The following is a 69453-nucleotide window of genomic DNA, read 5'->3' on the forward strand; positions in this document are numbered from 1 at the left end:
CTCTGAGGGCACCTGTCAAGGGTGGATCTGGAAACAGCCCCTCCGTGAGCTGACCACTCCCAGCCTGGGAGTCCTGAACGCCTTCCATCTTTACAGGCAGAGCCTCCGGGCCCCACTACACGCACGTGCTTCCCACAGCTTTGACTCTCCCGCCTGCACTTCGGACTCTGCCCTCCTTGGCCCTAGCTCCTAGCTCTGCGTCTTGCCCACACTGGGGCCTTGGTTCAGCCTGTCCTGCCGGTGCCTAGGGGTAGCTTTGCTGTTGCCTTGCTTGGTGCTACCTGGGTATTCCAACCCTTGGGATTCTCTCTCTCCAGCCTGGGGATTTCTACCCTGAGACATCTTTCTGCTTCTGATCTCTGGAATGAGGACAAAGGAGGATCCCAGTCCTTGGGAGGCGCCTTCAGCTCTTAACCAATCCCCCACTGTCTCAGCTTCCCTCCTTATTCTACCTTGCTTTCTGGCGTCTCAGTCTTAGAGCTGCTTTAATTGCTTCCTGTACTCCTGAAAAGGGGATATTGCTGATATTTGTAATAATAGCTGCCATTTGTTGAGCTTTACACATTATTTTGTTTCACATGTCCAGTAAATAGGTTCTCTTACTATTTAGCCCCATTTGAAACTGGGGCAAGGAGGGCAGCATTGTCTTATGAATGGAGAAAATGAGTCCTGAGAGGGACAAGGAGTTGTCCGAGGGATTCCAGCCCAGGTCTGTTTGAGTGCAAAGCTTGGGCCCTTGTCACAGTTCTGAGAAATGGCTGGGAATGGACATCATTTCTTCACTCTGCCACCTTGGACTCGATTATTACCAGTCCCCCTTCTCTCTGCCTTGACCCTGCTTTGAAGATGAGCTGTCCTTTTTTCTCTACCCGTAGGCTAGACCCCATGCCTTCCCTCCTCCTCTTATTCCCCTCCCCCAGTTCCTCACAGATGTGTGTGCGTACTCCTGCTGCCCTGAAAGCACTTTGCATTGGCCTCTTTATTTCCTACTAAACTTTGGGAAAGCCAAGCTGTTTCCAGGCTCATGTGAATTTGCTGCAGTGGGGGTGGTGAGTGGGGAGACAGGCCACGCCCCATTTGGTGAAGAGGAGGGCTTCACTAGAGCGAGGTTCCTCAGAAGCCACCTTGGGTCTCCCCAATAGTTGTGACTTGAGTTATATGGCATTTTCCGTCCAGATACCATCATTCTGACTTTGGCTCCAATCCAGGAGTTGACTTGTAGCCAGGGCTTTGAACACCTGTGTCCTTGAGAGGAACTAGGTTCTATTTCCTTTGTCCCCTATCTTCTCAAGTGGCACCCTCTTCACCATACCCTCCCCGTCACTGTGTTTGGTCTCCTCTTCACATTAGCACTCAAGAAGGGTGCTGAGGCCCTGGCTCAGGCCAACGTTCGAATAGCTGATCACGGCTCAGTGAAGTGCCGATGTGGCCTCTGTGTGTTCACGTGAATTCCAGACAGTGTACTGGTGGGTCCTTTACTCGTGGCCATCAGACCAGTTCCTCACAAGGCAACTCACAAGGGCAAATGGTGCCCCTATCTAGAGATTACTACTGTTTACCTGCCTTTTACACATCCTTTCCCAAGTGTTCTACAGAAAAAGTCACTGCCACAATTGCAAGATAAAGAAATAATCATTTTATCGTGCATCAGACTATTTCATGGGGATGTCACAATGGCAAGGAGCCTAGTATAAAAATTGGAAGATGGGATGGGGCAGCAGAGGGGGCAGCAGCATCCAGAGCTGGGGCTTATCCAGCCCGAGGCCTCAGAGGACATCACCCTTGCCTGTGGCAAGATTAGCGGGGAAGGTTTGGGGCAGGACTTGGACTTCTGGCCAGCTTGCAGGGTGGGTGGGCTGTGTCTGGCCTGTGCTAGTTCTCCCTCTGTTTGGGACAGTTTAGAGGAGGGTGTGTCCAAGGAAGTTCCATTTTCCTGTGGCTGTGGATCCCTTTGGCCTTTGGGGTGCTGGTGGTGGTAGTGGTCGGGCTGGCAGAGGTTCCTAGAATCTAGTCTATTTCACGGAGGTTATACCCTTCAGAACCCCAGGAGTATCAGCTTTGGGGAGCCCCCTGGCAGGCAGAAAGGTAAAGCATATGAATGGGCACAGACCCTCTCACTTCTTCCTGGAGGCAGTGCCCATCAAACCAGCATTCATCCTGGTCCTGCTGTTCCCTTGGCTGTGGGGATAGGACTTGGGGAGCAGGGAGAGTGGCTCAGCCCTATCTCTGGAGGGGGAGGGGTTCCCACTGCTTCCTTTCTCTGGGTCTGGCCTGTGCCATTGAGGGATGGTATTTTCCCTGGCACTGAGCAGACAGCTGAACAGAGCCCGCCAGGAGAGCAGTGAGCCCAGCTGGGCAGCTGTGGGGACACTTAGTCGGCTCAGTTTTCATCCACATCAGAGCTTGCCTGCCCCAAGATTATCCCCACATTCGAATGGGGCTCCAGCATCTCACTTGGTTTTGGTCTTCTTGGGTGGACGTTGAGCAGAGAGCTTGGTTGGAGGCCAAGAGTGTTGACCTCTTTGTGAGGGAGCCAACACCAGGAGGTACAAACCACAGGCCTAGAGAGCTTCTACAGGCCAGAGCTCGTATTCTGAATCTGGGACTTTGAATTCAGACATTGAACCCTGGAGCTGAGAGCTTGGGGTCTAAGAACCCTCAATGGAGACCCCAGAGCTCAAGACTTGAAACCAGGAGCCTAGAACCTCGATGTGGGGGAAGCCTGGATACGGGCTGGCAGTGAGTTTCTCTGGTGGTTGGGAGCCCACCCTGGAAGCAGTTGGGTCAAGCCAGGTCTTGCTGTGTGCTTGTCTTGCTCACAAAAGTTTGGACTGGGTTCCCGATGGCTTGGCTGTTGTGCAGGGCCAGGCCTGGGTAGCTAAGGCTGTCTCTGGGGGACTCTTTAGTACCCAGGGTACCCACAGATAGGGGTGCCCTGCAGCTGTCTACCTTGTTTCTCAGAGTCTGCTCTGCCCTCAGGAACCGTGTGGGCTCCAGCTCAGTCTGTGTCTGTGCTTCCATCTGCCTTGCGGCTCCTCTCCTCCAGCCTGAGTCCCTGACCCAAGTCTCAGACCAAGAGGACCCTCAGTTTCCGGGCCTTTGGGTACAGGAGCTCAGGAGGAGCTTGGATGGAGGGATCTTGTGTCCCTACCTCTGCATCTTGCTTGCTCTGTGACCCGACTGGACATTGCCGTCTGCTGTAAAATGGGCACAAGCATGCCTGTCTTCTCCAACATCCAGTGAGATGGCCCAGCACAGGGCCTCCAGCATAGCAGTTGCTCAATAAATTTGATTGAGTGAAATAATGGTTGGGAGAGGGCTTTCTTATATTCCCTCTCTGTGTGTGAGCATTTCCATTCTTAGTTTCACGGAGGAGCAGCACTGTGAGGAAGAGACTCACACAGGGGTGTCACTGCAAAGGCCCTGCTGGGATCTCTGGTCCAGGATGGCAGCCTATACTCCTGCCTGGGAGGGACCAGGGAGTGGAGGGATTCCCTGTCTGAGGGGGAGGCCAGGCAGTCTGGGCCCCAGGGTGGGACTGTAGCCTTCTCTTGCCCTCATCTCACTTGTTCTTCCTGCCTGGAAGGTCCCACAGAAACTGAACCTCCAGCTGCTCATGGAGGGCTGCGATTACCCCTTTGCTCTTGACCTGGTATCTGCCCATTCCCTTTCCAGGGTGCTTGAGAAGACAAGGCCACCAGGCTGAAGCTGCCAGGGGTCCGTGTGTATGTGCGGGGGTGCAACTTCCAGCAAAATGGCACCGATATCCCCCTGCCATAGGGCCACCTCTTTCCCTAGGTGGCAGGGTCAGCAGGCTTGTGGCTGTAACAGTCCTGTTTTCCACCTTAAGTCTACAAGTAGAAAAACGGATACAGGTAACAACTGAGTGGTCAGCAGCAGCCACGTGTGGACAGCTGGGAGCATGAGCAAGGTCCCTTTGGTCAGTGGCAGCCACAAAGACCCAGGCTTCAGGGAGACCCCAGCTGGTGCCCTTGGGTCGCCTGCCTGGTTTCGGTAATAAATAACATGAGGACCCAAAAACCAAACCAAAACAAAAAATATAACCAGTATCTTTTGGGGTGGGTGGTGGGGGACTGTTTAAATTATCGGCCTTCCCTGGGCCACTAGGTGGTTGCTGGGCATGCGCTGGGCGGCAGTCACCGGCACGTGTGCAGCTCCACCAGCCGCTGGCACTGCCGGCACTTGACGAAGCAGCACCAGTGGAATTTGCAGCTGCAGCGCTCGGCCAGCTCCACCTGTGCCGTGTGGAAGCCTCGGCCACAGCACAGCAGCTCACAGCCGTCGATGGCCTTGGACGTCTTGTTGCATGTGCGGCCCCTCGTGCCCAGCACGCCACTACGCATGTCCTGCTCACAGAAGTCTGGGCTGGGCTCCAAGTACACCAGGTCCTCATCCGTGTGCGGCTTGAACTGCGCGTTGCGCGGCACCAGTGCCCTGGAGGAGCCCACGCGGCGTGGCTCCACCTCGGTGGCACCATCAAACTTCTCCTTCAGTGCGTGGCCCACCTGGCGGAAGGGCGGCACGGCTCGCCAGCACGTCTTTACTTCGCAGGAGCCCGACACCCCGTGGCACTTGCACTCCACCCGCATGTGTGTCAGGATGGCCTGCAGGGGACAGGGCGGGGAGACAGCCATCAGGAGATGGGCCAGGGGGGCTGGGGAGGGGCTGCTCTGGGGCAGACAGTGGGGGCATGGCCGGGGGGCGTGCTGCAGAACTGGAGAAAGGTGGACTTCATGCTTCCTCTGTATTGAGTACCTACTGTATGCCATGGTAGGCTGGTAAGTTGGGGACAGTTGAAGATACTGTCACTGCCCTTGGGGCACTTGCAGTTGACGGGGGAGGGACATTTTAAAGGGCATTGTCAAGGGACAGCGAGTGACAAGTGACGTGATGGGGAAGACCATGGCTGCACTGAGCCTGCACAGAAACCTTGACCAGTAGGGATGGAGAAGGCAGGTGGTGTCAGACTTAAGCCCATGATCTTTGCTGGGACACAGGATTCAAATCCTAGCTGTGCTACCTGTCAGGGGGGTGAGTGACACAGAGGGGTGGAGACACACCTATGTACATAAGTACGCATGGGTAAGGTGTGTTGGGGAGCAAGTGTGTTGTGTGGGACGGCCACACACACTGCTCGGTGACACCTGTGCCCCGTCTGTTCCCCACCCTGCCAGGAGGCGCCTGGTGCTGGAGAGAGCCAGAGCAAATGTGTGAATGGCATGTGGGTTGGGAGAGTGTTTGAGGGACCTTGCCAAGCCCACGTCTGTCCCAGTGGTGATGGTGGCAGAAGAAATGACACTACCTTCCTGCCGGCCTCATTGTTGTGGAGGTTCATGAGGGCCCGGCTGGACGAGGCCCCTTTGCTTCGCTCCCGCACGTCCACGAATGACTGTGAGAAGGCCACGCCGTAGGCAATGTTGTCCGAGCATCCTGACCACTGGAAGCCTGGGGCGCAGTGGGCAGAAGGGGCCACGGGTGAGTGGCGGCTAGGCCCTTGTTCTCCCACTCATGCCTCCCCCTGTCCCGCACTTACCTTGGGGGCTGACCCCGTGCACTGTCCGGTCACAGCCGCACTTTTCCAGCTCCCCACTGCTGCACGCCCGTGTCACTGCGAAGGCCACACCTGCTGAAGAGATGGCGTACACGAAGGCCGCCTCCCGAGTCCCTGTGGGAGGCAGAGGGGGGGCAGGGCTGGGTCCTGGTGCTCCTCCCGCACCCTCCTTTTCAGAGGTGGGGGCATGTGGGACCTGAACAATCGAGGCCCCTGGAAAGATGGGGGCAGGCCGACTCCCAGAGGCCAGGAGTGGCGCTGTGCGGGCAATCATTCTCACCGCACGGATGCAGAGTGCACTTACTATGTGCGAGGCACTGCCCTCTGTCTCCACGTGTGCCGGGCATTGTATCCTCACAGGTGCTGTGAGGTCAGCGCTCTCACCGTCCCCATGAGACAGAGGCCAGTCAACGGTACGTGCCAAGCAGACAGCCCAGCTTCATTGCTCTTAGCTTCTGTGGGGTTGCTGTTCTCACAGCCCCTCCAGAAGGCTAGTGATGTTCACGACGTTTGAGAGAGAGAAGACAGGCTCAGAGAGGTGACTGGACAGTAACCGGACTACAGAGCTGTGACTGCTATCCCAGGCCTGGCTTCCTCTAAAACCTGTGTTCTTTCCGTGCCTGCTTCCCAGCCGGCCCCCCCGGGGTTTGAGGGGTCCCCCCACCTTAGGTTCCTGCCCCAGCCCTTCTCGCTCAGGCTGAGCTTGTTCCTGATGTCCTCTTGCTTCCTCATCTCTCTCAGTAAGAGTAAGTTATTTAAAGAGACAGTGGTCCCTGCTGTGTACCTCACCACTGCTGATGAGGGCAGGTCCTTGACCACCAGGAGCTCTATCTGTCCCCATTTCACAGATGGCACACTGCAGGTTTGGGGAGGGGAAGGGACAGAACCAGGACTCAGGCACAGGTCTGTCCGCCTCTGTGCCTGTTCCTTCCCTTCCGCCCATGACTTCTCCGCGGTTCTATTTTGGTGCCTGCCCTCGCCCCCTGCCTGAATGGGTGTTTTTATCCTCCTAGGAACTGTGCCTCAGGGGGTGTAGCTTCTGTGGAGCCTCTTTCTGGGGGTGTGGGTGGTGGGAGGGAATGTGTGTGTGTGTGCATGCAGTGCAAGCGTGGTGCGTGTGTGCATGGCTGGCTGGGAGTGTGACCAGACAGGCCCTGCTCCTCTGCTGGGCCCTCTGAGGGCCTCTGTGTGCCCGTGACTGTCCTTCTGTCTCTCGCTGGAGTGTCTGTGTCCGCAGGAGTGGAGGGGGCAGGTTTTGGCCCCGTGGTTGGCAATTACCTCTGCGACACCCAGGGCTGTGCTCTCGGCTGCCCTGGGGAGCAGTCGCTGTGGTCAGAGAGAAACAATCACCTCCTCTGTGCCCGCGTCTGCGGACAGGCAGCAGAAAAAGCTGAGCTGGGGTGGGGGCAGCTCAGGCCCTGGTGGCTCAGGATGCCCTGTTCTTGGTTCGGCCCTTCGGACTGGGGATACTGCCCACCACCCGCTCTCGACTGCCCACCCTCTGCCCTGGCCTGGCCATTCTGGGCTGGCATCAGGGGCCTTGGCTGGGGCCACGGGGGCCTTGACAGCCTGAGATGGAATCCTCTCCAAGTTAATCGAGGTTAATAGCAGGATCATGTTGGTTGGTTTTGTGCTGTGGCCGCCCAAAGAGAGACGACTTTAGTTTCTGGTATTTCTGGTATTTCCAGGCCTGAACCAGCACAATTCTTTGCCCCAAAGACCAAGGAGGGAGGGAAAGCGGGAGATAGGGCCATGGGCCCCAGATCTTGGCCTGGCACGGTCCTTTCTCCTCTGCTGCTCCGGGCGCTCAGGCGGTCCTGGGCCACCCAAGCTCTGGCCTCGCCTCCTGTCTTGAGGGCTCGTGGCCCTGGGGTGCAGGGCGCCCTGTGAGGTTGCCCAGGGAGACCTCTGCCTCATTCCCCAAACCACCACCCATCTTCTGCCAGGACTCCATGTCCCCTCCTGGCCTTGGGGACAGGACGCTATGGTTTTCTTCGCTTGGGAGTGGGCCTGAAGGAAGGCTTTCTGGAAGAAAGAGAGAAAGAGCTAAAGCTTACAGAGTGCTTACTCTGTGCTGGGTGCTGAGCACTTCCTTCACGTGGTGTATGTACTCTTCGCAGTAATCCTACGAAGTAGGGACTTTTAACCCTCATTTTACGGATGAGGGAACTGAGGCACCAAGTGGTGAAGCCACTTGTCCAATAAAACAGCTGGGAAGTGGTGGCACTGAAATTTGAACTTGGGTATCCTGGCTGCAGAGCTTTCAGCCTTGACACTACCCTGCCCCGTGGCCGGAGCCCCCAGGAATAGACATGCAGCCGCTCTCTTCCCACGGCCTGTGAAGCGAAGGGCTTCCTTGGGTCTGCTCTACATCTCACGTGCTGTAGGACAAGCCCAGTTACTTTTGCGGGTTCTTCACTGGGGGATGGTGAGCAGTTGGCCCCTGTGCTCAGCACGGCAGCCCCCAGAAGGCCTGGAGAACGTGGCCCAGCCCCCGTGCCCCTAGAGCCGATGGCAGTGGCTCCTCCAGCTCTTTCTAACTGGCCCTGGGCCCCGGCCCTTCCCGCTTCTCCCCTCTGTCAAGGTGCCCAGGCCGGGGCCTCGCTCACTAGGGCACCTGGCAGAGGCTGCTGAGGGAGAAAAAGGATCGTGGCGCGCCTGCAAGTGGAGGTCCCAGCCACGTGGTAGATAACTGCTCCCTGGTCAGGGTTTGCCTGTTCCAGCTGCAGGAGAAAGACAGTCCTGGCTTTGTCCTCCCGGGACAGCAGAGCCGGCCCAGGGTAAGGCAGGACTCTCAAAGGTGCCAGCAGCCACCCTACAGCCTCCTGCCTTTTCTGTAGAGCCATCTGCCCATCCTACACTCAACTCCCTCCTGCTTTTTTCTCCTTCCCAGGGCACCTTCTTGGCTGGCTCCACTGGGCTAAGTCCTGCGTGTCCTCTGGGTCTCAGGGCTGTCTTTGCTGACGTGCTGAGGCTGCCTGGGGCTGGGAGTTCAGCGCTGTCCTGTGGCTCCAGCAATGGCTCCCCTTTCTGAGGATGCCAGGGCCTTTGCATATGCCGTCTATGGCTCACAAAAGCTGGAACAACCAGCTCTCTCCAGCTCTGCTCTGTGGAGGAGAAAGTGAGGCTCAGTGGCTTGTCTGGGATCCCTTAGCCAGTCCATGGCCTAGAGGGAAATGGAACAATTCTGAGCACATCACCTGCAACATCTCTCCAGCTGTTGGAAGGAAGTACATCCTAGCTGGGGGGTGGGGGTTGTTTGGAGGAGAGCCAGATGAGGCTGAGTTGGGCTGGAGGGAAGCCATGGGCACCTGGCTCGTGTCCTGGTAGAAGTGGCACCCCCAGCGTAACTCAGGTGTTTCCAGAGCAGGTTCAGTGGTAGTCCCTGGGGAGGTGGGAAGGATGGGCAGGAGTCTCTGACAAAGATACCATTCCCTGTTCTCACCCCAGCATGCCCTTCTGGCTTCTTTTGCTCTTCTCTGCAAAAGGTCACCTATCCTTGAAATCCATCTGTGCCTGAGTTCTGGTTCCGTCACCGCCAGGAAACCTCTCTGGATTTAAGAGACGATGTAGGGACAGGGCGGAGAGGAAAGGCTTTGGAGCTGGACAAAGCCGTGTTAAGACCCCTCCCTCTCTGCACCCCATTCTCCCAATTCGAACACGGGAAAGTCCTGCCGCCCTTCGGGCCAGACCCACGCACCACTTCCACGTTTCCGTCCCACCATCATGAGTTCGCGCTCGCTGGCCCACCTGGCCCTCATGGTCAGAATGGGGTTGCAGACTGTAAGTATCTCGTGTTTGGCCTCTGCAGCCACGTTAGAAGCTCCTGGGACCAGGCTGTCCCTTGTACTTCTCCTCTAGTCCCCCCGCGCAGGGCTGGGCACGGGGTGGGGCCCTCACAGCTGCTGGGAGATGGGTGGGGGTGGGGAAGCGAGGATGCTCACCGGGCAGGCCTGGGGTGGAGTCCCGGCGCTGCCACATCCTAGATGTGTGACTGCAGCTTTCTGGTCCATAGAATGGGGCAGACAGTACTACTGACCTCATCAGGTCGTTCTGGAAATCGACGAGGTAAAGTAAGGAACGTGCTTAGTCTAGTCCCTGGCACATAGTAGGCGCTCAAGACTCAGTAGCTCTTGTGGGACTATCGTTGGGTGATGAATGCCACTTCATTCATTTGCTAATCAATGTGATGGGGCGCACACACTCTGAAGGTCAGTCAGTTGACCTTCTCCTTGCCATTGGGCTGACCCCTTCCTTAGGGCAGAGACTGGACCTTGTCGCTACCCCAAATGTTTATTGGTCGCCTGCTGTGAGCTAGGCCCCACGCTGTGCTGTGCCGTGGGAGCACCCGGGCGAATTTGTCCTCAAGGAACTCTCAGTGGCAGAATGTCACTGGGGGGTGCTCCTGCCGCCTGTTAAGTGGTCTGATGTCACCAAAAGGCTGGCCTGAGAGGTCACCCATGTTTTCGCCCTCATTAGGTCGACACGTGATACCAATATTGTTGAGGACAAAGATGAGAACACAGGTGTTAGTGAATGACTGCCCAGGACTGATGAGCATTTACTCCTCAAATCCAGCCTGATGCCACCGTCCTCCGCAGGGCGTCCTCACTGACGCCAGCCACGTGGGGGTGGAGAGAGGGCCCTGGTTCGGAATCTTCGCTTCGCTGTGGCCAGTGCCCCACACCCGTCCCTGACTGTGGCAGCCAGAACTGAAGGGGCCCCAGGGCTCACAGGGTCCCCTTGCTCAGGACAGGAACTTGGTCGAGGTCACAGAGCGAGATGCAGAGGCAGGGGGAGGCCCGTGCTGTCTGCGGGTGGAAGCAGGAGAGGAGTCTGCTCGGCCTTTGCCGCGTCTCCCATCCTGCTCGGGCCACCCGCTCTGAGACTCCCCCTTCCCTGTCCTGCTCTCCAAGACCCCTAACCTTCATCAGACTCTGTGGCCTCTGCCTCCCATCCTCAAAGCCTTTTCATTCATTCAACAAACACCGACCACGCGCAGGTGCTGCTCTGGGCCCTGGGAGGAAGCAGTGACTAAATGGCCCAGAGGTCATGCCACATCTGGCCCTTAGCACCTGCTCAGCCAAGAACTGCCACCTCTGGCCCCCATTCCTAGCTTCCCCAGATGCCAATTTTACCAAATTTCTGGTAGATTTTCGCCTAGAGCAAGCACACACTGTCCTCACCAGTCACCATTATCTCACTGTCTGTCTGAACCTCAGTAGAACAGGAGCAGGGGGTGGCTTCCGCTGCCTGGCGTGGGGGGAGTGCAGATTTGGGGGCTGGGAGGCCTCAGGCAGTAAGAGAACGGGGGGGGGGGCCGGCGTGTGCAGGGATGGGGGTCTCTGTGGGAGAGTCAGCCCCCCAGAGACATCATCTCTGAATCCTGACGGGGGCCCCAGGGGGTTGGTTCTGGATGTCTCCACTTTGTGGGGAGCAGGATGGTGGGGCTAGGGAATGGAAGGACCTTCCCAGATATGTCACAGCCAAGAGCTGGCAGGTCCTGGACCCGGGTGTGTGACCGCCCTCTGCCTGCTGAGCCCCCTCAGCTGTGAAGCAGGAACAACACTACACACTCGCAGAGTTGGGGCGATCTGATGCGGATAGCACACGAACCCCTCAACAAACTGGATGCGTGGCTCTGGGGGCGGTCTGTTAGCTCTGGCCTCTTCCACGTCTGAGGTCGTGACCCCAGCCAGGCAGCTCATGAATGTGGTCCTGGCCAAGCCCCCCAATTCCCAGAGTGGGGGGCTGGGAAGGAGGCCTGGCCAGATCTGCCGCCGCTGCTGCTGCTGCTACCGCCGCCAAAAACGACAGCAGCTGGTGATGACGGACGGCCCTTCTTGGGTCAGGGTCTACACTAAGGGCTGCCATGCATTACGTCACTGAATCTTCGTGACAACCCTGTGAGGTCAGCGCACCTGCCGGTCCCACTGACAGGTGAGGATTCAGGGGCTCGGAGGAGTGAAGTCACCGCTCGAGGTCATGCTTGCCACACGCTCCCTGCAGCTGCCTTGCCATCCCCTGCCCCTTCCGAGAGGAGCACACTGGCCTGGGAACGGACCAGTCCCTTCCCCTCTTGTTCAGTGGAGACAGAGTAAGGCTTTTCCAAGAGGAATTTACTCGGGGAGAAAATGAAAACATACGAAGTGAGGAGACGGATGGAGGGGGGGACGGCCGGTGTGGTGGGTCTGGGGGCGGGGCACCTTGACTCAGCTCAGAGGGGACTGGGCGCCTGACCAAGCCATTCCAACTGTCATCAGGAGCGGTCCCGGCCAAGCCCGGGAGGGCTCTCAGAGTCTTCCCAAGCTTGATGAGCCAGGGCCGGGCCCCTCCTTAGTTCCTGTCACAAGCACAGACGAGGACTGGGGTCCCTCACTGGCTTCGGGCCAGCGCTGACCCACGCGTGCCTTTCTTTGCCCCTCGAGTCCTCGCCCTGACTTGCTTCCGGTCGTTGGGAGACGTTCAGCGACCGTCTCCTGCGTGCCAGGCTCTGCCAGGCGCTGGGAAGCAGGTAAATGAGGCACCACCCTTGCCTCGGAAGAGCTCGAGGTCTAGGCATGGGGGGGACAGGCACCCCAGTTTGCTCTAAAGGGGGGAACTGAAGCCGTGTGGATACAAGTGGCTTAGAAAAAAGTGTGCATGTGTGTTTTTAGAGAGAAATCGATAGGGCAAATGGGGTAAAATATGAACAGTTGGTGAATCTGGGTAAAGAGTATACATAGCATGTCCTTGTGCTATTTTTTGCAGCTTTTCTGTAAGTTTGAAATGATTTCAAAACAAAAATTACCAAAAGAAAACAAAAACAAAAACACACCAAAAAAAAAAAGCAGGGGGGAGAACGCTGGCATCAATAAGGACCTTGAGAGCCCAGAGGAAAAAAGCAACCACCTGCCTATGGGAGCTGGTGGCCTGGAGGAGGGGCCTGCTGAATTGGCAGAGAAGGAGGGCAGAGGACACAGCACGTGCAAAGGCTGGGGGTCTGACGGGGCCTGCTGGTCCACCTGCTAGTCCACCCCTGACACCGAACGCCTGCTGTGTAAGAGGGCCTTCCCACGCCCAGTCTGTGATTCCGACCTAGTATCCGGGCTTCACTGGACAGGCAGCCCGGCCCTCAGCAGTGGCACCACCGTCCCGGGAAATCCTCCGCTACCAGAGCACTCGCTGGGCCTCGGCCTCTTCTCTGGAGCGGCAGTGCTCAGCAATGCCAAGCACGATCGTGCCTTTTTGGCCTCCGCCAGCTCCCAGGAGAATGGCTTCCAAATTTCTATCACAGTTGGTTTCCAACAACATCCACATGGTTTGCCACAAGCCCAGCAGCCCTGGCCATCCAGGACCACAGGTGCCAAGACAAAGGTTGGCCCAGGCAACGCCTTCCCGCTGCCTGAGCACGTCATAGGGCCCCATCGGCTGCTGGTGGCCCGGGAGTGTCAGTTTCACGCTCAGGAAGTGGAAAAAGAGGCAGCTGGTTTAGAGCACTTCCTCGAGGGCAGAGGCTTGACCCGGTGACCTCTCAAGGAGGCTTCCAGTTGGTTGCGTGGAACATTCTCTATGCCCTGGCCCACCTTCCTTGGGCTTAATGCCTTCTCATATTTCTGGTGTCAGCTGAGGGCTTACCTTCTTGGGAATGCTTGCTGTGAGCCCCAGCCTTGGCCAGAGGAGGGGTCCACCCCTGGGCTCCCAAGACTCCCGTGTCCCCTCCGTCACAGCGTTGTCTCATCGTGGGTGAGAGGAATACCCTGGAGCTGGGTTGCCTGGGCTCGCGTCCTGGCTCTGCCACTTTCTAGTTCTGTGACCTTGGGCCAGTAACTTAACCCTCTGCGTGCCTCAGTTTCTTCTTTTGTAACATAGGGGTCTATCCCAAAAGGGCTGGGTGAGTTAAAACACTCTGAACAGTGTCTGGTCCCTAGTTAGTGCTGTTGACGTGCAAGCCTCTGCCCCTACTAAGCTGTGGTGGTTGACTTGACTGAGAGCCCGAGAGGACAGACACTGGTGCCGGGTGTCGGAGCTGGGCGTGGTGCGGGTCTCAGTATGGGGCATCAAAGGTACAGATGCATGGGAGCATGGGAACGGGCTCATGGACGAGAGGCTGAGCGCTAAGGTGCAACAGCATGGGCCGGGCGTCTGGAGCCCCGGTCTCAATTCTGATTCTGCTGTTCGCACTCCGAGGAGCCTGGGTCTGAGCCTCAGTTTCTTCCCTTGTGACACCGGACGGTCGCTCCAGGACGGAAGGCACTGCACCCTGCAGAGCTCTGCCCAGCACCACGAACAGCCAGCTAGCCGCCTCAAACGCCCACCCCCCATACCTCCTGCCTTCCTGGCTCACACCCTCTCATGGCACCCCCATCCGCACCCCAAGCCCTCGCTGGGGCAGGCTGTTATTTCCACCTGATAAATGACTGAATGGGCCGGCCACTAATGAGCGTATCATTCCCCAGCCAAGGAAATGGCTGTCTCTTCTGGGGTCCCCTGGTAAGAGGGTCCACACCCTGGCACCACTGGCCCCCCAGCACCCCCACGAGCCCCTCCCTCACCTTGCGTCACCACCTTGCCGAAGACAGGCAGGGAGTCGAGCGTGGAGCAGTTCCAGCGCCGGTTCCGGAACTGGTACTGGCACTCCTCGATGGCGAGCTGGGCGCCGCGGCGCACCGAGTCCATCACCTCCAGGTTCCGCTTGCACATCTGCACCTGCCTCTGGATCAGGCCCTTGAGCTTCTCGCACGTCTCCTCCTCTGAGATGCTCCCCACCGAGGACAGCTTGGCTAGGTACCTGGGGAGAGGACGGTGGGGGTGGAATGCGATGCAGAGCCCCGTCCCTCCCCGTCCACTCCCAGGGTGAGGCCACGCCCAGCAGGTCTGTGGGAACCGACTTGTCCCAGTGCAGGTCCTGGCGTGAGCTTCTGTCTGGATCCAGTGACAGGCCCACTTGCACAGCTCTTGGGCCCATGGCAGGGGAGTGCCATCTTGCCTGAGAACACCTCTGTCTCATCTCAGCTTGGCCAAAGCAGGCAGAGCCCCCACGGGTCCCTCCCTGCCCTGATGTTATCCCAGCCCCTGAGCTCCTCCGCCCTCCTGTTGAGATGCCTTGTAGCTGGGAGTCACTGTCAGCTCTGGTGGCTCTCTTTCCTGCCCCAGGCAGCCACCCCAGTGACCTAAGCCCACCTTCTGGCTGCAAAGCCAGGACCCTCACTGCCAGCCAATCCCAGGGCCATCCGGTGGTGACCAGCAGCAGAGCTGCAGCACTCGGGGGTGGGACAATGAGGCCTGGGGCTGCTCAGCACACAGGCGGTGGCCGGCAAGGGAGTCTTCAAAAGCCAAGTATGCCGTGATCTCTCCTCAGTCCCTTGGGGTTTTACAGCCTGAAGATGGGGCAACAGTGTGGGCTCCACCTCCTAGGGTCATGGCGAGGATCACAATCTAGACGAGATGCTTTTTGTCAAGAAGCTCTGGGGTGAGGCACGTGCGGGGAGAAGGGACTTGAATACACCCACTTCAGGGAGGACAGGAGAGAGCACTGTATTCACTGTACACTCGTTGTACACTGGGCACGGTGACAGGCACTCCGTCCCGGGGCCTCCTCACCCCACATCCCTGAGGGGTTCACTATAATGCCCATTACGTGGATTCCAGAATGAAGGCCAAGAGGGTGATGTGTCCAAGGTGATGGAGTTAGCAAGCCCCAGATCCGAGCCTCAAACCCCTTCAAACCCCCAGGGCATCCCTCTTGCCTGCCTCCCTCCACAGTGGGTTGAGGGGCCCAGGAAGGGACCACCTCACCTAATGACAGACACTTTGTGGTCTGGGCCAGGAGGCAAGGGGGCTGGGAGCAAGACACAGAATTGCTCACCAGGATGGGGAAAGGCCTGGTGAGGAAGAAGCATTCCCCCTCTCAAGGCAAGGGGGAGTGCATTCACTGAGCACCTACTAAGTGCCCGTTGTGTTTCAGAGAGGTCAAGTAACTGGCTCATGGTCACGTGGTTTGTAAGGGTGGACCTGGATTGGAGCCCACCCAGGTCTAGATGTCTCCACGGCTTGTGCTGTAACTGCTGCCCCTCAGCCTGTCATCCCCCACCCCAAGTGTCCCTGGCACATAGTAGGCGTACAAGTGGCAGCCCAATGGTGGGAGGAGAGCTGGTGGTGACTCTGGAAGGCAAAAGGGATCTCGCATGTGAAAGATGGTCTGATGTGAGTCTGTGGCAGTGGGGCAGGAACTCAACGATTGTTTGCTGAACAGAGAACTGAATGAGTCAATGGTGACCACACAGAAAAGTAAACAGAAAACTCCATTCAAGTATGGGAGATGTTTATGATGGTGACCATAAAAATAGCAAGCTTTTAGGGAACTTAGGGGGCTAAGTACCTTACTCACACTATTGCATCTGACTTCTCAGAAATACAGTAAATTCTCATTTTACAGAGGGGGAAACTGAGGCACAGACAGGTTAAGCAACTTGACTTCTGCACAAAATCATATCGATAACAAGAAGTGCAGCCAGGACTCGAACCTGGTTTTGCCTCACTTCAGAGCTGTTGGTAGAGACATTGCTCTTTTATGTGGCTCAATGGCCAGAATTGACACCAGTGGGCAGAAGCTACTGAGAGCTGGGCTCGTCCAACTTAAGGAGGACAGGCAAGGTGCCACCGGCGGGCTGCCTGCTGTCACCGAGCCCTCTGTCCCTGGAGGTGCGCAAGCAGCAGCTGCATTCCATTGGCCAGGCATGTGGGTTGGGCCAGAGTGATGGTTCTCTGACCTGGCTGTGCAGTGACACATTTGTGGGTTTGTTAAAAGCGCAGGTGCCTGGGCCCCACTCCAGGTGGGTTCTAGGCTTTTAATGTGTTCCTAGGAGCAGCTGTGATGCCAGGCTGACACTGGCCTGGAGGGTCCTTCAGGGAACTTTCTTGGGTAAGTACTGGGCGTGCTCCCTTCTCAGCCTAAGGGAGACCTGACTCTGGGACCCATGCTCATCCTCGCGGCAGCGGCAGCCCCCTGGGCTGTGCAGCCTGTCTGAGCCTGGCTGTCTCGAGAGAGAATGGTTCCGGTCCCAGAGGGCTGCCCTGAGAAGTTAATGTGATTTAATGTGGCTGCTGCATCCAGCTCTGAGCTGGGCACATGGTGGGTGTGCTGTGGTCATGAGGATCTCTCCCTTTCCTGGCTGCATGGATGAGTGAGAGGTGGGTGGTCTCAGGCTGAGGTGGTCCAACCTGTCTTCTCTTGCCTTCCCGGGCACCCCCGTCTTCTCTACCAGGTCCTGCCTAGTGGATGCACAGAGACACGGTGCCCTGGCAGAAGCCTGAGCATCTTAGAGGGACCCAGGGCAGGAAGGTGGTTGAGGGGCAGGGAGAGGGTGCATCTGTGGAGCAAGGAGGACATTTGAATCCTCAGTGCTTCCTGGGTGCTCCCGGGCCTCTGCCCCGCTGAGGGAAGGGGTCCCCTAGGGAGCGGGCCACCTGGTGCTCTTGGCCTGCAGGGGGCGCCAAGAGCCCAGCTACTGGCTGAGGGCCAGGTCCATGTTTGGGAGGCCACCAGTGAGGGGCCAAGGAGTTGGGCCTCGAGTTGGATCCTTTCCTGCTCAGACCCAGGGTTGGCCTCTTGGAGAAGGGCCGGGGCACCTATATCCTCTGTGACACGGGGGCACAGAGTTGTTCTGTTCCATCTCCACCTGTGCTCCCTCTGCATCTAGCCAAGGGGCCAGGTTGGACTGTGCTGGGTCCTGGCTTCCGGGGAAGGGAGCTGTTCAGGCTCAGGGGTTCTGTGGGCAGGTGGACAGGTGAGGGAGGCCTGGCTGGGCCACCAACCCACCGTGTGACCTTGGGGAAGTCCCTGCCCCTCTGGGAGCCCATCTCCTCATGGGTAGGATAAACTAGTGGGTCTGCATGGTCATTGCCACTGTCAGAGTCAGCAGCCCCGTTTCTACAGGTTGGGATGGGGGTTCCAGGCCTCCAAGGCCTCCTGGACCCAAGCCAGGCTGAGAGATGGAGCTCCTGCCATTGACGAGGAGTAAGATGGACCCGAGGGGCCTCCTACCCCCCTCCCTGAGGCTCATAGCTCAACGAGGGGAGATGGGCTGAAATAACAGTAGTAGGGATTTAGGGGTGAGCTGCTGGGCTGCCATGGCTGTGAGTCACTGGGACAGCTTCCAGGAAGAAGCTGAGAAACCTCTTCCACCAGGGAGTGTCCCTGCCCCCATGGCTGGCACCGATGCCCACCACCCCCAGCCCCTGCCTTTATCGGGCCCAGCAGCTGTCCCCTTCCAAGCCACAGGAGGCATGGCCCCACCCCCACCCTGGTTCTCCTAGAGCCCACGGTCTTGCCTGGGAAAGGGCTGGGTGCCAGAGCTGGAAATGCGGTGGAGAAAGTGAGAACCATGGGCATTGCAGGCTACCCCTGCATTGCTTGCTTGTCTGGTACCCTTAGGGTGTCTGCCCTCATTTTACAGATGAGCAAACTGAGGCCTGAAGAAGTCGAGTGACTCGCCCAAAGCTACCCAGCTAGTGAGTGGCAACGCTTGGAATGCAAATCTGGCTCTGACAGGGGACTCTCTTTCCCTGTACCCTGGTTGTGGCTCTGTGCTGTGGTGTCATGCCAGCCTGGGCTCTGCTTGTGCCTGGGACGGGCTGCAGCACGCAGAAAGTGTTTAATAAAAACTTCCAGTGTGTCTGTCCTGACCAGATCCCCTCTGCTCACCTCCTGGCAGAATACTCAGGGTAGATAAGGGTGTGTGTGTATGGGGGTGGGGTGGGGTGGGTGAGGGACAGCTTTCCAGCCTGCTGAGGGTGTGGAGACCCTTAGAGCCGAGGCCTACCTGGTCCCGGGGGCCTCTGGAACCCCCTCTCTGCACCCTAAGGTAGCTCAACCTTTCCCCCAGAGACATGCATGCCACCTGCTGACCCTGGAGCTGGGCTGGACTCAAACGTCGACTGCCCAAGCCATTTGTGGGGGAGACGGAGCCTGGGCATGATGGGTCGCGGCTGCCACTGGGCTCGTCCGGCCCCGGGAGGGCCTCGACCATCCCTGCTTCTCCTCCCGTCCTAGTTGCGCTGCCCCAGTTTAGGCTTCTTCCTGCCACCGCTGAGTACAGGCTTAGCAATTTGCCACCTGCTGCTCCGGCCACCCAGGACTCTAGCCACAGCCGTGCCTTCGATCAGGTTACCCCACCGGCCCGGGCCGCCCCGGCCACGGCTGCCAGCCAGCTCGTGCCCCATCTCCTCCAAGGGGGGCTGCGGGTCCTTCAGGCTCCTCCCAGGAGGCCCTCCCCGCGCCTCCTCGGCCCGTGCCTGCAGCCTGCAAGGCTGGAGCGCCCTGGCCCTGCCAGGGAGATCAGATCCTCTCGGCCACCTGCTGTTTTCATTAGAAACTAAAATTAGCTGGGCTTGTCCCAAGCTTTTCCAGGTTTGCTTGCTTTTTAAAAAATATATACAAATTCCTAGAGGAAAACCCGCACCTCCGGGGCTCCTCCCCGGCGCTTCCTCTGTGCGTCCAGAGCACAGGACAGGGGAAATAGCTAGAGCGTTTGGGAGGCCAAGCAGATCAGTGGCGTGGGTCCCGGCCCTGCGGGTGTCCAGGTGGGGGCTGGGACGCCGGCCCAGGCCTCTCTGCCCCCTCCCTCTGGCCTCTCGGCCTGCCCGGGCCACATTTAGAGCCTCCTCAGGAGCGGTCCTGCCTGTGGCACCAGGGAGGAGGAAGGCCGAGCGAGAGGGAGGAGGAGCCCGAGGGAAACGGAGTGCCTGCCGAACAGCGAGCCCCTTTGGGAGACGCGGGTCCGGGTGACAGTGAGAGGGACACGGAACCCGTCCGGAACTGTGTTCTCGTGGGAGGTGGGGCGTACCTGGTTCCCCAAGGTCCCCACCACACCCCCCAGTTATTCAGATCTTTGAACATTTCTGTACCCGTGCTCTTCGTATCCTGCTGTCCTCCCCCCCCGGGGCACCCCTGTCGCCGAGACCCTGACCCCTGGGCGCAGCACATAGTGCAAGGGCGATGACAGCTGGAGTCCGGATCCCTCCTCCGGGAGACCCGAGGCAAGTTAGTGAGCATCGCGGAGCCTCGGTGTCTTCATCTACAGAATGGGGAGAGCAGTAGTTTTTATTTCAGGAGTCTTACAGGAGTGGAACGTTCACAGAGCGGGCACTCCGCTGCTGTTGGCAATGTTGTTACAGTCCCGTCGCTGTTAGGGCGTGCACCAGCATCCTGATCATCACCGCCGCTGTTCCCGAGCCTTGTCACAGCCGCTTGGGCTGGACCCCGGCTGGACCTCAGGCCAGTTCTGCTCGTCTGTCTGCTCTGCTTGACTCTGGGAGCTCTCTTAGCCCCGGGTCCCCAGCACTTTCTTTGCAGCTGAGCACGCTCGGGGGAGGACACCCTCCCTTCTGGAACAGTGGGCCACTTCAGCCTCCGTCCCAGAGGCAGACTTCCGACAGAGTCCCCAGACAGAGTACGCAGAGCTAGGGAACGCGTTTTCTGGCCCGTCAGGTGGATGCTTCAGGGACCAGGCGTTTGAGAGACAGGACGGGGCGGGGGGCCGGTGCTGTCAGATGTTCAGGAGCCGAGGACACTGGGGTGAGGAGGGCAGGGACAGTGGGTGTCCATGACAAGCTCAGGTGTGCCTGAACCATTTGTGGGACTAGATGACTGGAAGAGAGGCACCTGACATCTCCTGTCACTTGCACTCTTCCAACAAGAGTCACGTGCTTTGCTATATCCTTACTGCATCCATTCAGGGCTGGCCAGGTGCGTGTTATCCCCTCCATTTTACAGGTGAGGACATGAGGCTCAGAGTCATGTGTTCAAGGCCATGCAGCCAGTCAGGAGTGGTCAGGGTTTGAAAACAGGGCCATCTGGCTCCTGAGCCTGGGCTGGCTGACCAGGCTCCAAGGGTGGCCCAAGGCACCGAGGACAGGGTGGCTTGGCACCAGTGGCCAATGCCTGGAGGAAGGCGGCTTCATTCTTTCACGACGAGTCTTTCCAGAGCCCCGTGTCTTTTCTGCACCACAGTGAAGGCGTCCAGGCTGCTTTCAGGAGGAGCGAGGGGTCCTGCAGAGGGGCATGTCTCCAGGGCTGTGTGGCTGCCTGGACAGTGTCTGGGTCTGTGGTCTCCACAGCTTTTAGGGCCACAAAAGGAGTCACTGCCACTGGCCTGAAACCCCTGGAGGGGCAGCCAGTGAGGAGGGGCCGGCCTTGGAGACTCTCGCAGTGGGTGTGGGGTAGTAGGTGCTGCCCAGCTTTAGCGTGACTCCAGGGTTCTCCACGCCACGCCCAGTTTTCGTTGCTGCAAGGGCTCTTCCTCTGTTGGGCGGGGGTGGGGTGGAAGATGGCCTCCTCTGGAGCTCAAGGCCCCACCTCTGCACCTCAGGGCACTGTCCCCTTCTTCCTGTCTCCTGGGATCCCCAGCTCCTTCCACTGCCGTCCTCAGGAGACTCAGCACCCCCGCCTTCTACTTCTTGGTTTCCCAGTTCCCATTCCTTCCATCACCCTGGTGTCCCAGCTGCCCGCACTTCATTCCTGAGGGCTCCGTGTCCCCCACTTCCTGTCTGGGAGGCCCCCCACATTTCCCATCTCATGGTTATCTGTTCCCAGGGGTGCTGGGGGCTGATTCAGGGTTGGAAGGTGGCCGCTCAGACCTGAGCTGTGCCAGAAGGTGAGAATTTTTCTTTTCTCCCTGGGGCAGGTGTGTTTGGGGGAGGTGAGTGGGTGTCAAATTTAGGGCACTTGCTGACCTTGCCTTGCCCTCTAATTTGCCAGCAGACAGCTTCTCCCCCACAAAGGCCCACCCACCCTTGTCCCAAGTGCCTTTCTTGCTCTTGTAGCCGCGGACCGACTGAACTGCCCTTCCTAGTTCCACTGAGGCAGCCCTGGAGGTGGGTGGGGGGGCAGGCAGCGAGGAGGGATAGGTGAAACCCCAGCTGAGCTGTCCAGCGCCAGCTTCCCGGAGCGAGGCTTGTGCTCTGGTGACTCCAGGTTTCTCGTGAGTTCCTTGGCCATGGCGGATCCCTCCTAAAGGCCCAATCCTGGGAGACCCTGTGGCCAAACCCATGCCCCCACCCCCACAGGGCAGATGGGAAAACGTTGGTTCCTTCCTTGCTCCAGTTGCTCACCCCCTGGAGCAGAGAATGACTGGCTGGGGGGAGGGGCTGCCGGTCTGCTCGCCTCCACTGCAGGGGCTGTCCTGGGAAGACGGGAGACCTGGGATGGCATTCCAGCTCCACCACTGATGTGCCCTGGGACCCCAAGCGCCCCGCACAGAGCCTGAGATCTGAGCCTAAGACTGAGCAGGCCTTAACAGATAAGTGTTTGCCGTGACTGACTGGGGCACAGCAGGCACCTCCACCCCCCTCCCTGCTGCTTGGAGGCTCAGTGTCCTGAGAGGGGGCTGAGCTGACAGTCTCTGAGAGCCCCTCTCACTCTGGTGGCTGGGATTCAGTCCTTGCTGCTCAGGTGCCAGCACAGCTGGGCATCTTTGACCCGAGAGGAAAACCCTGAGGTCTCCAGCTCGTGGGGAAGATTTCCTGGGACCCGGTCCGGTAGGACAGGACTGGTGTGTGAGCGGAGTGAGCAATAGGGTCTGAAAGGACCATTCAGAGTCACAGCAGAAAAGAGCCCCCTCCGGCCTCACTGGCAATTTCCCGCAACTTCGCGTGGGCCTCTCCGGAGTTCCCTCCTGAGCCGTGAGCTGTCGGGAGGCTCTTCCCCCACACCCCAGATGCATCAGTCCCTCTTCCCACCCATCTCCCTCCCCTCCTCTTCTCAGACCAGGTCCCTCAGCTGCGGCTGCGGCTGTGGGGGGTTCTGACTTGGCCAGAGATCTCTTCAAGTTTGGGTTCAAGTTTGCCAGGCCGTGGGGGAGGGGGAGGGGTTCGGATGGGGAAGAGGAGCTGGTGGGGTCACGGCAGGGAGCGAGCTTTTTCTGAGCTTGGCTGAATCACAGAAGAAGCAGTTCAGGACTCGGAGATAAAACCTGGCAACTCCCGTGGAAATCTGGACAGCAACCTCGGGGTCGCAGCTTGGCTGTCCAGCTGAGCTTGCCGAGCAAACCGGCAGAGGCGCTTGCAGGCTTGTTCAGAGTGGAGGTGACTGCGGGGCCAATGGCGTGCGGCTGTCACTCCCATTAGTGGTTCCCTGGCCAACTCCGTGCCAGGTTGGCTTGGGCCAAGCCCTTCTTCCCAGAGGGAGGAACAAGAAGTGGAGGCTTGGTGCAAATGCTCAGCTTTCCAAACGCACCCACAGGGCCCGAGCTGGGCGAGTTTCAACAGGTTCGGGGAGCACTGCCTTGTCAGATGCTTGCTGAGTTGCTCAATTGCTAATCCAGGGCTGAGGGGAGAAAGTCAAGCCACAGCAGACAGCTGGGTCGTCACTGCCGCCTGAGCAAACCCCTCGGGCAGAGCCGTCCCGGAGCCCCGTGATGCAGGGTGAGGGGTAGACAGAGCTTAACCTGGCTCTGAGGGGTGTGCCCTCGCTGGGGAGCTGAGGCCAGAGCAGCAGGTTGGCCAAGTGACAGCCACACTGTCTGACACCCACTTTGGCTCATCTTAGCATCACCTGGGGCTCAGGGACGTGGAGCGGAACTCCCTCCTACTCCAGGTCTCTGAAGATAGGGCGCCAGCTGACCACAGCTGAAAGCCCTCTGCAGGGGACCGGCCCTTCCTTCCTTTACCCGCCAGGTACTGACCGAGTGCCGACCGCACGTCGGGCACACGTCAGGCTCTCCCAGGGTGCCGAGCGGTGCTCATGCCACAGCCTCGGCCCCAGCCGTTCATGACCTTGCAGAAGAAGCCACACTGCTGGCTGACAGCTGTACATGATCCAGAACAGTCCCAGAGGCAGGGGACTGACAACCCGAGACCAGGAAATGCGAGAGTAAGTCCTGCTTCCGATGCTCAGCATGTCCTTGGGGAAGTCACTGCGCCTCTGAGCCTCTGTATCGGTGCTGAGGAGAGTGCAGCCTCCTTCCCCTGAGGGCGGTGGGGGTGGGGGGGAGGTTCTGTGGTCCCCACAGGGTGGTGGGTGGGAAAGCACTCTGTAAACCGTTGATTCTCCACCGGGGGTGGTGTGCCCCACTGGGGACATCTGGCAATGTCTGGAGACGTTTTTGGTTGTTGTCTGCGGGGGCTCCTACTGGCATCTGGTGGGCAGAGGCCAGGGATGCTGCGGACGCCCTCCCGTGCACAGGCAGGCTCCGGCTGGCACGGGGCGAGCTGAGCAGCCCTGGGGCGAGCTGCAAAGGGATGTGGGTGCGCTCGTGATGGTGCTTCGTGCCCAGAGCCATTCGAGGAGCTCCAAGAGGGCAGGCTTTCACTCTTTAGAAGGGGGGAGGCATCCTTTTTAGCCGGGGACTAGGGGGACACTTCCCGGGGGAGGCAGGCCACACCTTTGCCCGTGGGGCGGGCGCTGACACCCGGGCTGGCGCCGCACACACCTGGCCCAGCGAGCTGTGCCCAGAGTGCCGGGCCAGGGGAGTTCCCCGGCCCGCCGGGTGAGCAGATGCCCAGAACTGGGTTGGGAGATGCCAGATCCAGGGAGAAACCTGATGCTGCCCCTGGGGGCACCAAAGGGTCCTCCCAGCAACCCCTCCTCAGGCCAGCGGGCTTTGCCTGCGAGCCGGGCTGGGCCTCCCTCACTCTGCAAGGCTCCTGTGGGGGCCCTGGTTGAAGAACGGGGTGGCGGCGGCCTGGAATCCTACACGTGTGGGCTGCGTCAGGTCAAGGGATCTGGACAGAACAGTTCGGGGTAAATGGGGTTTGGGAGCAGCACCCCTGAAAGCCTGTTCTCTCCAGCGCCCCTGTAGACAGGGCCCCAACGGCCCCGTCTCACAGACAGCAGCAGCCACGGCTGCCGTTTCCTTTGGTGCGCCAGGCTCTGTGCTCAGAGGCTCCGTGCGTGGCCTCTCTCTTGCCTCACAACTCCCCACATGGGAAGCCGTTTTACAGATGAGGCGCCTGAGGCTCAGAGAGGTCGAGTCACCTGTCCGAGGCCACCGAGCTGGTCAGTGGCAGGGCTGGGATGGAACTGCGGCTGTCTGTCGTCCCCGAGACCCAGTGCTTAGCCACTCTGCTGGACTGTCTTTGAGTGCCGCGTGGGCTGCCTGTCCGTGCCCAGTCGGCCTGCGCTGGGACCCCTGCTCAGCGTGCCCCCGCCTTCCTCCAGGAGACCCCAAACAATGAACCCGTAGCTCGTCCGTTCTGTGGCTCTTCCCAGGACTTCCATCTGGGGCTTGGAGGCGCTGCTGAGGACTGCCACCCGGAGGATGGAAGAGGCCCACCCAAGGTCACCCCACGTGTGGGGCAGAGCTGGGACTGGAACCCCATCTCCCGACTCCCAGCACCGCCCCAGCACCTGGGGGAACGGTCAGAGACACTTCTGAGCCCAGGCCTGTGGTGGAGCCCAGGCTGTCCACTGACGGGCGGTTTTCATCCACCCATCCATCCCTCCCTCAGTGGTGGGAGCTACCACAAGCTGTCAACTCACTCTGCCTGCCAGACACAAGTCTAATCAACAGCTTCCAGCCTCTCTGGGCTTGCCCAGGCCTCGGGCTGCGGAGCCCTCCCAGCTCCAGGCTTCGTCCCGCCGACAGCTGCACGCAGCGGGACACCTGGCCTCCCTGCCAGGCTGCCCGCCCGCCCGCCCGCCCTTCTGAGACGACAGACAGCGCCGGCGCTCGCACCCGGCCAGCCAGCCGCCCCTGGACGGCAGCCCGACTCCAGGTACTAGGAGGGGAGTGGTCAGCCAGGCCTTGCCCCTCTGAGAGCGCTGCCAGCCACCCTCCTGGGGCCAGACTCCCGCACGGCTCACACTCGCAGAGACCCAGAGCCAGCCACCATGCCTGCCTGCCTGCCTGCCTGCAGCTTTTCCTTCTACAGGCAGACTTTGGATCAGACCCTTCTGCCATTTACTCGGCAGGTGACTTTGGGCAATTACCTCCAGGATCCCCCATTTTCTCCTCCGTGAAACAGGGGTCTGATGGTGTTGGGTGCAGCGAGCCCAGTGGGAGCTGTCATAACTGTCATCCGTACGGTCACAACGCTGACCTCCAGGCCAAGCCCCGCACTTCGTGACTGCTCCGGCTCACACGTAACTCCTTCCTCTGCCAGGGACAGCATGTGCGCTGTCCCACCCACTCGTGGGTTTGCTTCTTATCTCGTCTTTCTCCCTAGACCCCGAGCTCCTGGAAGTCCAGGCTGTGACACAGATCTCCTGCAGGGCCACCTCAGTCCCTGGCCTGGGGATGGATGGAGGGTGACAGATTCAAGGTCCGTGACCTAGTCTTGGGTGTGCCCAGAGATCTCTGCTCCATCACAGCCTCTCTGGTGGGCTAGGGTCCCGGGGAGGCCCTGTCCCTTCTGCAGTGGGCTGAGCAGAGACCCTTGGCTCGAAGCCCGAAGCCCAGGGCAGAGCGGGAGTGAGCAGGGTCATCCGGAGACTGCTCCGTGGCAACCTGAACCATCTCCGTTGCGGAGAACAGGTTTGCCAACCTTGCCTCTCTCTCACCCCACCCCCCTGTGGCGCCAGAATGAGAACTGAGCTGCTGGAATACCCCCTGGTTTGCGTGACCCGGGGCCGGGGCTGGGATGTGACACCACCTGGGCCACACTGGCTCAGCTGTGGGATGGCTCCAGGGACGGGGGCGTGGCGCTGCCCGGGAGTCAGAGCACCTGTGCCCAGTTCTTGGCTCTGAGTTCTGGCGAGTGGTTTCCGCTCCTGGGGCCTAAGTTTCCTCATCTGTGAACGGAGCCCGAACATTAGATGCCCTGGAAGGCCGTTCCACCACGGATGACGTCCTCTCCCCCGAAGGCCTGGGTCAGACCCTGGGCCTGCCGCTCCCCAGTTGGCCCTTCCGGGTCCCTCTGCTGGGCGGTCAGACCAGCCCTCACTCGTCCCGATGCTCACATTCTCGGTGGGGACCCGGCTCTCGACCCATGCTTTCAAGAGGCAGCTCCAGGGACCCCAGACTCCTTCAAGCCCAAGTCAGCCCCCGTCCTGGGCCCTGCGATTCCTCCCTCGCTCAGGGGGCTGGAGTGCTGGGCGGGCAGCGGGAGGAGGTGGGGATGCCCTGGTTTCTGTACACTGTGCCACTGGCCCTGAAGTGTTAATCAAATTAAACCTCCAAGAAAAACAAAAGCTTTGCAGCCACTTCAGGCGGCCTCGGAGTCCTCGCTCCCAACAGCTGGGAGAATTCCACATCACCTCCGTCCCCCAAGCCCTGGGTGGCTCGGACCCCGGCGAACACTCTCCTTCCCGCCTGCAGGGCCCCGACTGGCCGCAATGACCTCATAGCAACAGCCATTGGACACTCGGGGCAATTTCATGGGAGATATTTGTTCTTTGGTCTTGATGCAGAGGGAATTTTTTCCTCTCCCGCTGTCTCCATGGAAACCCCAGCTACACTGTTGGCTAACCCCCTTCCCACCTCATGCTTTTCAGATCAATATTGGAGCTTGGCTCCCCACTGGCTGCCCACAGAGGATGAGGGCAGCGCTCTGGGCCAGGGTTAAGCCGGGAGCCTGGGGAATAGTTACTGAGGGCGATGGAGGAGGAGTCTAGGGTCCTCTTGCTTCCCTGTGGACTCACTGCCAAGCTCATCCCTTTAGAATGCCCCCACGCTTCCCAGCCAACCTCCTGTCCCTTCACAGGGAGTCCCTTGAGTCAGGCCCTCCTCAAAGAGAAACAGACAGGTCACCAGCAGTCACCACCCCTCCCTCCTTAGGCGAGAGGCCGAGAGGTGGGGGGCTGTTGTCCTCTTTAACGGCTGGACGGAGTTCCTTCTTGCCCCAGGGAGAACCAAGGCCAGCCCGCGCCAGCCAAGGGCTCTCGGAGGCCCCGCGTCCCGGTCCCTGCTCTTCCTCTATCCCTAGCTCCCGCCCCCCAAGCAGAAACAGGTCCCTGCACGCCTCCAGCCCAGCCCGCAGCGCGGCGCAGCGCGGCGCGGGGAGCTCGCTCCTGGACGTCTCAGGATTAACCTGCTGCTATGGCCCGGAGTCCTTCCCCAAAATGGGCTTCCTCGGTGACCTGTCAGCCCAGCCTGGGCTGCGCCCCGCGCCCGACACCCCACCGGGGTGGCCGCTCCGCACTCGCACCCCCTTGCGCTCTCGGGCGCCCCAGGCCGCCTATGGGTGCGGACGCCGCCGCCGCCACCCCTGCTGCCTCTGGGCTGTGAGCCGGACCAGGCAGGAGGGGTGTCCAAAGGGAGGCCCGGGCAGTGGAGAGCGCGAGCGAGCCTCGCGTCCCGCGGCCGAGACACCTGCGGAGCGCCCCCCGTGCCCGCCGCCCCGCCCCGCCCGGCCCCTGCCGGGTTCAGCCAGGTCCCAGCCCGACTTACAGCCAGTTGCTCGCGGCGGCCGAGAAGACGGCGAAGACGAGGAGGCGCAGCGAACGCAGGCAGGAGCGGGGACTCATGGTGCCGCCGCGGGCGCCCGGCCCTGGGCAGCGGCTGCGGCCGCTGGGGGCCTCCCGTCGGGGCGGCAGGTGGGCACCCCACGAGTGAGCTAGGGCACGGCGCCGGGCGCGGGCCGGGGCGCGCGCAGCCGGGCTCTGCCTCCGTGCCTGCCGGCAGCCCTGCCCGCTGCTGCGCCCGCTGCCCGGCGCGGACCAGACTGTCAGCGCCGCCCCAGAGCCGGGATGCGGCGGCGGCGGCAGTGGAGGCGGGCGGGCGGCCGGGGGGGCGGGCCGGGGGCGGGCCAAGGATGGGGTTACCTGGGCGGGCCCAGCAGCCCGGGACACCCCCCGGGGGCGGGCCGGGCCGGAGAGGCAGCAGTAGCTGCCGCCCTTACCCGCGGGACTGGGCTTCTTGTGGGCCTCCCCCGCCCGGCGCCCGGGAAGATTTGGGGCCTGAGCCCTCTCCAGGCACGCCTGGCTACGCGCCGCCTAGCCCGGCCCGGCTAGAGGCGCGGCGACCCAGCTGCCGGGTCCCCGCCCGGGCCTTGGGGACAGGCGGGCACAGCTCCCCCAGCCCGCCGCTGTGGGCACTGCAGGGTTGCCCTCGCGGCCCCGCCTCGCCCCCGCCTCGCCCCTGCCGGCGCCGTGGGGCTCGACCCCGTCCCAGCCCGCCCGTAGCGGACCGACCCAAGCGCGACTGCTACTTGAGCGCACTCAGCGGCTTGCGCTCCAGGCGCCCAGGCTGCGCACCCAGGAGTTCCCGCTGCTTCACCGCACCCGACCCCCCAACCCGCCCCCACCTCCACCCAGCCAGGCCCCTCCCTGCCTCGCGGCCAGCGCGTCCTCTGGCCCAGCCCTTCCCTGGCACTCACCTCCCTTAGCTTTCCGGGAGCTGGACCGGGCCTCCCCAGCTTCGGGCGGCTTGGGACAGTGGCCCGAGACTGGGGGAATCTGAAACCTCGGTTCTGGCTAGCCATAAGATCTGGGCAAGACCCAAGCAACAGGGTAACCAAGTCCTTTACTTCTCTCGGCCTCCGTTTCCTCATCCAAGGAATGGACAGAAGACCCGGTGGGGTTGTGAGGATGGAAGGAACTTAAGAAAGTTAAAATTTTAGCACACTCGCCAAGTCTTGCTTTGCGTTTTGGCTTTCGGGGCCCTTGTTTTATTTACCCTCCCGAGATCTGGCAGATTTAGCCCCTAGCTCAGTGCCTGGCTATGTTTGGGGAAGGCATGAATGAAATGGAATGGGCTGTGCCTCGCTGGTGAGGAGTGCTCAGTTCCCCACCATGAGGAACTGGTGAGAGTTACTGGCCCATCCCTAGGTAACCCATTCATCAGGTCCCGGATCTGCTTCCGTGTGCCTCCTCACCTTGTCTCAGCCCACAGCTACTCAGAGCTGGAGCGACCTCTTGTCTCATGGAGAAACTAAGGCCCAGAGAGGGGCATGGAGGTGCCCTGCCTCTCTGGGGCACAGGGACAGAGCCATGGAGCAGGCCTGTGCCCTCCCCACTACCCAGGCGCTGTTCGCTGTCTCAGGAGCCCGAGGTCGGACCAGTGTAGGCGGTTGCCTCTGGGTGCCGGGGTGGTGCCCTCCGCCCCGCAGAGTCCCTGAGCTCAGCACAGAGGAGGGGCTCGGTAAACATTTGGTGTTAAGAGCGGGCAGAAGGTGGCAGGGATTTGTGGGGCTGAGCAAGAGTACAGATGGAGGCTCACATACCATATGTCTAAATATTTGCAAGTTATAAATCAAGCTAACAAAATGTGAAATAAAATATGTTCTATTCTCCCCCCTTGACAAGCACACTTTCATAACAGCCTGGAACGCCAGCTCCAAGTGTAGAATTCTAGCTCCTCGGACCCTGCACTGGAGCACAGGGGAGCGGGGAGAGGAGGCCCCCTCCGGCCCCACCTCTGTCTTTCCTGCTCTGCAAGGGGCCTGTGTGCACACATGTGAACAGCTCCACCAGCCTGTGCTGGCTCCGTACACACTGCCCCTCCTCCCTGGCAGCTGCTCAGGACCGGGCATCCAGGGGAGCGGTCTGCCCTGGGCGGGGGGCGCGGGGGCGGGGACGGATTTGTGCAAGAGACCCGTTCGGGTTCTGGCCATCTGGTCAAGGTATCCCTGGGTCCTGGGCACCCAGAGTGTGATCTGTAGGAAGGGGCACAGGCTGCAGGTGGGCACCTCCCTTTGGCTTCTTGGTGTCCTTTGTCTGTGCTGAGAGCTTCGCTGGAGGAGGGCCGGAGCGTGGGGTCCCAGGCCAGGGGCCACTCTCACGGAAGGGTGGCACTGAGTTATTGAACTATTTTGAGCCAATGTATTTGCTTCCTGGAATCTCAGTGTGGTATGGTGGAAAGTAATAATAATAACAATAATTTAAATGGTAACAGGTGATTATTTTAGGGCGGCCATGTAATTTCCTTCCAAACCAGGGCATTGCTGAGAGCGACTGGGGACTCTAACGGGAAGACCTGCTGGGTGATCGGGCACGAGGGGGAGCTGCCCCGGGCGGAGCAGGCTGCCTCGCTCTGCTGGAATAGCCAGCCCTCCCGGGCCGGGCGTCGCTCTAAGTGGTTTCCACGCTGCCACTCGTCCACCCCTCACAACGAATCCCAGGAGTAGGCACTGTGATTTTCCCCATTTACAGGGGAGAAAATGACTCAGACGCCTTGCCCAAGGACAGTGGTGGGTCCAGCACTCTGGCGCCATGGCCTTGGCCCCCACGCTGCCCTGTGCTGGGGGCTCAGGTGTTGGGGCTGGAGCCTGTGTCCCGCAGCACACGCCCCCGGCTTTCGGGGAGCTGCTGGACCTCCGGCGTCTGTATCCGTCAGGTGGGGACGATGTTACCTGGCTCAGCTTCTCTAGGGGCTGCTGGGAGACACGTGAGAAACAGTGGGCGTGAGTCCTGGGAGCTGGAATGAGCTGAGCAGGGGAGGGAGGGAGGGAGGGAGGGAACCGAGGGCCTGAGGCCAGAAAGGCCCGCCCTGATCGTGATAAGGACCAGGAGGAGTCCTTCGGTCTGAGTCAGTGGAAAGTCTTAATGGGAAAGTCTCTTTGAGGAAATGCTCTTCTAACTTCCAAGAACAGTTCAGTGGCGAAGCTTTCAATGCAACTTAATTAAAACGTTCAGTTGTCAATTGAAAGCTCTTTCATATGCAATCGCATATCACAATGACAAATGAGTATCTAGTGCTTCGAAGTGCCAGCCGCTATTCCAGGTGCATTGCTTGATGTTAACTCCTTTAATCCTGGCCACAGCCTGGGAGGTAGATTCTGTTATTGTTCCCAGTTGCCTGTGTCCACGCCTGGGCGCTGCTCCAAAGTGCTGTAAGGTCTCTCCCCAACCCTGTAATACAGGCACAGATTGACCAGGGCCCCCCTTTTACAGACGGAGAAACCAAGGCACAGAGCAGTAAAATGGACTGCCCACAGTCACACAGCTAGCGGCACAGCCAGGGCTGGGATGTGGGAGGTCCGGGCCATGAGTCAGTCACCCCCTCTACTGTTCAATAGACCGGGGCCTCCCACATGCAAGGACTAATGTCTGAGTCCAGAAGGGGAAGGTCCCGGGGAACTTCCAGGCTCCTGGGAGTCACTGTAAGTGCCCAAGGCCTGAGATGGGGACTCTCCTCTCTGCACCCCTTTCCGTTCTCGCACTGAGCACCCCCCACACATAATGGAATCTGAGCGTATCTTGGTTAGTTCCTAGTCCTTGGTTGCAGGAAACAATTCCATAACTTTCTGAGTGGCTCCCACTTGAAGTGGGTTCTCCTTTCTTACTCATAAAACTTTGGGAAACTTCACCAAGGAAGGGAAACCTGGCCAAGTTTGCAGTCCGACAGAATCACACGCAGCGGGTCTAAATTATCGCCGGCTCTCCGTGGGCGGGTCCAGAGCCGTGTGGGGGTGTGTCTCCAGCCCCAGCCTCGCAGTGCCCAGTCTTGGAGCGTCTGGGCCGCTGGGGACTGGGACATGCAACGTCCCCAATTTTTGACGCGGACAAATGAGGGCTTGGGGTCTAGAACATTCTCAAGCCTATACATGCTTTGTTCAAGGAACTAAAAGGAGAGGGTTCCTCTCCTGCCACTGTCTTCTTGCCTGTCCAGACAGGGCTCACTCTTTAGGGGCCCTGACCAAGGTGGGGATAGGAACCTGATCCATCGCAGCCAGGCACGTGTGTTTGCAGGGCCCTGGGCAGCTCCCTGCCCTCTCTGGGCCTGGCGTGTGCTCCGCAAAGACCTTCTGAGGAATTTAGAGCAGGGATACCGTGGAATGTCAAGTTCCCAGGAAAACCCCTGTTTGTTCCCAGCCCTGCCAGATCCCTTCGCCTCTCCGAGCCTCAGTTTCCTCATCTGTGCGACGGGGACTCTAAGAGATACTGCGAGGGATCAATGTGGTGGTGTGTGCGTGAAGCCTGCTCAGCTGCTCAGCACGGGGTCCGGCTTCAGTGGACGTGAGTGCTGCCTCTTGCTCTGGGTGTAAACCAGAGGTCACACTCCGGGGGTCTGCAAGTGGGTTTCGCTTGGCCCACCCAATGTGTTTCAATATATAAATTTGTTGACAACATTTCAAGACTGAGAGATTCACATAAGAAGCTGGATCCCCAGTTCCTCTTGAAAAAAATGGGGAGATTTGGCATCAGGGTGGCCGCATTCTCGGGTGAGGAGGAGCAACCTCCACCCATTGTAACAGCTCACGCCTGTCCCTGCGCCCCGACAGAGCAGTCTGGGCAGCAAGGAAACCGGTGTTTCCTGAGCATCCTACTGTGTGCCAGGGACTGCAGCAGCTGCTGTGCCCACATATCGCACCCAGTTCTCACTGTAAATCATCAATACCTTAGTTCGCCAATGAGGAAATGGAGGCTCCGAGATCTGTGATGGGGTTGTCCAAACTCACAGTGGTAGCAGGTGGCACAGCTGGCACTTCTGATCAGGACCCGAATCACTCTTCTCTGTTCCGCCCTCAGCCTGGCACAGGGTCCATGAAGAGACCCGGCTCTGGCCTGCAGACGGGCTGAGAGGTGGATTTCGGTGTGTGGTGTCAATGCCTGTGGTTCCCATCCTTCACCTGCAGACCCCCGGCGGTGGGGGGCTGTAGAGTTGGGGTAGGGATCCAGGAGTCAGTGTGCACACCTGGAATTCTGGGAATAAAACTCTCCCACCTACATACCTATAAGATAATCGTAGATTTAAATTTTTTATTATAAAATTGTTCAAATATAACAATATTCTTCTAAGAAAACTGGAGTGTAATAAACCCTCACGTATGCATCATCCAGACTCAGCAATTATCAGTATTTTGACCCATTTGCTTCATTTACTCTCTTTTTCGTTGTTGTTGTTTCTCTTTTCTTTACAGGTTTATTTCAAAACCATTCCGGCTCCTCATGTCACCTGCATGTACTTCAGTGTAGACCTCTAAAACCAGTGGTGTGCCGGAGCCAGCCGGTTCTGGCTGCTAAGAGCTGGTAGTGCTCATTTCTTTTTAATTCTGATTCTAGTGATGTCAGCTTGAAATCAGCCACGGTGGGAGTATTTACACCTCGGAAATGAGCAGACACAACAAACCAGGGCTCCCCTCCAAATCCCACCCCAGAAAAGTGGTGGCTAACCATTCCCACCACCGTCTAAAAGACACAGGCGTGTTCTTACATAATCACGGTGCTATTATCTCTTCTAATGAAACGAATGCTAACATGTGAGTCCGATGTCTCCCACGGTTTAAAAAGAACGTGTGTTCACAGGCTGCTTGTCTAATCAGGACTGAAACAAGGTCCCGCTGTGCCATTTGGTCATCAGGTCTCTTAAGTTTTCTTAATCCGGGGCATGCCCCTCTGGCTCTCACCTGTGGCCGTTTCCTGCCCTTGGTCCTGGCAGGCACCAGGGTGGCTGATCTGCAGAGGGTCCCCATTCCGTGTTGGCTGTGTGTGCCCGTAGCTGAGGTGTTCCTCTGAGCCCACATTTCCTGTCTTTAAAGTCCGAATAGATTCAGCTCAAGTTTTTGTTGTTTTGGAGGGAGCCGGAAGACTCCATAGGCGGTGCTGGGTTGTACAATCAGTGTTCCAGAGCTGATGGATGATTTGTGATGAAGGAAATGCGGAGTTCTTGAAAAGCATTTTAACATTTATGGTGGCTTTTTGTTATTTTATTATTCACGGACGGTGCAAGTACACGCGCTGTGGATTCTCTGGCTGTGAAGGAGGGGCTCCCGAGTCAGGAGAACCGGGTCCTTCTGGTTGGGCCTCGCCAGTCTGGGCAGGTCTTCCTCCATTCCGGTCTCAGGGATGAGGAACTGCCCGTGGGAGTGCATCCCCGGATGCTGTCCCGTGGGTGGTCAGGTCTCCCTGCCTCAGGTCTAACTGCAGTCTCTCCTGCTTCAGGCGCAGCCCGCTTTCTCTACCCAGAAGCCTGGAACTTCTTAACTTCCTGTCTCTCAAGTCTCTTCCAGCTCCAAGGAGCAAAGCCACCACAAGTATCCTGGGATCGTAGGACTCTAAATCCTGTGCTTGAAGTGGTGACCGTTTCACCCGGACGTGGTTCTGATCTCACGTCCCCAGCCCCAGAAGGAGTTGTACAGACCTTCTCCATGCCCCTGAAGGATGGGGGCCCTCACGGGTCAGGGAAGAGAATGCTCGCCTTTGCCTGCTGTCCTGGGTTCCCCCTGTGCACCCTGGCTGGCAGGTCTGTGGTCTTGTCCCCCTACCCAGTGTCATGTCTTGGTTCTTGTCTCCAACAGGACTCCTGTCCTTGCCCACTCTTCCCATCTGGATCAAATCCCGGAACCTGGTTCCTCTCCACCGTTGTCCTCTTGTCTGCTCCTTTGGGCCTGACCCCACCTCCCGGAGTCAGCTGGGAGCTTGCTCTTTCCTCCCAGAAACAGGGAGCTGTGGTGAAAACGCTCCTTGTGGCTGAGCATTCTGCTTGAGCTTTGAAAGTGGCTTGGTCTAGAAGCGATGCTCGTTCCTTTGGGAAGCAAAGAGGCATCTGGGGCACATGACAGCTTCCTTAGCGCCATGCCTTGGGCCAGACGTTTGAATCTGACCCTGTGTTGAAGCTGCTTTTAGGTCCCAACCCAGGTAACAAACTCCTCGGGTGCGGGAAGGCCCTGTGAGCTCTGTGCCCTGCACTTGGCAGAGCTCTGAAGCAGCTCATTAGCCTGAAGGGTCTTGGGGGTGGGCACTGTGAACCTGGCTTTTTCTCAGAGGTAAATCACCTTCCCTACAAGGCCTCAGACACCTGTAATCCTTGAGTCTCAGAGAAAAGGCCTGACCTGAAAAGAAACATTCAAGGTAAGTTAGAAAAGGCATTCTGTTAACTTCATGGTAATAAGGAATTTAATCAACAGCTAAGGGTTACTGCACAAGGTGCTAAATAGCTCCTGAGTGTTTATTTTCTTGACTTGTGTTTATGAAAACCTTGAAAAAAGTGGATTGCTAAGATGTTTTAGTAGAGGACTTAATTTTCTTAAACATTCCCGAGTAGAATGAGTGGTGTTCATTTGTCTATGGGCTTATATCTGCAAACCAACTTTCTGGACAAGGGGTAGCAGTGGAGACAGCTCCCTGAGCTGTTTTCCTTCAGCAGCAACCTGTGCCCCTATTGGACAGGCACAAGCAAAGGCCCTGTGGTCAGCTGGCCTTGGGACCAGCCCAGGCATGTCCTTTACTGGCTGTGTGGCTTTCAGAAAATCATCCACAGTCCCTCCATCTTTTTGCCGTCTTCCTCCCATCTTCCCTTCCTCTCCCCTCTGTCTGTTTCCCCTCTCTCTCCCACCTCCCTCCCATCTTCCTTCCAGACCTTTGCAGGTGCGGTGTGCCTGCCAGGAATGCCCCTCAGCCCACCCTTTATTGGGCTGGTTCTCGTCCGGGTATCAGCTTACATGTCATGTCCCCGAAGGCTTCCTTGGGCTCCTGGTTACGGACTCTCCCTCGGCCCCCTGGACTTTCTCTTTGAAGCACTGTCAGCCTCGTGTGAATGATTATTAAGTAGTTAAATGTAAAATTATCTGTGAAATGCGTGTCTTCCCGTGGATGATGATGTCCAAGGGGACAGGGGTTGTGCCCGTTTCGCACGTCGCTGTGTCCCCGGTGCTATGGTGTGCCTGGCACGTACGTGGTGCTGGGCGAATAGGTGACGTGCAGTTCTCTAAGCCTCAGTTTTTTCATCCAAAAACAGGCCTATGAGTATCTTTCTTTTAAAAATGGGAATGGAAGCCCTGGCTGGCGTAGCTCAGTGGATTGAGCACGGGCTGGGAACCAAAGTGTCCCAGGTTCGATTCCCAGCCAGGGAACATTCCTGGGTTGCAGGCCATAACCCCCAGCAACCGTACATTGATGTTTCTCTCTCTCTCTCTCTCTCTCTCTCTCTCTCTATTTCTATCTCCATCTCCCTCCCTTCCCTCTCTAAAAAATAAATAAATAAAATCTTAAAAAAAAAATGGGAATGGCTCTGCCTCGTGTGGCTCAGAGGACTGAGTGCTGGCCTATGAAAGGGAGGGTCGCCGGTTCGATTCCCAGCCAGGGCACATGCCTAGGGTGCGGGCCGGGTCCCCAGTTGGGGGTGTGTGGGAGGCAGCTGATTGATGTTTCTCTTGCACACTGATGTTTCTCTCCCTCTTTTTCTCCTTCATTTCCCCTCTCTCTAAAAATAAATAAAATCTATTTAAAATAAAAAAAAAATGGGAATAGATGTACCTGAGAAACATTCATCTCTTTTCTGTTCTCACTTCTTGCAAAAAGCTCAAAAAGAATCGATGGTCTTTGGAACTGTTAGCCTGAAAAGCCTGCAGCTCAAGGGGCAAACGCACAGTTAGAACCGTGATGCAGGCGTGGTTGAGGCGCCCGGGTTCCGCCCCAGGAGGGTGGGCCAGGGGCTCTCTCGGATCCCCTGGTGAGGGAGTCCTTTCTCGTGGGCACCGGATAACTGGTTTGCCTGCATGTGCAGAGCCCGGGGCTGGACTGAGCAACCCACAGAGACTTGTGGGGACCGCAGTCTGCCCTGGGAGTGGCCTTGGAGGTGGAAAATGCTGGCAAAACTTCTTGGCAAGTCAGGGAAAACTTCCTGGTGGAGGTGATGTCTAAGTTCAGGCCTGAAGGGTTAGTAAGGTCTGCTTGGCTAATGGTGAGGGACAAAGTGCGTGTTCTCAGCTAAGTGCCCAGCACGTGCAAAGGCCTGTGGGTGGGATGCATGGTGCATCTGCGGAGGGGGAGAAGTTCAGAGTGGTGGGTGGGCAGAGATGGGGGAGTGGGTGGGTCCGAGATGAAGCGGGAAGAAGTCCAGGGTAAGAGCAGAGAGGGGGAGGCCACCTAACATGTTGGGAATGGCATGAAGGAGACTAGACTTGTGGGATGCCATGTGTGTGTGCATGCGCATGCATGTACATGTATGTGTCAGGGGGCAGCTGGGAGGGCAGCACTCTCGGCCTCCAGCCAGGGAGGCATCCCCACAGATGCAGACGCCCCGGCACTGGCGTGTCAGAAGCCCGCCGGGGCAGGAGCAGCTGCTTCTAAATCAAGGCCAAAGGCAGCCGAGGGGCCGGGTTGGGTTTGGTGGCTCTGCCGTACAGGCTGATGTGGGGGCTGGGGCTGAGGGGGGCTCTCCGTTAGGGATTCTGGGCCAGAATGAGTCCGGCTGGTTTGGAGAAGTTTATTTTGGAAGCTGGAATGATGCAAAATTAAGTGGGGAGGAAAAAATAGATGAGGCGGCGGTGAGGGTCTGTCTGTGGCTGGCGGGGTTGAATGTGTCCAGCTAGAAGAGCGTTGTTGAGTAAACAGATGGGGGTGGCAGTTTTTCTGCATGTCCGCTATAAATACCCCGGAGCTCGGCCGGCCTCGCTGGGGTTTCCTGGCATCGTGGGTGTGGAGATCAAGGTGCAGACATGAGGCACTTCCGGGAGCAGCCAGGGGTGGCCGGGGCATTGCTCAGATCCCACCCTCCCCGGGGCGGGGCGGACAGGGGTGGAGTGGGCACTGAGGTCTGAGGCTGAGGCCCCGGGCAGGGGTGGGAGGTGCTGCTTCCCTACCAGCTCCCTGTGGATCCTGGGCAAGTCTCATGACCTCTGTGAGCCTCGGTTTCCTCACCTGTGTGATGATGAACTAGGGCCCGGGAAGTCCTGCCAGCACAGTGTAGCAGCGTGGACACTGGGGACACTCACGTGGTGGACCCTCAGGAAGTGCTCTCTCCTGTGGTCTGACGTCTTAGGTTCCGTGCGAGCTGGGCGAGTTCTGTCACTTCTCTGCATCTCAATTTCCTCATCGGAAATGTAGGAGAAAGTCTGGATGCCGGAGCGGTCCCTGAGGGTCTCCCTTGCCTCTACGCTGTTATAGCACTTCGCAATGACGTTAACAGGGATGGTAACGGCCATGCCCACAGCAGGCCTGCGACCATCAGGGACTTTGCAAACGAAGTTATCTAAGTTCACTGTTATCTCAGTTAATTTTCCCAACCATCGCATCTGCGGACGGAGAACCTGAGGCTCAGAGAGAAGGACCTGCTTGAAGGAACAGAGCTGGGCTCCGGAGGATCCTTCATCCGGGCCGTGAGGAGTCAGTGAAGATCAGCCACGTGCAGGGTCCTGAGCCGGTTGTGAGAGATCAAGCGAGGCAGTCCCTTCGTCCGTGAAGCTTCCAGCCCAGTGCGGGGGGTGGGCTTCCCCCCGCAGGAGCGAAACACAGGCGGGCGTCCAGCGTGCAGCGCGGCCGGAGCCCCCTGTTCTCCTGCATCTTTGGTGGATGTATTTGGGCTCCTCCCTAACCAAGGGATTTTATTATCTGATATCCCCAGTGCTGGCCCCTAGCTGTCAGGAACCTGTCGGTTCCTGCTGAAATGAATCAAGAACCAGTCAGTTCAGTTCATCAAAACTACTCTGGGCAGGACTGGTACTGGCCTCTGGGGAGCTAGGGCTGATTGAGATGGGGACAAGGGGATGAAATCACCCTCCTGGTACGTGTCTGTGTGTCGTGATGGAAGAAATGGCCCCAACTTTCCCAGAGCGCCCATTTTACAGATTAGGAAATTGAGGTTCAGTGAGGTGAAGTGACTTGCCCAGGGACACTCAGTTGGGGCCTATGTGGCGGGGCCTGGAGCCTGCCAGACTTCAAACCTAATGCTTCCCTGCATGTGGGAAGGGGCCCTGGCCTGGTGGGAGAGGCCCCCAAGGCCCCCGGCAGCCCCCGAGGCCCACATCTGCGTGTCAAGCTCGGCAGTCAAGCTCTGGCCAGGGGAAAGGCAGGCACTGTGCCCTTTCCCCCCTGCCCATCATGAAGGGGCTGCCTGCAGGCTACGGGTAGAAAGGAGTTGGTACAGAGTTTCTGCACTCAGCTCTGGGGCTCGGGAGCCCTCCGTCTCTGAGCCTCGGTTTCCCTCTGTAAATGATAACCTCCAGGGAACATTTCAGCTTGCAGGCCCCACATCTCTCCTGCAGCGTGGCCTGCCCTTGCGGCTGTGGAGGCACAGTTGGAAGCAAGGGTCCGTCAGACAGGACCGGGACAGGGCTCACGCCCCAGCCCCCAGGGAGGCTTGTGCTCCCGGCTGGCTCTGACGTCTGCGCCCACAGCACGCAGAGTGAATGCATTCCCTTAGGCTTCTGGGACCCCTGGGCTGAGGACATGGGCCGGGGCCTTGCATTCTGTGTTTCTCCTTCCCACACAGTCCTCATCCCAATGACTCAGGGGACATCCATCCTTCTCTCACAGCTGGAGAAGGACATGTAGCAGCGTTAGGGCTGTTTGCAAATATTCGGGGTCTCCCTGTTCCAGATGCGTGGGGGCTGTGGCGGGGAATGCAGTCCCCACTCCTTGAACCTCGGAGTGGCCGGGTGACTGGCTTCTGCCAATGAAATGTGACAGCAGCCTGCAACCAGCAAGATGGGGGTGGCTTGGGTCGTGAGTGAGGACACCGTGGGGCAGAGCCCCTGCTAACTCACAAGCAGGTGGTGTGGACAAGAACAGGAACTAAACCTTTACAGGTTAGAGGCACTGAGGCTTTGGGGCTGTTCATTACTCTGACATCACCCAGCGTATCCTGATCCATAGGTTTGGGGTGCGATGGTGGGCCAGATGGGACAGCAAGAAGCTGCAGCCTTGGGATTAACTGATCATTCTTCCTAGCTTCTTTTATTTTTTCATACATTTATCCATCCATTCACTCATTCTTCCATCTGTCTGTCCATCTATCAGTCAGTCTGTTCATCTCTCTATCCATCCACCTAGCCACCCATCTATCTGTACATTCATCCATTTGTCAGTCCATCCATCCATCCATCCATCCATCTATCCATCCATCAGTCCATGCAAGGATTCAAACTCAGGTCACCTTGACCATGAAGACCAATTTCCTCTGTTGTGCCAGGATGCGTCTTTGGCAAAGACACACCCTCCTCCCTGCCTGCCTGAATCAATCCTCTCTGTCCCCAGCGCCTGCCCAATCCTCCCTCCTTCCTGACCAGCCCCAGCCCAGCCCCAGCCCCAGCCAGGGGGTCAGGGGGCCAGAGGCCCACAGAGCCCCAGCCACCACAGCTGGCCCAGAAACGTGTCTGCTGAGTCCCAGCCTGGGGGCACAACTGGACTTTGCCAGAGAGAGTTGAAGCATCGTGGGGGTTTTCCAGCAGTGGTCCCAAGACCTTGATTTCCCCAAATGGCCCCAAGTTCGTCATCTGGGGACCCTTGTCCTTGGCAGGCCTCATCTGTCCATGTTGGGCCTGGCAAACGTCATCACCCTAGAAATGTGCTCCCAGCATTCCAACCCTACTCTCGGCTCTTCCAGAGCTCAGAGCAGCTGTAGGGTTCACCTTGAAACCCATACCTTATTTCTTTTTTTAAAAGGAGGCAGAGCTTTAAGGTAGGGACAATTGAGTTTTAGTGAAACTGTCAAATGTGGGTTGGTTAGGGGAGCCACTTAATAAGCCTCTGCCGTTTCCTCCAGGGTCTCCCCAGCGGTGGTCACTGAAGTGCTGAGAGCAGCGGCTTCCCTCCGTCTTGGGAGGCGGGTGGCCTGGTGGTGAACCCTGGGCTTGAATTTCTTTTCACCATTGTGAGGTCCCCGAGCCTCAGTTCTCACATCTGTAAAATGGGGGTTTCCTCAGCTTGTAGACTCATTGTGAGACGTGATGGGATAGTAAAAGTGTGTAACATACCACGCACATCATTAGGTGTGCAATAGATTGTAGTTACTGTCGATGGTGGCAGTGCCGTGCATGGCACGGGACCTCGCGCAGTAACAGACGTGCAGAGATTCCGTGGCAGAGTGGGGTGATGCGGCAGTGGTAGTTTTGAACTGAGTGAAGTCCAGTTCGTCCTGTGGGGGAAGCTGAGACCCTGGGGAAATGCTGGGACCAGGATCAAGGGCACGGCTCAGTGCACATTTATTAGAAGAAGGGAAGTATTCTCTTCTCTTTTTTTTTAAAGATTTTATTTATTTATTTTTAGAGAGAGAAAGAGAGACAGTGAGAAACATCAATGTGCGGTTGCTGGGGGCCATGGCCTGCAACCTAGGCATGTGCCCTGACTGGGAATCGAACCTGCGATGCCTGGTTCGCAGCCCGTGCTCAATCCACTGAGCTACGCCAGCCAGGGCAGTATTCTCTTCTAAAACTCCTACTGAGTGGCAGGCCCTAGGGTGGGCAGAGTAGGTCTGTGATTTCTTGGGAGCTTGCATGGGCTCTCAGAGGGACTGTTAGCCCCATTCTGCAGATGGTGCAACTGAGGCTCAGAGAAGCCAAGGATCTGGTCAGACAGCAAATCAAAGGTGGGGATGCCAGCCCAGGCCCCTGTCTGCCCCGATGCCAAAGCTCCTTCTTGCACAGACAGCGCTCAGGCCTCTGTGCTGCTCACTCTCTCCGGCCCAGGTCCAGTGTGAGCGGCTTTGGCAAAGCCTCTCGTCTGTCCCACGGAAGACTTGCCTTGCCTGGGGGCTTGGCTTTGGCCAACAGCCTGCTGGAGTGTGGGCTCAGGTCTGCTCTGGGGCAAATGGGTCAAGCTCCCTGGGGGTCTGAGGGCCAAGGGAAGGTGGCAGGACATGGGCCAGTGGGCGCAGGTGGCAGCGGCACTGGGGAGTCAGCAGGCCGCTTCCCAACACCTCGTTCTCCCTCCCAGGGCCCTTTCCTCCCCTTCCAGATCCTCACTGCCGCCACCGCCACCACCTTCATGCTGGGGCCCGTCTCCCTCCCTCTGGTTGGAGACAGAATCAGCCCCCGGGCGCCTGCACTTGGTTTAGGCCACAGTCCCCGCTGTGAAAAAGGCCCAGGGACAGGGAGAGAGACTCGCCCAGTGGCAGAGCCAGCACCAAGAACCTGGGCTCCAGAGTCCACTCCCCCTGAAGAAGCGCTAGGCCGATCCTGTTTCCCACCAAGACACTAGCCGGTTCCGTGGGAAGTGGGAGCAGACGATCTGAATGCAGAACTCACAAGGAACATTCGGGACAGAGTCAGCGCAGCTAAACCACGCAGCGCCCCTCCTCCTGGCTGCCCGTGCTGGGGTCGCTCCTTCCCGGACTGAGCCCCCTGGGCCGCGCTTCATCCCAACCCTGACCTCTCACAGTGGAGTTTCAGGCACGGTGGCCCCTGGGCAGGGTGGCGACTTTGGAGCGAGGGGACATTCCTGGCTTCCGTTTTTCCTGCTCCACACCGGCCTTCGGGAAGGCTGACCGGAACCCTCGTGCCAGGCTGGGCCTCCTCAGAAGACTCTTTCTGTGCCTTCCTGTTGCGGTTTTGACTTTGGAGAAATGCTCCGGCCTTGAACTCATCGAGGGCCGGCCCCATGTGAAGCTCGAAGTTTGTTCAGCCGTTTTGGGCTCCTGGTGGCAGGGAACTCGGCCTTAAGCAAAGTCCAAATTGACCGCAGGTTTCCAGGGCGACTCTGGAGCGGACGGGCCTATTTATATGTGGTGGGCATTATTATATCACCACTTCCCTCCACGCTTAGTTTGTGAAGGTTTTTCTCCAGAGGGAGGAAGCATGACCTTTCCACCATCACTTTCACTTTTCCTGGCCCCTCAGAATCGGGAGGCTGGCCGGATGAAGAGAGGCAGCACCACAGTGGTTAGGGTGTGGATGCAGACAGACCTGCCTTTGAAGCCTTTGGGTCTCAGCTTACATGTCGCCTCCTCCGAGAGGCCTTCCCTGACTACTCTTTCTCTGTTCTATTCTCTTAGCAGTATTTACCACCGTCTGACTCTCTTGTCATGGATTTATTTGTCTTACTTTCTCCCCTGCTAGGATGTCAGCTCTCAGGTCAGGGGTTGTGTCTGGTCACACATGTATCCTCAGGGCCTAGAACAGTGTCGGGCACGTAGTAGGTGCTCAACAAAAGCTTGCTGAGTAAATGCCCAAGTGGGGTGTGTTCCCCCTAGCAGTGGCACTCAAACTTCAAGGTACTTCAGAGCCCCAGGGTGCTTATTAACTGTGCCGACTTGGCTGCCCCCCATCGAGGATCCGATTTGGTGGGTGTGGGGTGGGCAGGAGCCTGTAGCAGGTCAGAAAACACGGGGAAACACCCCTGGGGGAACAGCCCAGGACACTGGGCCCCAGCAGGGCCCAGAGTGTGGGGCTTAGCTATGGGTGTGGCTCTCTGAACACCCTTCCTTGAAGGTCTTGGGTAGGGGCTGTGCAGCTGGAGGGGCCTCAGGGGCCTCAGTTGACGGTACCCACAGGTGAAGCCAGACTGTCCCCACGCAGGCATGTGTATCACAAGTTCTTCTTTCTTAGAGTTCTTTGTTTAACATCTGATCTCTCTGACCCCAGAGCATGGATTCAGTCATTTCCTAACTGCCCTGAGACCTAGGTCCTCACCTTGACCTTGGACCCCTGCTCTGGCCCTTTTTTTGCCTGCACTCCATCTCACAGGGTGAGAGGCTGGGGGGTGTGCCCACCCACAGCCCGTAACACACCCTGCAGATGCTGGAGCACTCTGCCCCAGAGGCCTGAGCCCGCTGCTGGGGTGCGTGTGAGGCTCTTTTCCGGGCCATTCTCCCGAGGGCGGCTGCACTGGAGGTGTGGGCACCGCTGGGCCAAGGTGGCTGTGGAGCAGGTGTCGGGTGGGCATGGATGGAGTCTGGACGTGTGTGCTGGGGTATCCCCATGCTGTGCCCAGGGTGGGAAGGGAAGGGAACAGGCTGTGGCTGGAGCCTTCAGATGCATGCTTGCTGGGGGCTGCAATGCTTCGTCTTGTTCCCAGTCGCATTCCCAGGGCCGCTCAGGGCCTGGTGCCTGGCTCGCTCCCTCCTCACCTCTCCCCCAGTTTCTCTGCTTCCAAGCCTGCACCCTCCTTAGACAGCAAGCACGGGAAGGGGTGGGAAGAAGAATGTAAATGTGTCATTTCCTTGCCACGTATGTTCATCATTTATTTAGGGCCTGCTGGCACGTCCAGAATTTTCTTAAGTTTCCATGTTTAATCCTCACAGTGTCCAGGGGGTTAGGTCATGTTTTCCCCATCCTATGACACTCAGAGAGGTGAGGCGACTCATCCGGGGCCACACAGCTGGTGGGACACCCTCAGTTACTTGCTTCAAGACCCGTGCTCACAGGTGGGGGGATCCCATTTAGAGGAAACAGCAAAACTCTGGGGAATGGGGTGGATGCATGTGTGTGGGAAGGCCTGTCTCTGGAGGGGTGATGGGGTGACGAGGGTTGGGTATGGTTCCAAAGTGTCCCGAAGAGGTCAAGGACAGTTTTTAGTCTCACAAGAGGACTGGGGCCACCAGAGAGTCAGCTGGGTTGAGGGACAACTTGGGAGCTCTTCAGGCCCCAAAGCCACCAGGGGACCTCCCAGAGCCTCCCGGAATAACCACTGGTCAAATTAACACAGGGTTTTGGCTGCACAAGTGCAGTGTCAGCTCAAACCCCGGGTTTCCCTTCCAACCGGGTGACTAAGAGAAGGTGTCCCCAGAGGCAGGCTGTCCTCTGGGTGAGGTTGAGCTCTCCCAGGCCAGGGTTCCCTCAGGAAAAGGCCCAGTTCCTCCTGTCCCCTCAGGTAAGGAGTGAAGTCCTCAGTGTCCCCTCACAAAGGCCAAGCCCTTGGCCAGGGCTCCTCAAGCCAACCCGGGTTGGATCACGTGCCAGGCACTATGCTAATTCTGTGGTCGTAATGGCCCATGGAGCGGGGACAGTTATTATCCTCATGTTGCAGAAGGAGAAACTGTGGCTTGGAGAGGTGAAGTGTGTTGAGGTCGCAGAGCTGCAAGCGGAGAGGGGGAGCTGGACCCAGGTCTCTCTGACCCCAGAGCCCAAGGGCTCATCCTCCACCGTGTTTCTGGTGTTTGCTGAAGCCCTGGGCAGTGGGGCCAGAGGAGCAAAAGGAGGTGAGTTTTCATTCCCACCCCCTTGGGCCCCCAGGCAGGCCGGAAGGTGAGTGCGTGGCATGCTGGGGCCTGTGGGGAGCCAGGGTGGACAGGGAGCAGAGTGTGTGTGGGGGGTGATGGCCCGGAGGGGTAGGAAACCCAGCCTGGGCAATGCCAACCCCTAGCAGGAAACACCTTTGCTTGTTCGGTCGGGCTGTGGGCAGAGGACAGCGGTGTGGGGTGCCCGCTGCCACACACCGGAGATGGTTTCTAAGGGCAGAGGGTAAACAGTCGCCTTGGCTACTTGGGTATCTACCTGGGGTGACGGGTCAGCTTTGGAATATTCCAGGAAGCAAGGGAAGAGGCCTCAGCTTCTAAGTGTGAGGTGTGGGGGTACAAGCTGGAGGGCCCAGGAGGAACCTGCGCCCACAGAAGCTGGTCCCAGCTGGGTGGCTGGGATTGGCTCCCCCAAGGGAGGGGTCCTGGAGCTGGGCCGTCAGGGAGGCTTCTGCTCTGGTCAGGTTGGCAGCTCCTGTGAGAGAGGAGAGAGAGAGAGAGAGAGAGAGAGAGAGAGAGAGGGAGGGCATCATGTTTCTTAAGAATCCAGACTCCTTTGGTATCCCATACTGGGCGGTCCGCTGTCCGTTTCATCAGTTCATGCAACAAGAGGTCACCGAGCAGGCTCTGCGCAAGGCCTGGGGCACAACACCAATGAAGGCAAACTCATGGTCACCTCTGGGGAGTTTCGGTCCAGAAAGGTGGTATTGGCCTCTCACGGGTGGTTTGCAAGGTGAACCAGCTGAAGCAAAGCAAAATGAAGCAGAACACACTGGGGGCGCATCACGCGATGGGGGAGACTTTCAGGCACTGCCGACTCCGGGGCAGAGGCACAGTCTCAGTCACCGCCGCCCTCTCTCTGTCCCTTGGTTTCACGTTCTCTGTCTGGGGACTTTGTTCTCACCCGGGCGTTCTCCACGGGACACTGAGGGTGCCTGCCCCAGCCAGTCTACCCACAGCTCCTCCTCCTCTCTCAACACCCAGATATCCCCACCTCTGAGTCCATCAGGTGCATGTTGGCAGGGTGGGGGGGGAGCGGTGCAGGTATTCTCCCGAGGAAAAGGTAAAATCAATGTGTCCATGGCCGAGAAGACAGATATCCAAGGACCAATTCCACCAATGCTTCTGTAGTTGTCGTTGTGACTGGCGGTACAGAGGGGAAGTGCAAGGTGAGGTCAGTTAGTGGAGGAATCTGATCTAGTCTGAGAAATCAAGAAAGGCTTCCCTGAAGAAGCGGCCATTGAATAGAGATGTGAGGCATAAGCAGCAGGTAACAGGCCTAGGGTGGGAGAGGGTGTTCATGGCAGAGGGAACAGAGTAGCCATGAGGTTGGGCGCGGGGAGCCCCAGGCAGAGGGCAAGAGATTGGGAGGGAGGGTGGCAGGGTCAGCCCCCATGAGCCTCTCTGTGGAGGTAACAGAAAGGAGTTTGGGAGTTTTCCCGAGAGCCAAAGGAGGCCACTGGAGAGCTGTGGCTGGGGGTGGGGGTGGCTGAGTTGAGTAAATGTTCTATAGCGTGTGTTCTTTCTGGCTGCGGTGTGGAGCACGGATTGGAGGGGCTGGGAGGGACCAGGAGATCGGGAGTTGGCTGCAGCAGTGGTCCAGGCAGGAGCTGATGGTGGTTCGGATGAGGGAAGTGGCATAGCAGACAGAGAGAGGTGGATACATTTGAAATATATATGTGGGAGATAAAATTAAGGATTTGGTACCCCCGATGGGATGGGGGAGGGGTAGGAAGAAATAAACACTTGAAGGATGGCGTTTTGGTTTCTGGTGCACCGCAGCCTACCTAGTGGGGACCAATGGCTCCCGTCTGATGGCTCTGGAAACTGGGGCTCAGAGACGGGACTTGCCCGAGATCACCTCGCATGCGAGTGGCCGAGCCTGGATTCAAACTCAGGTTTACGTGTCTTTGAAACCCATTTCCTCTATGGTTACTTATCATTTATTTATAGAGAGAGGGGAAGGAAGGGAGAAAGAGAGGAAGAGAAACACCAATGTGAGAGAGAAACATTGATTGGTTTTCTCTCTTATGTGCCCTGACTGGGCACCAAACCCACACCCCAGGCATGTGCTCTGACCGAGAATCCAACCCATGACCTTTCATTCTGTGGGATGATGCTTAACTGAGCCACACCGGTCAGAGCTTTCCCATGGTTCTCTTTCTGCTTTTATCTCCCCCATTAAGGCTTTGAGAAATGAGTGGCAGATTGAGAGAGGCTTTGGGAACCCAGCTCCCTGCCGAGGAAACACCCACAGTTTGGGTGTGGCCCCAGAAAGTCCACAGCCAGGAGCCCCAGCCAGAGGGCTGGTTAGAGACCGGCCTCGGGGAGGGCGACTCGGGAAGGACCCCAGCCTCTTCTACCCCGGACAGCCAGGATAGGTAAAGCTGTGTGTGTATCCTGGGGAAGTTCAGTGTTTGGGGACAAGCAAGGACTCCGGAGTCTCACCTAGAGGTTGAATCCTGGCTCCATGACCTCTGAACTCTGTTTCTAAGACTCAGTTACTTTGCTTGTAAAATGTCTACTATTTCTGACTTGCAGGGTGATGAAGCTTTGGCACCAAGAAGGGGCCTGTAAATTGGAGCTATTAAAATTCTCTCATGCTAACCTGGGATTTTGAGTAATACTGAGCGAGTCAAACAAATCCTCAGAGCCCATGGAGGAAGTGGCTGGCACCGGTGCCGGCGGACACCTTGACTTTGCACCCTTACTCTCCACGGCTCAGCAACACTCACTCTTCTCCAGGGAGCCTCTTGACCCACGCCACCCACAGCGCACCTGCCCTCCTCCAGGCCTTTGAATTCTTAGTGGACCAGACCTTTCATGGCTATCTTCTTGCTGTTCTGATCTTCACGACTCCTAGGAAGTGAGACTGGGTGGAGTTGTCCCAACAGCTGAGCGCCCTGGAGTGACAACCTCACTGTCTGCCTGTTAACTCAGACAGTCAGAAGAGATAAGACCATTTTTTCCCAGAGCATGTTTAAGAATTCACTGAGATAATGTATGTGAAGTGCCCCACACGGGAATAAATAGTACTTCCCCTTGGGTTGTCATTATGGGTTTGTGCCTGTCTTTCTCCTGGGCCATGAGCCCCACAGAAGGTAGAAAGTATACCTCAATGAGCTCTGAATACTCAGAGTGTGGTAGGATGCCTAACACATGGTAGGTGCTCAGTTAAGCCCTGTTGAATCAATGGGCTCTCTCTCTAGGTGTTGCCAGCAGTGCCTTGCACATGGTTGAGAGGCAGGTTAAGGTGGAGGTTAGGAGAATGGATTTTGGACTCAGGTAGATTTGGGGTTCTTATCCTGCCCCTGACTCATAACAGCTTTGATTCTTTGTCATTTCACTTCCCTCTGCAGAATAGGATTAAAAGGCTTCTTCCCAGGGTTCTGTGATGATTTGTTAAATCACATTAACTTGTGCACGTGAAATGCTTAATGTGTTTCAAGATGGAAGCTGCAATCATAATTGATCAATTAACTCCCATGTATGTGACTGCCCAGTGCAGTGGGCCTGTGTGGGTGCTCTCTTAGTACCCCCTGCCCTCCCAGATAACCTTGACTTTGGTTTGGGGGGCCATATAATTCCAGGGACTGACTCTGCTTCTGGTGCTAGGCAGGAGTGGAGCTCAGTCAGTAAATACATTTCAACATCATGGCTCAGTGATCGTTTTAGGGTTGGGCATGTGACCCAGACCAACACCAGAGTGAACCTCAGGACTTTTAGGAACTCTGGGACAAAGATGATTCTCTGATACTCCACTGAGCACAGATGAGGTGATGTTTGTCTTTGGAACTGCTGGAAGGTGTCTTGGAATTATAAGGGGAGTCAGTCTTGAATAAGGCAAGGCAAGTAAAAGAAAGAAATGAGGTCCTTGCTGGCAGTGTTAAGCTGCTGGATCAAGCCTTTCCTGAAGGACTTTTTTTAAAAAATGTGAGCCAATAAATTGACTTTATTATTTACGGCTGTTTAAATTGGGTTTTCTGTTCCTAGTAACAAAAATCATTCTTACGGATACAACCCATGCATTTCTCCACCTTGTGTAGCTGTCACTTCCTTTCTGTGGGTGGGGTGACATCGGCTCAGGCCACATTTCCTCCACGAGTACATGGACTCTGTGAGAACCAGCTGACGCTGCTGCCTGTCGGAAACCAGACCACCCAGTAGTCAAAAGATTATGGAAACATAAAGAAAACCAGAGCAGGGAAAAATCCAAGTGAATGCTTCCAGAATAACCAAAGAGAAAAAAAAAAGTGGTGGCGATTTTAACAGCAAAATAATTGACCACCACACTCCTGATTGAAGAGTGTGTACCTTGACCTGAAGGGTGTGTCATCTCTGCAGGGAATGTTCGTTGCTCCTGGCTGCCAGCATCCACTCCCCTGGAGGCCAGCACCCTGGTTCCCTTCCCTGGAATACCTTAGGGACCCCACCTTCGCTGGCTACAGGTGGGCAGCAGAAGCTCCTTTATTGGAATGGAATGTTGTCTCATCCCTGAGTCCAGATCCTTACCATAGTATTCCGGTTGTGAATCCAATATCGTATCTCCTGCTGTCAAACCTCTGCAGCGTCCTTGGTTCCCTGGCCTGGTGCTCCAGCCCGCTGTGGAACCTGTGAACTTCTAGCAAAGGTCATTTCTGTTGCTTGCAACCAAAGAGTCCTCAGTGATACACCTTCTGAAAGGGCTGTGACAAGGTGGGAGAGGCGTCTGTCATTTTTCGAGAGCTTATCAAATGTAGGCTGAGAGATTTCCCACCAGGTTCTGGCTCTGCACTCGATGGGTCCGTTCTTGGGAAGGCAGGCTGGGTGATTGTGAAGTGTCCTCAAAGTCACAGAGCATTGCCAGGGATCAGGCATTCATTGTCTGCAGGCTGAATACATACATATGTAATGATGCTGAAGTGATGAATGGAATGTGAATCAGTTTCAAGGAATTCCTAAATTCACATTTAGAAAAATCATTAGGTAGTTTTTATCTAATGAATACTGAATGTAAAAATCTGGTTAAGTGTTCACGTGGGAAAGGGTGCTGCTCTTAAAAATGTAAGATTCACAATGGGGGTTTAGTGAGCAGTGGGTGTGCACCCCAGGGCCTCTGGTTGTGTCTCCTCGCTTCCCAGAACCCGCTTTCCCTGCAGGATTGCATTCTGACAGAGCGCTGGAAGCCGGCTCCTCCCACTGGCTCCAAAGGTGGCACGTGATTTAGATCTGACCAATCAGAGCATTGGATTTCCCTGGGACTCCAATTGGTTCAGGGATGGGGAAAATGATCCATCCATAGCCAATGAGAAGCAGTTAAGAGTTTTCCCGGGGCTGCTGGGAAGGAACCGCCCACCGCGGCTTAGAGGATTTAAACCTGAAGAGGCGCGAAGGTTTGGAGTCTTGGCAGGTGTCGCGAGGTGAGAAGTCGTCGTGAGTGGAGACAGCGCAGAGGAGGGGAGTCAAGAGAGACAGAGAGAGCACCTGAGTCCTAACGAGGTGGGCTTGGGCCTCTGCTCAGGCCCCGAAGAGCCCGCTGACCCCTGGACTCCTCAGGGACGGGGGCCGAAGAATCCTCCTTTTTCATAAGCCACTGAAGGGTCCCGGCGGGCACACGGGAGAAGTGGATATTCCGAGACTCATTTAGAAACCCGTCCCGTTACCGCCCGAGAAACGGGCATCTCAGGGAAGGCACATGCAGTGTAATTCAACCGAGAGGTATCGTGGGACCTATTTTCCTCGAGGGGTGTGGCTGCCATCCGTACCTGCCTCACTGAGGGGGCCCATTTTAGAGCTGCCAGGTTTAGCAAATAAGAACACAGGACTTCCTAGTTAAATTTGAAGTTCGGATAAACAGTGAATAGTGTTTCAGTATAAGTGTGTCTCATTCAGTGATCGGGACATGGTTATACCGGGTAATTATTCCCTGTGTATCTGAAGTTCACATTGAACTGAGTGACGGGTATTTTGTCAGGCAACCCCGCCCCAGCCTTCCTCTGAAGTTGCGCTGGACACGTTTGCTCCCGAGGAGCGGAGGAAGCGGGCGTGGGGCATGTGAGCTGACGCTGGATGGAGTGGGAGCCTGGGCATGTCAGAGTTGCCTGGGGAGGCGCTAAAGAAGGGGAGAAGGGAGTGGCATCACCAAGATGTCACCAAATGGGGACCTTGAGGCCCAGCAGGGGAAGTGCATGACACTGTGCCTGCAGTGGCCACAACCCCCTTGAAGAGGAAGGCCTCATCTCTTCCCCCCTGCTCAAGGGGCCCATGTTTGCACCTCATGACCCCCACCCCCCCACCCCAGCTATCGTTGATTGGATAAGGATGGATGTCTGACCCAAGGGCAGCCAATCCAGGGCCAGACTGTCACTGTGACTCAATGAGAAGACTTGAAGTGGCCTGAGCTTAGAGATGCTGAGAGGCCTGGGCAGCCGGCAGTGGGAACTGAGGCCGGATGGAGATGTGGAGAGAGGCTGAGAGGCTGTGAGGGGCCTGTGCAAAGAGGGGAGCTGTGCCAACTCAGCGACTGTGAGGTCAAGAAGCTAACCTAGGTCTTGAGATGACCCTACTCTTTTTTTTAATCCTCGCCTGAGGATATGTTTATTGATTAGAGAGAGAGAGAGAGAGAGAGAAAGAGAGAGAAACATCCATCGGTTGCCTCCTGTATGCGCCCCTAGAACCCCCCAACTTTTTGGTGTATGGGACAATGCTCTAACCAACTGACCCACCCGGCCATGGCCAGATATGACCCTACTCTTAAGAAGCACCTAGTCTCATGGTGGGCAGGCCCTTAAGGAGGGAGTACTGTGTCTTGGAGTGAGGATAGGGACAGGCGAATTATGCTTCTGGGACAGGAGGAAGATGCTAACTCTGCCTGGCAGGGTCGGGAGGGCTTCCTGGCGGTCGGACAGGAGACTGGATTAGAGATGAGGGCTTGACAACTGACTGTCTCACAGGGACTCTGACATGAAGCTGGCCAAGGAGAGGGGAGAGACCAGGGTCACGTGAATGCTTTGGGGAGCCAGGTGGGCACATGAGTGAGCTCAGTTGGTCAGGTGTGAAAGGGATCCTGTGGCCTTCTGGGTCTGGCTTCTAGGTCCCACTTTTAAAATGGCAGGGCTCCATTAATTGTTCTCTAATGAAAATAAACCACAGTGAAGTGATAAAGAGCTAATGTCACTCTGGCCAAGTGGAAAATCCACAGTCTGTGTAAAGCAGCTGCCCACTAGAATCACCAGAGGCAGTTTTACGACATAGGATTCCTGGGCCGCACCCCTGGAGAATCTGACTTAATTGGTCTAGAGTGGGACCCAGGCAACAAAATATTTTAGTAGCTGCCCAGGTGATTCTCATTTGATCCTAAGGTGTGGCTGAGGCTGAGAACCACCGGTCCAAACGGAATGCTGGTTGGTGCCTTGCAGCAACGTCTTTCCAAATCTCTTGATTTCTCAAGGAAAGCCAGAAATCTGGATTTTTTTTTCTGGGAAACCTCCTTATTTTAAACTGTTGGCTCAACTTTTTATAAAAAAGGCACAATTGGGGAGTACTTAAGGTCCTTATCCTCACCGAGGGTATTTATGAGCTATTTATGTGTATTTTGCAGGTGAGGAGACAGAGGCTATGTAACTCACCTACAGCCAGGATGCCAGACCAAGACGCATACCCAAACAGTCTGGCTCCAGAGCCCGTGCTTTTCTCCATAGTGCCCATCTGCCTCCTGGACCTGGCTCATGGCCCAGCAGTTTGTGACCTCTGGCAGGTGAGTGAGAGGGGAAGAGGGCCTGGCGGCAGACCCCTGGCCCTGATGAAAAAGAAGGAAGGAGCGGGCAGAGGGTGGGCAACCTGCATCAGACACTTGTCGAGTGAGTGGAAGAAGGGAGCCCTCTTCCATCTGTCATGGCCCCCAGCACAGAAGCCCCACGTGGCCCTGCCCAGGGAGTGGAGCCCAGCAGGTTCAGGCTTGAGTCTTCATCAAAACAGTGCTGGCTGGGCCAAGATGCTGCAGATAAATGGGCTCACCTGGTACTGGGGCTGCTGCCGGGGGATGCTACAACCTTTGCTTATTGCCGTGACTCAGGGCAGGTCATCACCTGGCGGCAGCGATCACGTCTTACGCTGTGGGCTCCAGGCTGGGCCCTGGGAGGTGTCTCTGTCTGAGTCTGGGGAGACCCACCCAGGGAGTGTTGTCTTCCTTCAGTCTTCAAGGATGGGGCTGGGGTCATTCAGGGTAAGGCAAGAGCAAGAATTCAATCAGCTGGTGGGACTGGGTAGGAAGAGGAGAGTGGGCATTTTCTATGTGCCTGCAGCACCAGGCTCAGTGCCTTTACTTCTGATTTCTTAATTTTCACAATTTTGAGGGGTCAGTGCTGTTATTTTGCAGATGAGGAAGCTGAGGCTCAGAGAGGTGAGATGACTCGGCCAAGGTTTCATGGCTGGTCAATGGAGCTGCGATTGGAGTCCAGGTTGTTTCCTGGCTGTTTATCTCCTCTAGATATGTCCTCAGCCCCCCCCTCCACACCCACCTAAGTCCCACTCACTGCAGACCCCAAAGCCCGACTGCCCTGCCCCGACAGGCCAGGCTGTGTACAGCTCAGGGGTACACTCACGGGTCACAGGCATCTCGGACAGGCCCGATCAAGAGCTGACAAGTATATGGAGATGTGTGTGCGTTCGTACAGGCCAGCTGCAGAGAGATTGGGGCAGGCAACTGTTAACACACGGATCAAATCAGAGGATGAATCTGTGGCCACCAGGCCCAGAATCATTTTAATTGAGTTAGAAATAAGAACAAAGTTACGTGTTTTTATCTAGCCAAAAAAGCAGTGATTATTTTGTTTCCCAGATCATTTTTAGCTTTATGAAAGTACTTTAAAAATCAATCTTGTTGTCTTTTCATCTCTGCTGAGAACTCCCCTTCCTGCTCCTCTGCAGACAGGCGGGCCAGGTGGCGTGTGGGCCCGTGTCTTAGGTGCTTGGTTCTCTTTGCTTGTCGGTTCAATCCTGCTGCAGCCACATGAAGGCAATACTCAGTGGAGCGCCTGAACCTGGGTGCTGGGGAGTTCCGTGGAAGAGCCCCTGGGGCCCAGGCAGGAGTGCTTTTCAGGAGGGTCCCATTTTGTTAAGTGCACTGGGCATCAGGTGGTGGGAACCTGGGTGGAGGAGGTGCCTGCTGAGTGTTTAACAAGGGGCCAGCTTTCTGGCCTGGTGCTCTGGGCTCCTTTCAGGCACACCCTGCCTGGTCCAACCCTTCAGCCTCTACTCTTGCTCTTCCTCCGTTACCTCCAGACCCTTGCCACTCAGCAGTCTCACTGTGTCACTCCTTCGTACCTTCGCGTGGACTCAGATTATTCAAGGGACATGGTACCAAGCCAGTCTACATGCCTGGAAGAAGCAATGTCTGAGGCCCATTGTAGAGGCAGTTTGATTGTCTAGCACCCAGAATCCCCGGGGATCACCCCCTGCCCACTCTTAGTCTACTGTTTTGCATGAGGCTCCTCCCTCTTAGAGATGAAACATGTGACCTGCCTAGGCCAATCTGGTCATTGTTTTCCTTCAGCCACAGGGATTGGTTCAGTCAGAGCCAGTGGGACATGCTAAGATGTTGTTGGGGCTGCTGGACAGACCCAGCCCTCCTTCTCCTGGACTTGAGTTTGGACTTGGGTTCTCCAGCCTGCTCTCTCCGGAAGCTCTCTGCAGTCTCCTAGTAAATGCCTCTTGAGCATAAGGAAGCCAAATTGGATTCTGTTGCTGGCAATCAAGGAGCTCTAGGGAAGACCTCCCTCAAGTCTACAAGTGTCCACCCCTAGCTCTGGGTACAGAGGAACCCAATGCCTCTTCAGTGGTAGCTAGATGGGACTATGAGCCAGGGCCCCGGGGGGGAGGTGGGAAGCCTGCGGTGAAGGTGCCTGGAGGAGGGCAGTGCCCCTTCTTGGTACTGGGTAGGACCACAGGGGTCAGTGCCAAGCGAACTGCCAGTGAGGAGCAGCCTGGGCCTGGCAGCCAGGACTTTGCCCGGAGGGGCCTCCAGCCCCAAACCTAATCCTTTTTGTTCAGACCTGGGAGCGGGGATGGAGAGGTGCAGGGGAGGGGAGGTGGGGCTGTCCTTTTCGGGCGGCACCCTGATCAGAACCACATTCCAGGTGCCAAAGTGCAGCCCTGAGTGCGTGTGCATTGGCTGGGGGTGTGTGTGGGGGAGGCTGCTGGTAGGAGGCAGAGAGAGGCAGGCACAGGCCTTGGTGCCCACACCTGTGCGTCCCCGGCAGGAGGGGGGGAGGGGAGTAGGAAAAACATTGGCTTGGAGACAGATGGATCTAGTTTTGAATCTCCCTCTGTCACTAATCAGCTGTGAGGGCTTGGGCAGGTCACCCCACCTCCCAGAGCCTTGGTTTTCCTGACTGTGAAACAGGAACAATCTTACATGCTTCCTGGGATTTTTGTGAACATTGAACAAGGGTGAATCATGTAAAATGCTCAGACTGGTGCCTGGTATAAGCAAGGAGCCCACCAATGTTCGCTTTTATTGTTACAGGGAGCATGAACCCTGCTTCAGACTGAGCTGGGGAAACTTCCCGAAGAGTTGCCTTGGTTGTGATTCCACTTCTGAGCTGACGGACCTCGGGCAACTGACTGTGGGCTTCCTCCTTAGGAGTCAGTTTGCTCCTCTGTGAAATGGGGGTGCTAGCAGTTTCTGTTTCAAGAGTAGACCTGAGGAGTAAAGGACCCAGTTCACAGAAAGGGTTTAGCACCGGGTGTGGCCCGTAGCGGGTGCTCTGTTGCTGTTGGGTCCCTCCCTCCCCACCCCCCTGCACTGGATGTGGCACGGTGGCGGGAGGTGTGGGGAGGAGAGAAGCCCAGACCTGGAGGCAGAGAACCAGGGTCTGCCCCTGGGCTGGCACTACATTGCTGGGCGTTCTTTGGGTGGGGTCTTGACCTCTGGGTCTCAGTCGCCCTCACAACTGTTAAATGATGAAGTTGGACTTGATTATCCTGCTTCTGACTCTAAAATTCTGCTCTGTGAAAACAAAAATGTTGTGAGTTAGGTGGAAGCCTGAAGGTAGCTCCTCCTTGCTCGGGATGGGGCTGCGCTTTTCCTTCAGAAAACCCTTTGTTTGGGCCTTTGTTTGGCTACAAAATGGCAGGATCTCCCAACCCCACCCTCCATCGGGCCTGGTCCGGAAGGAGAAGGTCATCATCACCAAGTGAAGGGCATGGCTCTGTGTAATAAGGAACGGGAACTGGGGAGTTAGCTCTCTGCCTCCAGAGAGAGACTTTGGGAGGCTCAGGGCTCCGAGCCGGGTGGGGACGAGCAGCGGCTTCCTCAGTAGAGAGGGACTTGGGAACACGGGGGCAGCCAGAGCCGGGAGCCGCTGGCACAGAGGGCCCCAGAATGGCCTGAACATAAGTGAAATGCTCACTTTGATGTTTCTGCTGGTTAGGCCCACAAATAGCTCTCCATTCCCCAGATCTTCGGGAAGGTCTATTGCACACACAGCCTGGTGTCTCGGGGCTTTGGGGATGAGGCGGCCAGGGCAGAGAGGGGCTGGCAGACAGCAGGATGGGATGGAGATGTGGCTCAGGCCAGGAGCAGAACTGGGGGTGAAGAGACGTGGGCTGGAAGCTTCTGCAGGAGGGTCAGAGATACCAAGAAGGGCACTGGGCTTCTTGCAGCATGGGGACGGGGTTTCAAATGATTTTATTTTGAAATGAGGGCCACAGTGAACCTAGAGGGCATGGAGACTCTGGGGTTCTGGTCTTATGTTCGTTCAGTGTGGCCTCACAGAGGGAAAAGGGCATTCCCTGTCGGGTGGGGGTGGGGTGGTGGGATGGCAAGACCCAGGCTTGGAGCTGAGAAGCGTGAGACTGGAGTGGAGGACTTGTGGACGGTGTCACCGCAGAGGGCAGTGGGTCTGAGCCACAAAGGGCCTGGCATGGTGGGTAAGAACTTGATTTTTTTTCTACAGGCAATGGGGCGCCGTGGAAGACTTCAGAGCAGAAGGGGGAGGAGCAGCAGCAGCACGTAGGGAATGCACTGGAGTGGGATGGAGACAGGAAGTAGGTGGGAACAAGTGTTTGGTGTTGGGGACAGTTCACTCTAGAGGGTTGGCTATGGCCAGATCAATGCACGCTAGTGACCAAGGGCAGGCAAGAGGCCACCTCCTGTGGAAGAGGGCACCTGTGTGATGGTCCTGGAGGCAGCCCGGTTTCACCTGCCTCCATCACCAGCTTCCTCCTGGTCCCCACCTTTCCTGTGACTCAGCCCCTCTGAGGTCTTAACACAGAGTTGGGGGAACTTTTAAAGCCTGTCATTTTGGAGGTGACTCAGTTAAAGGGGTAGGGCCCGGGAGGGGGACTCTCTTGCCCCTAGAACTTTAGTGTAGTCCCCACACCTACAGGGGTCACAGTTACGGTCCAGCCGCCACACTAGCTAAAACAGACGCAGAGAGGGGAAGGGACCAGTGCAGGCTTGAGTAGGGCAAAGGCCTGGGCTCAGTTCACGTTCAGTCACTCTGTGCGACTCTGGGGAAGCCTCTTCTCCCTGGGCCTCTGTCTTCTCATCGGTGAAATGGGTTGACCAAGTCTGCACTGAAAACCCAGCTTCCTCTTGCTCCCTGGCCCTTCTGCCCCTCACCCCAGACACGCCTTTGCCCGGGCCTGTGGTCACAGGTACCGGTCCTGGATGTCTTTCAGCTCACGGGTGCTCTGCTACCTCCTCTTTTTGACACTGGCTCCCAACCGTCCTGGGACCCTGCTTCTCTTGGAGACGCTCCTTCCTAACCCCGCCATGCTTCACCATTCTGGGGTCCTCCTTGTTGCTGTTCCCTGACCTCCTTGTCACCCTCTGAGTTCCTGAGGATTTAGCTTGCAGCCTTTCCTCCACCCTCTCCCACCGCCAGCCAGGGTGACGTTTGTGACCTGTGGATGACATGTCTAGTACCCTGGTCACTCTGTTCCTAGAACTTCTCATCTCTAGTGAGAGGAGTACTTTTAAATGCCCACTGCCCGATGCTTGCCTTGTCATTTCCTGGGACAGCTCCTCTGAAACCCTAATTCTGAGCCCTCCTCCCTGACGGTGGTCACTCCCTGCCTCCCGGACCCTCCATACCTTCTCGGAGACCCCTGGCATGGTTCTCCTGAACACTCCCTCTCCCTCCTCCAGGGTTCTGCCTCCCCCCAGAGCCCCTCCTCCCGGTCACCCCACCTTCCCCTTTCCTTTACTTGCTCACTTGGGCATCACTGAAGAAAACCAGAGGGTCACGGTCACTGCAGATCCACGGTTTTCAGTCTCAGACAGGCCCTCAGCACCTTCCTTCAAAGCTTCTTCTTGTTGTGGGTGGTCCTCTCTCCTGGCCATCATCCCCTGGCCTGGCCTTCATTGCCCTCCTTGGGGCCCCTAGCTGCTTCCCGCCCCCTCACACAGGTGAGGTGACCTTGCCTATTACCTCAACAAGACCCTCAGGTGTTGGTGGGAGCACCCTCAGTTTCCCACGCCCACCTCTCCACCCTCACCGCCCCATCTTCACCTTCTGTCTTCTGGTCCCCAGGCTGCAGCCTCCTGCCAGGGGCACAGCTACGCCCTCCCTTCTCTCCTGGACCCTGCTCTCCCACCTTTCCCGGGACCCGCACCTTCAGTATCCCCACTCTCTCAAGCCCTTCTCTGGCTCAACCCTCACAGCCCATATGTCTGCCTCCACATCTCAAAATAAGGACCCCCAACCTCCCTGGGACTGGTGTCTTCTCCCTAGGTACCAAGCTTGTCCCTTACCTGGGGACCTCCCAAGTGTGTCTTCGTTTCCTCCTTCACTGCCATCTCCCCTCCCGCATCATCCTGCAGAAGGATACCGGTGACATCATTGCCAAGTTCCATGGTTAACCCTTTGTACCTTAGCTAATGCCTTTTACCATTTTTTTTCTTTCTGGAAAGTTTTCCCTTCTGTGATGGAGTCTTCCAGTGGCCTCCCCTACAAACATTCTTTCCTGGTTGGTTATTAACAGAACGAAGATCTTCAGGAAAGCAGTGTGCTGTGCTAAGGGGCCACATTTCCCGATTCCCCTTGCACTCGGGGGTGGCCAATGAGGAGCAAACGAAAGCTGCGGGGGAAGCTCGGGAACGAGCGTGCAGGAAAGCTCTGTGTTAGAGCGTGGACTGCCTCAGCTGGGAGGTGCGTCTGCTTTTGCTTCTTCCTTCTCCTTGCCGTCGGGACCTGAATGTGATGGCCAGAGCTGCAGCTGCAGTCTGAAGGCCATGAAGTGACCCAGGACGTGGAAGTCAGGGCTAAGACTAGCCGAGCAAGAGCTGGAAAAGCCCGAGTCTCTGATGATGGTGGGTGGGCTACCTGCCTCCATACTTCGTTCATGTAGGAGAACACAGACACTGCATTTTGATTAAGACACTGATTTGGGTTTTCTGTTGCTTTCAGCAAAATCCAATCCTAGACTGCAAGACTTCAGAATGGTTTTCTGGCTTTCCTTCTGTCTCTCTGGCTCCTCCTCCTCTCTTCCTTTGTGGGTGCTCACTGTCCTGCTCCTAAGACCTCCTGTTTTTTCGCCTGTATCCCATATTTCCTAAGTAATTTTGTTCTTGCTCGTGACTTAACTTCATATTCTGGTGACTTCCAATCTGCAGCACGACTCCCGCAGACCCAGAGACTCCAATATGCAACCAGGATGTCCCACAGAACCCTCCAGCTCGGTGGCCTGCAAGGGTTTCCTCACGTGACTTCCCCTCGCAGCTCAGCTGGTGCATCTTCATCCACCTGCTTGGCCAAGTTGCAAGCCCAGGAGTCATCCTCGTTTTCATCTTCCCCCCCTTACTCCCTCAACTCCTCCTGGGCAACCACTCATCAGGATCTAGCAGTTTACTGTTTCACACCCATTAGGATGATGGCTGTTATCAAAACCCAGAAATGAGTGTTGGTGAGGCTGTGGAGAAATTGGAACCCTTGTGCATTGCTGAGTGGGAATGTGACGTGGTACAGCCACTGTGGAAGGTAGAATGGTGATTCCTCAAAAAGTTAGGCACAGAATTGCCATATGATCCCGCAATTCCACTTCTAAGTAAATGTTCCAAAGAACTGACAGAAGAGTCTCAATGAGATAGTTGTACAGTTACGTTTACAGTAGCATTGTTCACAATAGCCGAAAGGTGGAAGCTGCCCACACGTCTACTGACAGATGAATGGAGAAGCAAAATGTGTGTCCACACAACTCAGCTTTCAGAAGGAAATTTGAAACATGCTACAACATGGATGAACCTTGAAGGCATCATGCTAAGTGAAATAAGCCAGTCACAAAAGGACAAGTGGAACTGAAGGATTCTACTTCAATGAGGTACTAAGTAAGTCCTCACTTAATGTCATCGATAGGGTCTTAGAAACTGCGACATTAAGCAAAATGAGCATAATGAGATCAGTTTTACCACAGGCTAATGGACATAAATGAGAGTTAAATTCATACAGCGTATTTCTGGTCACAGAAACATCAGCAAACTTCTAATATTAGATATTAAAACAAAGGTGAGAATGCATTTAAGGAAGGGAGATTAATAAAAATAAGATCCTTATTTTCTAACACACTTATTCTAGCTCAGGGTTTCAGGTGGCTGGAGCCTCTTCCTGCAGCCCAGGACACCAGGTGGGACCCTGCCCTGGATGGGGCACACTGTGCACCCCTACTCCCACTCAGACGGGGGCGATGCAGGCAGGCCAGTCCTCCTCACACACATGTCTTCGGGATGCAGTGGGAAACCGGAGGCCCCAGAGAAAACCCATGCAGACATGGGGAGAATAAACCACGCAGACAGTGGCCCAGCCAGGCGTTGGGGTTTTTTCCCTCATCCACATGACAATAAAATAACTTCGAATGAAGCTATGTTATTCCAGGACCTGCTGTAGCAAAAGCAGTCAAAATCAGAGAGACAGAAGGTACAATGGTGGCTGCGGGGGGCTGGGGAGGGGGACGGGGAGTCAGTGACTAGTGGGGACAGAGTTTTAGCTGTGGGAGACGAGAGTCCTGGAGGCGGGTGGTGGGGATGGCTGTACAACAGTGTAAATACACTTAAAGCCACAAAACTACACTTCGAATGGTTGAAATTTTCTGTTATACATATTTTACCACAGTTAAAAGAAGATCTATCAGTTTTACTTCCCAAGTGGTCTCAAATCCAGCCCTTGTCTCCTTCACAGCTTTTGATTCTCCGTGGGGTCCCTGAAGAACCTTTGCTCTGGTGTCTCTGCCTGCAACGATCCTCTCGGTGTCCACAGCCCAACCCCCCCTTAATCAGAGTGTTTTTTATAAACCTCAGATCTGTTCATGTCAGGTCCCCCCATAGAGCCCTTCAGGGCTCCTGACTGCCTGTCTGACCGACTCTGCACCTGGCCTTCAGGGCTCTCCCCGCTCCGCCCCATCTGTGCTTCTGGCCGGCACCTCCCTCTTCTTGGGCCAGTGATCCCTCAAGTGCCTTCGGCTCTTTCATTCCCCTGTGCCTGTGCAGGCTCCGTCCCCGCTGCCTGCGTGCTCACAGTGACGCCTCCACCTTCCTCTCTTTGCACAGCCCATTCATCCTGCAGGACACTACTCTAGTCTCCTCCTCTGTGACGGGGACGATGCGCGTCTCTCTGGCCTCCGTATCACTCCTTGTCATCTACCTCTATTGTGTGCATCATGCTGCTCTGTGCTTATTTGTATGCATTTCTGCCCTCAGGCAGTTGGTCAGCTTTCTTCCTCTTCCTCCAGGAAGTCCTCCCCGACTTCTCCAGCCCACAGTGACATCTGCCTTCTCTGAGTTCCCGGTCTCTGGCAACTTGTTGGGCACACCGTTTCAGCATTTGATTGGACCCTGTCTTGTCTTCAGTTCTCTCATGAGGATTAGTTTTCCCTCTTTGGTGAGCTGGTAAGAAAGCTCTCTGGTTGCAGGGACCATGGCCTCCGTTCTCTTGCTCCCCAGCCTCCAAGTATGGGCTGGCTGCCTGGGAGAAAGGCAGGAGTGGACATTTAGTGGGCCACTTTGTGCCAGGCCTTCTCGTACCTGTCACGTACGCTTGCCCTCCTGATGACTCTGAGAAGACACATTATGGTTCTTGTTCTTTAGATGAGGAGATCACAGCTCAGAAGGTCAGAGGGCTGGCACCACAGCATGGCTTTGGGGGAGTGAGGGTTGAACCTAGGCCAGGCAGACTAAGCTTGTGCTCTGCTTCTGGTCAAAGGCTGGGCTCCAGAAAGACTTGGTGGGTCGGACTGGGCTGAATGGGCACATGCCCAGAGCATGTCTCCCTTACACAGGGCAGGCTTGACGTTTCCACAAACTCAAGAGCACACAAGCCGGAGGCGGCATCGAGGGGAAACAGCTCGTGGTGGTCCTGGCTCCGGGCCTGGGGAAGGATCCAGGGCTGTGGAGGCGGGTGGAGAGTTGGGTGGCACTGGGGCAGCGGGCGAGTCTCCCTGGTTGTCCCAGGCAACCCCAGGCTGTGCCGGCTGCTCCGAGGGCACGGCCTTTTCTGCAACAGCAGCGCTTGTATTTTGAGGTCTGTCTATCTATTTTAAGATCTCAGGCAATTCCTGTCACCTTTCTGACTCTCATTTTCCTCATCTGGAAAATGGGAATTTACATAGTTGTCTGTCTCAGGTTTTGGGGGGCAGATCCTTTGCAGGGATGGCTGTGCCAGTGCCTCGGTGGTAAGAAAATCCCCTGCCCTTTTGAGAGGCTTTGCCTCTTCTCGTGGAGCCTGTGGCACACAGGTGGGGAAGGATCCTGGCCCCAGTTCACAGATAAGAAAGACGGAGCCTCTGGCCCTGAACTGATTTGCTCTCGTCTCACAGCTAGTGAGCGGGGAGCTGGGGCCTCTGAGGTTTTAAACTAAGCCTTTGTATTTGACTTAACCAACAGATAGAAGCCAGCAGGGAAGAGGCTAAATCATTGGAATTTAGGGCCAAGTGATGGACAGCTTAATGGTGAGGGATTGAGCATCAGGGAAAAAAAAATCAAATTACTAATTTAGAGGATCAGAGAGGGAAAGTTAATTGCCCCAAGTCACAGAGCAGAGCAGAATGGTGGCAGAGGTAAACCCAGAATTTAGCTACAATGACCGAACAATGACAAAAAAAAATAAATAATAAGAAGAAACCTCAACTAACACTAGTTATTGTATCCACTTGGTATTGGGCTCTCTGTATGTACTAAGCAGTTAGTCCTCCCAGCAGCCTGAAGGTGAAGGGCCTCTGCGGTTATTTTGAGATGTAGCTACGGAAACTCCATGAGGTGACCGCACGTGTTCAGAGCTCGAGCTTGGTTAGTCGGAAGCCAACATTCGAGCCCAGATTCAACACCCTAACTGGTGTCTTAGCCACTCTGTTCCGCCTTCCCGCTTGCCCGTGTGGGCTCCAGTCTGGAACCTTGTGTGTTGACCAGAGGCTCTGACGCCCGGAGAGCCAGGTTGGGGCAGATGGCCGGGCTGGTTGCTGGGTGCTGGGTGCCAGCTGTCAGGGCCTCAGCCCATGGGCAGCCAGGTGTGCAAAGACTTCACCAAAGGGGTGTGGGGTGTGAGGGGTGGTGTGCTGGCTGTGGGTCAGGAGGTACATGCTCACCTCCCAGACCTCAGTTCGCATCATGAACTATAGATGTTAACTGATTCCTAAGGTGCTTCCCAAACCCACATTTCTGGCCTCCCCCCTTCAAGGGGCTTCTGAGTTGAGGTTTTGTGGGGGTGCCAGCAGGCCCCTCCCCTTCTCCCAAGGTGTGAGCCACCCAGGGAACATGGGGCTGGCTGTCATGGCAACCCTGTGTTGCGAAATGACGTAATTAGAGTTCCAAACGTGTGAAATCAAATACAACATCCGCAAACACAGCCTGGGGGTCGGCATGGCAACCGCAGGGCACCAGGACGGGCAGGCGCTCCCCGCCCACATCAGCCAGCTTGGCTTGGCCACTTGGGCAGGCACAGAAGGCAACTGCTCCCTCTCCTGGGGCATCTGCAAGACCCTCTGCTGCTGCCTGCTTCTCTCCTCCTCTGCCTTCTTGGTCTTGCCCCTCCAGGGTGGTCGTGTGCCCCTCTGATTAGGATGCTGGCTTTCGAACCAGACAGATCTGGGGTGGCATCCTGACAGAGCAGCTGTGAAGACTTGGGCAATTAGCTTCACTTCTTGAAGCTTCCTTGCCTTAGATGTGAGCTGTTTTTTTTTTTTTTTTTAATTTTATTTTAATTGTTGTTCAAGTACAGTTTTCTAACTTTTACTCCCATCCCAGCCCACCCACCCAGCCCTGCCCACCTCCCTCCCATTTCCATCCGCCCCTAGTTTTTGTCCATGTGTCCTTTATACTTGTTCCTGAGATGTGAGCTGTTATTCTGTGCTTTCTCTTCTTTCTTCCGCTCTGTCGTTCTTTCCCTGCCTCCCACCCTTAGGGCTCCTGCGGGCCTCAGGAGGGACCGTGGTCTGGAGCCTGGGCGCCCAGGTAATCAGTCAGCCCCTGCATGGCTTTGCCATGTGATCTTATTCTTAGGTCTTTCCTTGTTTGGACTTGGGTCCTCTCTATAAAATAAGGGTGTAGCCCTTCTGTCCCTTTCAAAGTGTGGCCTGACGCCATCTGCATCAGCATGACCTGCATGTCTGGTTAAAAGAGCAGATTCCTGGATTCTTCCTCTTGCTATTTTGATTCCTTAGGTTTGGTGTGGAATCCAGGAATCTGAGTTTTAACAGGCTCTACAGGTGAACCTGAGGGATATGCCAATGTGAGAACCTTTAAACTAGATGGTTCCAATGCCTGGCTTTGATTGGCCTCCAAGATCCGAATGTCTGGCTCTGACTGGCTACCTTCTGGGGTCCCGCTTTTTATTCAGCGGCACTGTTGTCATCAGGCCAAGGCAGCCTTCCTCTGGTTCTGTCTCTGTCTCTCACACTCATTTAATCAACAGGTGTTTCTGGTGCCAGGCCCTGGATGAGGTACTTAACTGTCCCTGAGCAGCAAAGACCTGTGTTTGTGTGTCTGGGGGCAGGACTGGGGAGGCAGAACTCACCAAGCCACTGTTTTTCTGTGACTCAGTTTCTTGGTGTGTAAATGGGGATAACAATTTGACCATGAGAGTGTCCTGCTACTCCTGCACTGGGTGGGGCTTGGGGAGAGGGTGCCAAAGGCCTGTTCTCTGGGGGCCTGTGGCATGCTGGGCACCATGCTAAATGCTTTACATAGTTCACTCATAAAATGCTTCCAGTAACCATTATTGTTGTTGTTGTTGTTATTATTATTATTATTTTAGAGAGAGAGGAGAAGGGAGGAAGAAAGAGAGGAAGAGAAACATTGATGTGAGAGAGAAACATCGATGTACCTTCTGTATGTACCCCAACTGGGGACCAAACCTGAAACTTAGGCATGTGCCCTGACTGGGAATCAAACTGGTGACCTTTTGGTTTGTGGAACGGCGTCCAGCCAACTTAGCCACACCAGTCAGTGTGCCTCCAGTAAATTTCAAAGTGGGGCTATTTCCCTCCATTTTACAGTTGGGGAAACTGAGGCTCAGAGAGGTGATGACTCATCCGGGGTCACTCATCAAGTAACCAGTTTGGAACTGAAACCCCTTCCAGCTCCCATCTCCTTCTCCCTCTCCCCACCTGCCCTCACCCCTCTCGCACCACCCCCTTCTCTCTCTTCCCATCTACTTTCCATCAAAAGGTCTGGAGAGAGTTTTCTGTGCTTGCTGTCTTCATGTCCTCACTGTTCAGCCCCCTGCCTTCTGTTGTCCCACACCCCAGCCTGCCAAGCTCACCAAGGACCTTCCTGGGGCAAAATCCAATGATCCTGACCTCTGGGCAGTGCTGATGCTGGATGTTGCTCTCTCCTTCTGCAGTACACTCACCTCCTGGGCTTCACTTTCCTCACCTCTGCTGGGCTTCCCTAATCTCTTAATTTAAAGGATCATTAAAAACCCAAACAGTTGCTGAGAACCTGCCACATGTCTACTCTGCCGAGTTGGGGGGATACATGGGCAACAGACCCTCGAGGTGCTCGTCCTCCTGAACAGAGGACACCATAGGCTGCTCCCAGAGGCACCTTCTCTGCGGCTCTTGGCTGGGGGATGCGGCGTCCTCCTGCCTCGTTCCTCTGCACGCTGCTCCTCTCTGCACGTGCTGTCTTTGCAGTCTTGTCAGCTCCCAGGCTGAGGAGTCCCCAGGCCTCAGTCCGGGGCATTCTGTAATGAGCTTCGGCCTGGGATGGCCACAGGCCACCTGGATCCTATTACCTGCCCCTAACTGTTCTGCGGACTCCAGGCAGCCCCTCTGGTCCCTCCCACATGGAGTTGCCATAGTACTTTCTCTAAATTATACTAGTCTAAATTATATACTAAATTAATTTACTAAAATTAAATTAATAATTATATAATTATACTAAATTATGCTCAGTGCCACAAGCTGGAATCCTCAATCTTTTACCTAACACCTTCTAATTCTATGAGAATCACCTCCTCCTGAAAGTCCTCCAAGATTGATCAAGTGGCTGCTCTGTGTGCTCCCAGCTCATGATGCCAGAGGATCCCCTCCAGCATTGTGAGATCCTTGAGCTCAGATGCTGACACAGTAAAGCACCAGTGAATGTACCTTAAATAGAGGTCAAGAAACTGTAAGAGCTCACAAACCCCTAATTCCCAACCTCTTGTTCTACCAATGGGGACACAGAGGCCCAAAGTCTCAAACGGAAGCAGTGGCAGAGCCAGGACTCAGCCCCAAGTGCCTGGATTCCGTTTCAGAGTTTGTCCCACCAGAGCACAAGGCCGGGATGGTGAGAGGCCACTGAGGGAACAGCGTTTGGGCACGCTGAGTTCTCCTGGCCCCATCGTGTCCCGGGCTGACTTTCTCTGGACAGAGGCAGTCAGTTCTTTGCTCTTGTCCGGTGAAGCGCTCCTCACAGCAAGTACACGAGTGTTTGCAAAGTGCCGACCGGGAGGCTAGGAAGCCAGCTGGAGCTGCTGTGGCATCTTGCCTCGACAAGGAGGGAGACTGCCCACCCGAGGACCAGGCTGGCCCAGAGGGGTAGAGGGGGAGCTCAAAGGCTGATGCTGTGGCTTGATGTGCTGCAGCGAGACGTGCCCGAAGCCAAAGCAGACTCGTGAGTGTGTGTGCGTTAATAATATTTTCTCTTTAACATGTGTGTCTGTCACTCGTAATCCAGATGGCCCTGAGTAATGAAGATCAGGACAAGCCTGGTGGTTTGCTCTGAAATGCCTGGTTTTGGAGGAGTGGAACAGACACAGTCAGAACACAAGCCGACATGGAGGGAGGCCTCATGAGGGTCTTATGACAGCGGAGACCATGATAACTGGGGAATTCGCTCATTCATTTGACCAGTCTGAAGGCCTTTTTGAGCACCTACTGTGGGCCACAGAGTGGGCTCCACATAGTGGGTCTGCTCTGGGACTCTTCTATTGGTCCATCTCTCCTGGCACCAACACCACCTTGCCTTAATTGCTATCGATGTACATCAGTCATGGTATGTGCTAGTGTTGTAGTCCTCTGAGGCTACTTTCACAAAAATGCCAGAGACCGGGTGGCTTGTAAAATAGAACTGTGTTTCTCATAGTTCTGGAGGCTGGGAGGTCCAAGGTCAAGATGTAGGCAGACTTGGTGGCTGGTGAGAACTCACTTTCTGGTTCATGGCTGGTTGTCTTCTGAGTCCTCGTGTGGTGGAAGGGATGAGGGGGCTCTCTGGGGTTCCTTTCATAAGGGCACGTATCCCATTTGTGAGGGCTCCACTCCCATGATGTAACCACCCCCCAAAGGTCCGGCCTCCTAACACTGTCACACTGGGCATTCGGTTTCAACAGGTGAATTCGGAGCGGGGCACAGACATTCACTCTGTAGGAAGTAATGCGAGGCCTCCCGCGTGTCCTTCTTCACATCTGACTTGGCCGTTCTTGCTTCTCTGCATTTCCAAACAGATTTTAGGATCAGCCCGTCACCTTTCTTATATGTATAGACACACAAAGTGAGCTGCTAAGGTTTTTATTGCGATTTTATTGAATTTCCACACCAGTTTGAGGAGAGTTGACATCTTTATGATATTGAATCTTCTGATGCATTATATTTGTTTAAGAATAAAGTTGATTTTATATTTTCTTTTATAGAGTGATAAGGCAGACAAGTAGACAGAAGACATTTTCTTTTACATTTATTTTATGCCCCTACCCTTCCGTGCTGACTCTATGGTCTTGTTTGCTACAGCTTTTATTTTACACAGGTGGGCTAATAATACTTAGTGGACAACTATCTATTCCACATAATACTTGATGCTAGGATATAAGTTTTCATGTTATTTCAAAATCTTTATAGGCATATTTCAATTACTAGATAGTCATTTATGAGTTGATATTCCAAAACCTAACTCTCTAATCCCTAATCCAGAAGTGGAACTATTGGGTCAAAGATATAAGCATTTTAAGGCTCTTAACTCTTATCATGGAGCCAGCCCCTGGCAGAGCTGAGGTGCTAAGCCACAGCCCTAACCCCGTCCAGTTTTCCCCTTTAGGGCCACCATCCTGACAGGCAGTGGAGGAGACACAGCCTCCTCCTTCCGGCCTTGGGTCGTTCTTAGCGGCTCCACCCCAGGTTTGCCCAGGCTGTTCTGCTGAGGTTAACTGTGACTCAGGGCAGTGGAACGAGCCACCCTCCCTCATCAATCAGGGTGACGTTGAGAAGAGACAGCCCTTTGCTGAGCCCCTGAGGGAGTGGGGCTGAAGGACAACATTCCTTTAGGTGACACTCTGCCACGGTTTCCTGTATGTTTTTTTATGTTCTGGGCAGTGTGGCAGTGGTGGGAGAGGTAAGGGGTGGGGTCAGAGGTCTGAGGAGGAGCTCTGGTGCTTCGTTCCCTAGTGACTGTGAGTGTGAGGTGGTTTCAGTTCTCCAAGCCTTGGTTGCCTCGTCCGTCAAATGGGGCCAACGCCCCCACCTCCCAGGACTGCTGAGAGTTTCAATGAGATTGCGTGGGGGAAAGGCCTTTGTGAATGAATCAAGGCGTGCAGGGCCAGGTGTTCAGAATGAAAAACCTTTTTTTTTTTTAATTTTAAAGATTTTATTTCTTTTTTTAGAGAAAGGGGAAGGGAGGGAGAGAGGGAGAGAAACATCAATTGGTTGCCTCTCTTGCACCCCCAATGGGGAACCTGGCTCCCAACCCAGACATGTGCCCTGACCAGGAGTCAAATCTGAGACCTTACGGTTTACAGGCTGGTGCTCAGT

General features: G+C 56.4%; 1 protein-coding gene across 1 annotated transcript; it reads right to left on the reverse strand.

The window, feature by feature from the left end:
* Window positions 1-1621: 1621 nt before the first annotated feature.
* WNT4 (Wnt family member 4) lies at window positions 1622-28162 on the reverse strand. Its single transcript, XM_028512485.2, has 5 exons — window positions 27880-28162; window positions 14107-14342; window positions 5555-5686; window positions 5324-5466; window positions 1622-4625 (listed from the first exon to the last, which is right to left on the reverse strand). Exons 1-5 carry the CDS (start codon window positions 27954-27956, stop codon window positions 4158-4160), a joined length of 1056 nt encoding a protein of 351 aa, XP_028368286.1. The 5' UTR covers window positions 27957-28162; the 3' UTR covers window positions 1622-4157.
* Between the last annotated feature and the right edge of the window lie 41291 nt (window positions 28163-69453).

The sequence above is a fragment of the Phyllostomus discolor genome, chromosome 5 (genome assembly GCF_004126475.2).
Source record: "Phyllostomus discolor isolate MPI-MPIP mPhyDis1 chromosome 5, mPhyDis1.pri.v3, whole genome shotgun sequence".
Taxonomy (NCBI): Eukaryota; Metazoa; Chordata; class Mammalia; order Chiroptera; family Phyllostomidae; genus Phyllostomus; species Phyllostomus discolor.

Bases quoted from the DNA above. Each gene is read 5' to 3' on its own strand.
- WNT4 (XM_028512485.2), bottom strand. From the start codon at position 27,956: ATGAGTCCCCGCTCCTGCCTGCGTTCGCTGCGCCTCCTCGTCTTCGCC. The intron at 14,343-27,879 runs GTAAGTCGGGCT...TCCTCTCCCCAG, and splicing joins GCCGCCGCGAGCAACTGGCT to GTACCTAGCCAAGCTGTCCT. The intron at 5,467-5,554 runs GTAAGTGCGGGA...ACTGCGCCCCAG, and splicing joins GCACGGGGTCAGCCCCCAAG to GCTTCCAGTGGTCAGGATGC.